At 37.9% G+C, this 72,089-nt stretch overlaps 1 protein-coding gene across 1 annotated transcript; it reads right to left on the bottom strand.

The window, feature by feature from the left end:
* Positions 1–17,664: 17,664 nt before the first annotated feature.
* Positions 17,665–53,992, bottom strand: TRPA1 (transient receptor potential cation channel subfamily A member 1; the record flags this gene model as incomplete). The annotated part of the gene is made up of 27 exons (XM_082043781.1): positions 17,665–17,896; positions 19,822–19,919; positions 20,437–20,547; positions 21,893–21,961; positions 22,953–23,135; positions 23,266–23,395; positions 25,364–25,533; positions 25,743–25,832; positions 28,679–28,826; positions 29,299–29,369; positions 30,232–30,330; positions 31,659–31,718; positions 32,355–32,448; positions 33,319–33,485; positions 34,705–34,819; positions 36,189–36,353; positions 36,441–36,610; positions 37,897–37,997; positions 38,892–38,991; positions 42,827–42,875; positions 45,266–45,402; positions 46,879–47,024; positions 47,386–47,494; positions 47,917–48,024; positions 49,843–50,018; positions 51,260–51,422; positions 53,873–53,992. 27 exons carry the CDS (start codon positions 53,990–53,992, stop codon positions 17,665–17,667), a joined length of 3,381 nt encoding a protein of 1,126 aa, XP_081899907.1.
* Between the last annotated feature and the right edge of the window lie 18,097 nt (positions 53,993–72,089).

Raw genomic sequence — 72,089 nt, 5'->3', positions numbered from 1 at the left:
CTAATGGGACTTCATAGATTATACACATTTCAGGACTTGAATCATAGATTTTTGAGCTGGAACTGAACAATAAAAAATCCTGCAGCGTTATTAGCTCATTTTCTTTTTATTTTTTGCCAAAATGAAACTGCTTTTTGAAATGCATCCCCAAGAGCTTCGTCTAACCTATTTTTAAGTGACTCATATAATGGGACTTCTGGCATTCCCCTTCAGAGAATATTCCCAAATCTAATCAACTGATTAATATACTTTTCCTTCTATTTGAAGGAAATTTGCTACCCTTACATATTTTAGTTGAACTTCCACTTTAGTTCAAGATTCATATGTATTATGGTATCAAAATTTCAAAAAAATTTCTAATAATAATTGTCACACACATAGATCATTGCAGTAGCTGTGTCCTCCATTCAGAGAAATCTGGTCCAAATTTCAGATGTACCCTGAAGGACAGTGGCACCCTTGTGGCATGAAGGCTGGTGAGGAGATTGGCACCCTGTCAAAGCAACAGCGTTTGAGGGTGAAATGAGGAACAAATGAGAGGTCCACTAACCTGGTGAAATGCATCTGATCAGCTGTGCAAGATCTCTTTATCTTCTGACTCCTTCTCGTTTCCCCTCCCCTGCAAGGTCAGGCACTCGGAGGAGCAATTTATAAACTCACAGCTCATATTCTGGTTGCAGTTCCAGAACTGACACAAAATTAAATCAGTCTTGAGTGCAGTAGGATACAAAAATTACCATCTCAGTCTAGGGAGCCCTTCAAGACTTCCAATAAATCTCCCAGCGGCAACATTCCAGTGCTGGTTGCCTATCTTCCTTGCCTTACAAAAAGACCTTGAAATGGAAACAGAAGGGTTTTCTTTGAAGTCAGATTTCACAGCACAAAAAGACATGCACAGAAGCAGCTGACTTAAGTGGTTTCCCCTTCTTGTTCAAAGTATTTTCTGAAAAGTTTTAATAGGGACTTTTTACTTAATCCCCAGAACTCCTAATTACTGTGGCCACACCATGTGTGAAAGCAGGAGGTGATGTCAACAAAGTCTCCTTTTAAAAAAAAGATAAAGGCTAAACTATTCAAAAATATGCTGGCTAATAGAAACATTGTTAGGTTTTGTCTAATTGCATTCCTACCCTGAATATTATAGCAGTTCTCTGTAAAAAATATGAAACTTAAGCAAGTCGGTTCGTTTCAGCTTAGAATTATCAGTGTGCAGACAAAATGTATCCCTGTGTAATTATTAAAATGAGCAAACCATAATTATCCCTTGTAATATTCCCTGGGCTTCAGTAGAGATATGCCAAAGTTGAAGTCTTGTCTGTTAGAGCAACCCTGTCACATACACTTTGTGGAGCAGAAGGAATGGGTCTGGAGGCTGGCTCAGCTGGGTCCAGAGCCCATTTTGCTGGCACATGTCCTGGCATGGCCTCCACGTGCTATTACTGAGCTGCACTTACCTGGGGAAGAAAAAGCTCAACATGTTTGGCTCATTCCTCTTTCCCAACAGCTCACAGAGCTGAGGGACTGGCAGGCCCACAACACTTATGGTCCCCAAACCAAGGGGCCCAGGAGATGTCCCGCATGCTGATCCCTGCAGCTGCACTTGCCTGTGTGACTACAGGGATGCAGAAGCTTCTTAGAGCCTCAGTGGTCACCCTACCATTTCTTAAAGGGCTGCAGTGGTTTCTTTGGTATCAGGCTCTCAGCTGCTTGAACCAGCTTAAATGCTGCACAGTGGACATGGGCACCAGCCCTGGCATAACCCAGACTTTGGTCCTGATGCTGATCCAGGCTTTGGCATGGGGCCCACCTCTATTTTAGGTACAGAGCCCTCTGAACCTGTCTGTGTGCAAGCAGGCTCCGAGAGGAACTCCCACGTGAGTGACCCGTGAAGAATTCATTTTGTTTTAGGCTGCTTAAAGTGTTATTGGAAAATTTTGTAAGGCAGCTCAAGTGAGTGAAAATGATTTGCCTAGGATGAATGTAACCACCAGTGCATTACTTCACGTAATCTAAACAGTGTTTCAGGAACACTTCATCTATCATTCCCTGAAAGAGAGAGACTGAGTTAATGCTCTCTGACAAATATTATGTTTCTCAGGCAGCCCTGGTGCTGTCTTCCATGTTTCCTGACCCACGTTGATTAGATATATAAACAGCACGAGTAAAACACAGGTCGGGTTTTGCTGTTGGAAATGCAAGATAAGGATACCATAAAGGCCCATCAACACCCCAGCACTCTGTGCGAGACACCAAGCACTTGGGAGATTGGAGATTCCCTCACAGTGCTGTAAGATGAGTCACTTGGCTAATAACTATGATTTATAACAGCATTTTAATAACTCCCTAGGCTCTCTGATGAAGGCAGGAGAGGGCAGGGTGTCACACCTCGGGATGGTTGCCTGCAGGGTTGAGGGAGGGCAGGGACAATGTGCAGCAGTGAGTGAGCATCACTCAGAGGGCAGCTGGAGAATTTCTGGAGGGAACCGAGGAAGATATGCAAAGCAGAGCCAGCCATGGGCTCCTGACAGCGGGTTTGCTGATGCCGGCACTGTCCTCTGAATCTAACATCAATGTCAGGGATAGGGCTTGGAGCTGGTAGTGCAGAGGGGATACTCCACCTTGTCCATGTTGCCTTTGCTACAAAACTTGTGTGGCTAGTGTACCTCTTGGCCCCTGCAGCCTCTGTAGTAGGTGATCGAGTCAGTTACATTTGCCTTAAAACCACATAAAGCCTCAAATGTATGTATTAATTAGCTCTAGGTGGGCACATAGCCACATCCCCGGGCATGTGTACAAAAAAGTAATCAGAAAAAAATTAGAACAAGTCTTTCCAAACATTAAAACCTCCCACATCCATCAAACTGCAATTCCCCTGAAGTCAGTCCTCACCGCTCGCTTTCCCAGAAAGGAACATTACAGAGCAACTTGGAAGTCAGCAAACAATGTTCAAGACACACGTCTTCACTGTACTGCTAATCCAAAGGGCTCGGAGGTTAACTGAGAGCTGGCAAGAAGAACAAAACAGACTTTTCTCTATCTGGTTTCCCTGATAACAATCATGCTAAAACATTGGCTGGAGGACCAAAGGCTTAAGACAGCGCTCTAGAAAGCTGGGCTTGTGCCCTATCTTTGGATCTTCACTCATTTGAGTGGGAGAGTACAAACTGAGAGACCACACCAGGCTGTCCAGAGAGGCAATCACAGCTCTGCCCCATGGCCCTGAAAAGTGACGTTTGGTTGTTCAGCTCCAGGTACCTGAGACACAGTCACTCACCCTGATAGACAACTTGGGAGCACCCAGATAAGTCTGCAGCTAGAGCTGGGTGGGCACAAAATATCTCCATATGACATGTTGTGGGTTTTAAAAGCATATTTCACAAGGCAGATCAGGAGAACAAATTAAAAATCTAAAATAAAAATAAAAACCATTAAGCTGGTGGTTAAAAACTTTATAAATAAAACTGGGTTATATTTAATTCTGATGGCGAGAGGGGTCAAGGACAGCAAAAAGAACTTTTTCAAATACATAGCAGATAAAACTAATACCAGAGGCAATGTAGGCCCACTGATGAATGGAGTGGGTGCCCTGGTGGCAGAAGATACAGAGAAGGCAGAATTACAGAATGTCTTCTTTGTTTCTGTCTACTCTGCTGGAGGCTGTCCTGAGGAGCCCTGTACCCCTGAGACCCCGGATGAAGCCAGGTCAATGGAGGAGTTTGCTTTAGTCGATGAGGACTGGGTTAGGGAGCAATTAAATAGTCTGGACATCCATAAATCCATGGGTCCAGATGGGATGCATCTGCGGGTGCTGAGGGAGCTGGCTGAAGTCATTGCTGGACCACTCTCCATCATCTTTGCCAAGTCTTGGGAAACGGGAGAGGTGCCCGAGGATTGGAGGAAAGCAAATGTCACTCCAGTCTTCAAAAAGGGCAAGAAGGAGGACCCGGGTAATTATAGACCGGTCAGCCTCACCTCTGTCCCTGGGAAAGTAATGGAACAGCTTGTCCTTGGTGCCATCTCAAGGCATATCAAGGATAAGAGGGTTATTAGGGGCAGTCAGCATGGCTTTACCAAGGGTAGGTCATGCTTGACCAACCTCATAGCCTTTTATGAGAATGTAACAAGGTGGATGGATGATGGCAGAGCGGTGGATGTGGTCTACCTTGACTTCAGTAAAGCCTTTGACACAGTCTCCCACAGCATCCTCACAGCTAAGTTGAGGAGGTGTGGTCTAGGCAATAGAGTAGTGAGGTGGGTTGCAAACTGGCTTAAGGAGAGAAGCCAGAGAGTGGTAGTCAATGGTGCGGAGTCTAGTTGGAGGCCAGTATCTAGTGGAGTGCCTCAGGGGTCAGTGCTGGGGCCAATATTATTCAATATATTCATTAACGATTTAGACGAGGGAATAGAGTGTACTATCAGCAAGTTTGCTGATGACACCAAGATGGGAGGAGTGGCTGACACGCCAGAAGGCTGTGCTGCCATCCAGCAGGACCTGGACAGGCTGGAGAGCTGGGCGGGGAATAACCTGATGAAATTTAACAAGGGAAAGTGTAGAGCCCTGCATCTGGGCAGGAACAACCCCAGGTTCCAGTATAGGTTGGGAAATTACATATTAGAGAGCAGTGTAGGGGAAAGGGACCTGAGGGTCCTGGTGGACAACAGAGTGACCATGAGCCAGCACTGTGCCCTTGTGGCCAGGAAGGCCAATGGCATCCTGGGGTGTATTACAAGGGGGGTGGTTAGTAGGTCAAGAGAGGTCCTCCTTCCCCTCTACTCTGCCCTGGTGAGACCCCATCTGGAATATTGTGTCCAGTTCTGGGTCCCTCAGTTCAGAAGGACAGGGAACTGCTGGAGAGGGTCCAGCGTAGGGCAACGAAGATGATTAAGGGAGTGGAGCATCTCCCTTATGAAGAAAGGCTGAGGGAGCTGGGTCTCTTTAGTTTGGAGAAGAGGAGACTGGGGGGTGACCTTATTAATGTTTATAAATATATAAAGGGTGAGTGCCATGAGGATGGAGCCAGGCTCTTCTCGGTGGCAAACAATGATAGGACAAGGGACAATGGGATCAAGCTGGAACACAAGAGATTCCACTTAAATTTGAGAAAAAACTTCTTCTCAGTAAGGGTGACAGAGCACTGGACCAGGCTGTCCAGGGAGGTTGTGGAGTCTCCTTCTCTGGAGACATTCAAAACCCACCTGGACATTTCCCTGTGCGACCTCACCTAGGCGTTCCTGCTCCATCAGGGGGATTGGACTAGATGATCTTTTGAGGTCCCTTCCAATCCCAAACATACTGTGATACTGTGATTAATTTCAATCATTATGATCTATTTTCAGTATTTATATTCTCTTCTTTTTTTTACAAAAAACTAAAATTTCAAAATGAACCTAACGGTTAGCCTTTTCTGACTTCAAACAAACAAAAAAATAGGATGTTTTCACAATTTATCAATTTTTTTGACATGCTTATTTTCTTATGAGTGATTTATGTTTTGATGAACCAGTGTTTTCTGATTAAAAACCCTATTTCCTTATAAAGATATTTTAAAATAATCCAATGAGCATGTGCTCATGTTTCCCTGTTTCTATAATCAGTTAAAAAAAGATGCTATGAAGTAGTGTCTAAAGAAATTGAAAGCTGTATTTTTTTAAGCTTTTTTAAAAAAAAAAAGAAAAAAAAAGAAAAAAAACCCCATAGGAATGGTGATTGCTATCTAAAAACACCTTTCAGGCTGCTAAATTGTCACCAGTAATGATTAAACACACAATATATACTTCCTGATTTATTGAAACTTAGATTTTTATATTTTGCACTAGGAAGCATGACTTTATTCCTATTGTCTTCTCTAGGAGATATCTAATATTAAGATGCAGAAAAGAGAATCCCAGGGTCAGTGGTACTGTCTTCCATGGGTTGTAGTAGGGGGGTCTTTCATTGTATTTGATGAAATCCTTATATTATTTGATTAAATCCTTATATAGATGTCAAACTTTTATTTCTTTTTAATGGAAAAGGAGAAAAACAGTGAACAAAAAGACTGTCACTGCTAGGAGATCAAAAATAGCCATGGTTGTGAGCCACAGTGATGGAGAAATATGTAAGCTGGATTTAACTGCATCTGGAAATAACTGCACCAAAATGGCATGGTTGGGGAAGCTGGGTATGGACAACTTAGGTTCTGTCTGGTCAGGAACCACCTCAGCAGCCAAATCCATGGTTAGGATAAATTTACAAAAGAGAGGGTAATTGATTAAGGCTCGGTTTCTACAGTTAGCAAAGACCCTGCAGAGTGTTGCAGGCTGGTGCAGCAGGGGTGGGAGGAGGGCTGGCAGTCCCATCACAAACTCAGCATCCACATACCCTGCCCTGCAGGAAGGGTCATTTGGCTTCCTTGGGGCCTACTTTAACCTTCTGCAGGTGAACATCAATATCTGAAGTTCCCTGCAAGCACACTGAGGTTCTGTGTTGGGTGTCATTGCTCCACGCAGAGATAAGGGACCTTTTGGCAGCCTGCAGTCTTGGTCAGGGTTAGGACTTAGTCTGCACTGATAACTGAATTAATTTAGGAGTTATGAAGAACAGGGTACTGTTTTCTGTCCTTCCATCCTTCTCCATCAAGACTTGCTTTCCTTTAGTTTACCCACTGTATCGACTATGCTTGAATCATCTTCAAGTTGCTTCCTACCTCGAGGCACACCTTGAAGCTGACTTCAAGCTCTCTGAAGTAAAAATGGATCTTTCCTTTGTTTGCAGTGATCTGTGGGACTTCCTGCCATGGTTGTTATAACGCTTTTGCTTCTATATAGTTATTAACTAGTGTAACAAGAAAATATGAGGGGAGGGGGGAATGAAGAGTCACCAGCAGGTTTGAGGGCAGCTACACTGTCCCTCTACTCCCATGGCTGTGAGCTGTGCTATAAATGCCACCAAGTGCCAACACATGACATTACAAAAAGGGCTTCCATAAAGCTTAGCAGTTTTGAAAATCTCTCAGGAAACATCATATGGCTTCAATTTGGGAAAGACCGCACACAGTACAGAACTTGTGCCACCTGCTACATGTTTCTTGCTAGTCACTGTTTACTTTGCCTTGCTAGTTCTGGTATAGAAGGTGATCTTGAAAAAATCTTCTTATTTTGATAACAATACCACAGTAATACATATTCTTCTCCTTATAAACACCCCAAGGGTGTATTGCAGGAAGAGCACAGGTTGCTGAACCAGCCAAAGCCAAACAGTTGGGAAAAGTTCAGTTTCTGCCACAGGTTAGAATTTCCCCAGTGGATTAGGGCAACCACTTGGGTCAATACCACTTTTGGAGGTTATTTTTGTCTTGGAATATAAAACTCATGCTGAAGCACCTGTGTTTTGGGTTTTCCCATCTGCTGGACTACCAAACGCACCCTGCAAATGGAACTGGGGAAGTCAGGGGGTATCCTCTGCAGCACTCATAGTCTTCCAATGCACTCACTGCTGCTGCCCACCAGAGAAGCATTCAGGGAGAACAGCAGTGACCACCACCCACCACAGCTGACCTCTCACTGCTGACAAAAACTGAGCAAATCTCCCAGCTGCCTCTAGAACAAACCAAATCAACTGAAATTCTGGATAGCAGGGCGTTAACACAAGATGGATGCCACTAATGATAACACTAATGCTGCCACAACTAGAATGCCTTGTAACTTGCTTCCCAGGGAAAATGATTTTGCTGACAGAAACCGAGAAACGAGTGCTGTGCTTGCGTGGAGGTCCTGGCAGTAAACAGGAACTTGCTACAGTTTGAATAGCAGGGGATGATATAATCTAATCATGCTTTGAAAGAAGTACAGGTTTGCTGCTCCTTCATCTAAGAATGTGCTTGGTTGGGATGACACAAAAAGATTGCAGGTGCCAAATCTAAGAACGACAACTTGCTTTAATTTTGTTTTAGTCTCACTGAAGCATTTCACCTTTCATAACCCTAACTATTTAGAAACACTGCAAAATAAACCAAATATCCAAGCTTAAGTGATGTTTATTTTTATTTTATTTAGCCTCTCTTATTTCTCTCTAGGTAGACATTTTAACTATTGTAAAGCCTAAGAGGAAAGAAAGCCTAGAAATGTATTATTACTTGATTTCATAATTCAAGAGTAAACTCTTTACCAACCATTTGGTCTTTATTTAAACGCTATTTTGTAAAGGAGGTTTGTTGGCATTAAAAAGCAGACTTTTACCTCAGAAAATATGCATGCTGGAGCTAGAATTCTGTTGTTTATCTCCAGACTCATTAATACATGTTTTATGAGTTCCTCAGGAATTATTTGTGCATTGTTGTGTTTATTCAGATAAGCAGACAATGCCTTTATGACTCTGCTGGAAAACAAACAAAGCTCCCTGGTGACTCACAGTCCTTGTTGTTGACTGCTGGCTCCATCCTTAATTCCCCCAGCACCCCTTGCCCAGTCAAACTCGAGAAGCTTTATAGCATTGATAACTTTCCCGTCGCAAACCTAGAGATCACAAGTGTTGTCTAAGCTAGCTTTACTATAGCACCTTTAACATTGTCTCCCTCCTTTTGAGTTTGTCCATAATAGTTATTTTAATTTTTCACTTTCTTATGCTTTCCAGAGAAACTCAGCTTGTGCACCCAAGACGAAGCCTCAGCCGTGCCCTGTCCAGAAAGGGGTACTGAAGGTTGGCACCCTCTGTGTCACCCTGTGCCTGACCTCTCCCTGTGGTGACATCCATCACACAATTGACCTCAGGCAGAGAAGGCATCATAGATCCACCTTGGCTGCTGTGAAGGCAGAAGGGAACTTGAGAACTGGGTTTGGTGTAAGGCAGGAATAGACACTGGGAACCACCAGGTCATGGAAGGCTTTCCAACCTCAGGCCACAGCTGATGCTGTGGCTTGGAGGCAGCAGAGGTGTATTCCGGCTGCCACATTCACATTCTAAGATCTTTTTATAGTGTTTAGCCATGTGTATTTCTGCTGTAATTTTCTGTAACAACTTTTTGTGGGAAACATTTGCTTTGACTTCTCCACCTATTTTTCTTTGGTTATAGCAGCCTGACTTTTGCATTGCCCTCAGTCCTTCCACAAGACCCTGCCTGTCTGGTGGACAGGAGGCTGAAGGTGCATATACTATATGTAATATGTATATGTGTGAGCAAAAATAAAGACTATTTCATTATAAGTGTGAGGTGTGTTAATACAGTCAGATGGTCAGATATAAATGTATGTATGCATATAGTGACCTTCACTTTTGCTGAGCTCAAAGAAGTTGCCTCTGTTTCTTCCGGGCAGTGAGCTAGTTTGCTTTCTATCTGCAGGAAACAGAGAGGCAGCTTCTCAAAAGCCATGTGTTCGCAACAGTGTCAGAGCAAGGCTCCAGCCCTTAGGCAACTCCATCAAGCCAAGGTGTTGCCTCTGCTGAACAGAGCAGTATCGCTCTGGGGATAAATTTGCTTGTGGGTATCCATTTTGTCCAAGACCATTTTAGAAATGCTGATCTCCTGTAGGCAAGGGTAGACAAAGCCACCTCCTGGCCAGGCACCAATAGCATAGTCTTTAACTGGACAATAAACAAAGTGAGGCCTCACATATATAAAAAGCCTTTGCAAACTGCCAAGGCCACAGGCAAACCTCAGTACATTACTATTTCTACATTAAAAGTTAAATTTCATATCAACAGTTAGCAACCGTATTGGAAGTTCCTGTGTTGGAGAGCAATGGATGCAGTTTGTTACCACTCTGCTTTTGGTAGAGGCTGACTGCAATGGTAATCAAAACAGCTTTGGGCCAGTAGCAGGATGAAGGAACAGCATTCTCACATTTTATCTTTTTCTTCTCTATGTAATCCCATGTGCCTTAGTAAACGTGAGAAGTGAGCCTATGCTGAACTATAACAATGTTTTTTTTTTACTAGAACAAATACTACTTTGGTTCCTCTTTATCATACGCTCACCAAGATTTGTCTTGAACATGCAATAACAAAATTTATCTTCTAGTTATTTATTTTGGCAGAAGGGATTGTGTATATCGATTCTACCTGTAACACCCTGGATGTTGTACTTCATCAGCGGTGCAGGCCACAGGAGATGCTGGTATTTCCCACAAACAAAGCTGTTTCCCTGTTTCTCCTGTTACTACAGTGCAGCAGTCAGATTAAGGATTGGAAATACTATATTCCAGTCATCACCATGAATATGAGAGAGTGAGATCCCACTGGAGAAAAATGGGGTTCTAGATGATAAGTACTCTCTGCTTTCCAGCTTTTATCTAAAATGCAATTTATAAATAAATAAAGAAATAAAATAAACAAATAACTACATACATAAATAATTATTAAAAACTGTTACGTACGGATACCTTGCTCTCAGGACAGCAAAGTAAAGGTGGTGGTACCTCTGCTGAGTACTCTACCTAAGCTGAACAGATAAATTCAACTCTGTCTTTGCCCTCTAACTTTGAATTTCTTCATTTTTGGTGACTTCATTGGCATGTTGTTGTTAAGCCTTGCCTGATTCATTTTCTTTTCAGTTTGGATGCTTGAAGGTCTTACCTAGCTGTGTTCAGCATTTTTGTTCTTCTAGCTTTGCAGAGGTCTCGTGGTCACTGAAGAGAGCTGGAAGCGGCAGGAGATGCAGTGGGGGAAGAAGCTCAACACACGGTGTGGGGCTCAGAGCAATGGGTGCTTCTGAGGGAGCACTGCCCTAGAGCCACAGCTGTTTTCAGAGAATGATTGCTGCTGATGTGAACCAGTTTCTCTGATTCTCAAATGCCTGATGCATTTCTTGCACAAAATATTTCAGCCTAGGAAAGTGCAGCTGCCCCTCCCCTGAAGAATCGCTTCCCCTCATTAAGGTGAAGCCACTGTACTTCAGTTCTTCATGTGTGCCAGATGTGGACACAACCTTCAGTGTGAAATAAAGCAAACCAAATAAATACACATGCTCCTTTCCTCACAACACAGTAACAGTGCCAGTGGTAACTTTTAACCATTATTACTTTCAGCCATTTAATGGAACCGTAATCATCCTACAGACTAGAAAGATATGCCAATAAATGTTAAAATTCAAATCTGCAGGAAGTGGGTCAGCTCAAGTGATGACAAATGACTTGAAGTCCCTTACAGCTGTCTATCACTGCATCGCTTCCATGCTGCATTGCTGAATCATTCCCATGAACACTGCCAGCTCCTGGGATGACCGTCATGACTGAGTTGCAAGGCATACTTTCTGGTTTTAAAAGTTTAAATTATCTTAACTCTCCCTGTCCAGCTGAATGCAGCTGAATGTAGCTGAATTTAACATTCCTGTGAGCACCACTGTCGTACCCAGACTGGGCCAGTGCTGTCTTGGGGCTTTTGGTCCTTTTTAGTGTGATCACACTAACATCAGTGTTACTCCTGGTTTCTCTCCCTTCATTTTTCTCCAAGTTACTGGTCTGTCTGAGCTTCGTTTTTCTCAGTCCCCAGTTTCCTGATGCTGATTGATTTTAGACTGCAGTCACCTCTCTGGATTAATAAATACTAACAATACTCTTACTCATTTCTGAAATGAACAGCTTTAAACTTGCTCTGCTTTCTAAACTGTGATTGATAATCATGAAATGATAGAAAATGTATCACTTCTCATCACTCGTGTTACACAGTATCACAGTATCACAGTATGTTTGGGATTGGAAGGGACCTCAAAAGATCATTTAGTCCAATCCCCCTGCTGGAGCAGGAACACCTAGGTGATGTCGCACAGGAACATGTCCAGGCGGGTTTTGAATGTCTCCAGAGAAGGAGACTCCACAACTTCCCTGGGCAGCCTGTTCCAGTGCTCTGTCACCCTTACTGAGAAGAAGTTTCTTCTCAAATTTAAGTGGAACCTCTTGTGTTCCAGCTTGATCCCATTACCCCTTGTCCTATCATTGTTTGCCACCGAGAAGAGCCTGGCTCCATCCTCATGGCACTCACCCTTTATATATTTATAAAAATTAATAAGGTCCCCCCTTAGTCTCCTCTTCTCCAAACTAAAGAGACCCAGCTCCCTCAGCCTTTCTTCATAAGGGAGGTGCTCCACTCCCTTAATCATCTTCGTTGCCCTACGCTGGACCCTCTCCAGCAGTTCCCTGTCCTTCTTGAACTGAGGGGCCCAGAACTGGACACAATATTCCAGATGTGGTCTCACCAGGGCAGAGTAGAGGGGAAGGAGAACCTCTCTCGATCTACTAACCACCCCCCTTCTAATACACCCCAGGATGCCGTTGGCCTTCCTGGCCACTTCCCAACTTGACTTCTAAACCAAATCTTACCATTGCTGAGATTTATCACTTGCGTGAGCTACTTGTTCCAGAGTCTGAAGCACCTTCTCTCATGGTTATTGTGACATTGACCTGTTGCATTTCTATCAGGGTGCCAACATCTTTATCTAACAGGTTCAGATATGCTTGAGTGGCCTGTGTACAGACCAACCCATGCACAGGTTCACATGGAGCTCTCCTCCACTTCACGTACCTGTACTGATTTACACCTTGGCACCACCCAGTATCTTTTTACTGCTGGGACAATTCTGCCTTTAAGCAATACTCTTACTTATGGCATCAGAGATTTTCTCAAATCCTGTGCCATCCTTTGTAGCTTCTCAATAATTTCAAAAGGAAAACTCAAAAAACTCTTCTGCTATACCTAACTCCAAGGTGAGGTTTGCTACACTCCTATGCTTTCTCCATTCATTATTGATAACATGAGGTTAATAATTCCCACCCACAGTGAGACCCCTTCTGTCAGATAGTCAATGTAAAAAGTCAATGTAGAAACATCTTACAACTGATGTGTACTATGTTGTGCAGCATAAGTGATACCTTACACTGACAGTGCAGGGTAAAAGGGCATTAACTTAAAGGAAGATTTTACTCTGGCTTCTTCTCTTCGGTCCTCCAATATGGATTATGGAGGTTTTCTCACCTCTTTTTCTTTCTAATACTACACAGTCTGCTTATGGGCATTCTATCTTACAAAACAAACCCCTAAGCAGTTAGGAGGACCATCACTTTGTTCATACAGATTTTCTTTCTTCTTTAATACATGTAGCCCTCAAGGGTTTTAAGTCCTTCCTGGCTGATGTCAGCAGAGGGGTTCTCCTCTACTTATCCTCTGTAATCCAATTTTTCACATAGCAGGCACTGTCTGGAGATCTGAATGCATGGCATTTCGGTGTAAAACATTTTACAAAGCCACATATTCTATATGTTACAGATAAGAAAATGGTATACAACAAAGTAAGGAGAACGCAAGGCGATTTCTTTGGAGACAAAATGTAAGAATTATGGACGCTTAGTTATAGAGTGGCTCTGTCTTTGTTTCAGCAGCATAAGGTCATATAACAAACACAAATATGCATATTAGACAGCTTAAAGCAAGTTATTTCATATCTACTGGGTTTCCCAACCCTAAAATAGTCTCACTCTAGTCGACTCCAAATTTGGGCACTACAGGTTTTCTCATATGAATGAATTTTATTGCTCTAGATGATTTTAATCCACTTGGGTAAAGTATTTTGCTAGTCAGTCGTCCTCAGCAAGAATCAGATGCATTCACTAAAAAGCCAGGCCTTTGGTTTCAGCAAAGGATTGCCAGCTTATTTCAGACTGCCAAATGCAAGCATTTCTTCCCCCAAATTGTGATCTTCCTGTGTCCCACACAGGTGAGGCAAGAATCAACCCTCCCAGCAAGAGCTCTTGGGGACGCTTTGGTTTTGGTGTAAGGAAACGGCGCCATTACCTGATGCATGCTGCTATTCTCTTTGAGGAGAAAACATTCCAAGAGCTGCTGAGTAGCAGGAAACGAGCTGAAATATCTACCCTCACTCTCAGAAATATTTGATACGCAGTTCAGTGAGAGAGAAATGATGCCCACATGTGCTTACAGAGCTGTCTGTACCCTGAATGAGGAGCAGGTGGTATTTCCATTCAGATTAAAGGGAAGCAGTCGATGCAGACTGGATTCAGACACCCACCCTTCACAGTTTGCAGATATGATATTCACAGCCAAAGAATCAATTTCAGCTGAATTTATCCATGTTAATTCCTATATCTGAACTTAAAAATTCACATGATAACACATTCAGTCAACATACATGGGCCTATGTAACAGGACTGCTTCTAGAGACTGCTGAAATGGCCCAGTATCTTCACCTCAGCCTGTACAATTATTTTCAAATATAACTGGGATTTGTATTCCAATTGTTACTACTTGTATTACAAGTTTCTTAAGCTCTATACTTGTACTTAGACTCTGTTAGATATTTCTGTCACATGACAATTAAATAATCTTAGTCTGATGATTTCCACAGAACGTTTAATAACTAATTCAATGTTGTCATATTAGCTAATTATAAAATAGCTTCTATCTGTCTCTCCATATGAAAGTTGTTGACCAAAATTGGGGTTTCTTCACAGATTAATTAACATACAGGTGTTTTAACCATTTTTTATCCACTGTTATTTCTGTATCTGCTGAGAACTGCTCCCTCATGAAGATGAAAGGCCAGATTCTAACTTTGCATCTTTACCTTAAACTACAGGGAACACCTTTTTTAAACTTCTCTATTGTCTTCCAGAATTGGCTAATTTTGGATCTGCATGGCACCATAAGAGTCCTTGTCTGTAGACACCCAAGGATAGCTGAATTGGCAGGTGTTCTCTATATCCCAACCACCATAAACTTTTCTCCTCCCTTTGATCTGTATATTCCTGCTGTCACTACAGTGAAATGACCAGTTCCCTGCCAACCTGTGATGATGGCCATGGCAGCCTGAGAACGCGTACCAAACCCAGGAGCAACTACCAAAACCAAGGTATTGATAGATATTAATACCTATTCAACTACCTAACTGTGCAAACTAAACAGTAAACACTGGTTATTTGGCAATTTTTCCTTATATACTTAAACACATTTACCTTTATAAATGGTATTATGACACAGCAGGGAGTCTGGCAGAGGCATTTGGATCACCAAAAGCACTTCTGTATGTGACAAGGTGTATCAGCTTCTTAATCTTGAGCTAATACTGGATTTAGACCCACACTGGATGCCCAAGCTGTCCAGTCACACTAATTTGTGGATAAACAGTTGCTACAAATTTTAACATGCTGTGGACCTGCTATGTTTAAGTCACAGAAAAGGAAAAACAACCAACCAACCAACCAACCAACCAACAAGACCATGCAGGCAAACTATGCGATGGCATTAGGGTCAACTTTGGATGTGGAAAGGGTGGATATGGTTATCCATATTTTCCACCATAATGACAGCTGTTAAATGAATGAAAGAAGCAAAGCCTGAGGGAAAAAAAAAAAAAAAAAAAGACATTTCTCCATTTTTAAGTTAAATGCTCAGAAAAGGTGAGAGGCTGCTGTGTATAAATGTCTCAGAGCTCTGTTTAAAGAGGCTTGAAAGGCTCAAACTTTAAAATCATGAATGCCGACTACTTTGCTTCTGCTGTAACTGTGCTGCTGTTCCTACTCACTTAAAACTATGCATTTAGGCCCAATTTACTTTTTCAAAAACGTTATCGCTCGCTGCCATCTAGTGTTAATGGTACAGATTGTCAGGGACTTAAACTTGCTTTTCCAGCTTTAAGAAGCAAAAATTTACATTTTTCAAGTTTGGTCTTATCCTGAGAACCTGGAACTTCCTTTTTTCACTGACAGAGGGAGCCACAGATGCACAGTAGCTCAGAAAATCCAAACAGTTTATGCATAGGAATAGATTTTAATTTAGAGACCACAGTGCAATTCCAGTTACCTTCAGTTTTGCTGTCTTGATTCTGACTCAGCTTATCAGTTCTCTCCCTGTGTGGTCCCAGATTGGGTCCTGAAGCAGAAGCCCCATCTGCTCCCCCTGCAGCTGGCTGTGCAGATGCAGTGTCCTTCCAGCACATGCTCCTCACCCCTCACATGTCAAGGGAAAATTTGAGATATTGTTGCGCTTCACTGTCTGTGCAACAGATTTCTTTCCACCCGGGTGCATGAGAGTGCTGGTACACACTGGATCTCAACAGCACACTTAGAATGCAGTCCAGAGACAGATTTAAGGATGGGGCACCCAGGAACACATTTGCAGACACAGTCACTCAGCAGCTCATATATCCATGCCCTCAACTTGCTGTTTGAATGGAGTAGCCAAATGCTTATATTCTACCTTAAGCTGTTACTTAACTAAACTGTTACAGTCACACTTCGATTCAAAATGCCTATGGTGATTCTGGGAGGCAAACCCAGAATAGAACTTCAGTTTTAACAGCAAACTTTTTCAGTTACAACTGGTGTGGATTTATGCCATAGGATTCAAAAGTATCAATGAATTGTGCTAGTGAAGAGAAATGAACTCCACATTCTTCCTGAATCTCTACAGATGCCATTCACCATTAGATAATGAGCAACCGTTCACCTTAGTAAGTGTAGTAGAGTGGGCAAAACCAGAGATAACCTCCTGCTTTCTCTTTTTTACCAGGCAAGCATTCGAAGTCTCAAAGCTGGGATAAAGCAGTCAGATGAGAAAGCATTTTCCCCATGTGTCATCCATGGCAATTTTAAGGCACAAGTCTCACTAATTTGCAGTGCATTTTCCTGTGTTTTCTGAAGACTGGACAAATTCTGTACACTGTGAATTACCTTCCGGCAGCTACCTTTTAAATAAACAGGAATCATAATTGTTCTTTGCATTAAGAATTAATGTATATTAAGTTCTTAAAGAAAATGCCTGAATTCAAGAGCAGACCACAGAGCATTGCAGCCACATACAGTCATAATTATTTTATTAGCACTGTTTTTGAAACAAATATACTCAGGTACTTAAACACAGTTTAATACATGTTTATTTCCACATTTGACATAGTACTGTATATTACATAATGCACTGAATAGCCAGTAAATAAATAACAAAACCAAAGTGCATACCGAAGTAGCAAGGTCAGTTTTTAGGTTATCAGGAAGGCCAAAATCACGTTAGCAGTATAAGGACAGTAAGTTGTAAATGACTAATGTTTAACTTGTCATTCTATTGTTGCTATATGCATGCCAGTACAAATGATCCCTCTGAGAACTGCATATAATTATCCACAAAAGAAAACAGTCCTTCCCCTGTTTTCATGACCTTTTTATTTCTTACCTTTCAGGCCTGATCCTGCAGTCCTTACTCAGCAAAACTTGCAGTGCAATCCATCAGGTTAGTTTCTTACTTTTTCTTTAAGCTACATAAAGTCCACTGGCTCACTCATAACATCTGAATACCAAATAATTACAGTTGAAATTTCTAAAAATTCGGCAGTTCTAAAAATATTCATAACAGGAAATATTGTAATTAAGTACAGACCTAAGAGCACTAGGGCCAAATCCAGAAACAGCTCTAGACAGAAGCCTTGGGAACTGTCAGAACAGCAAGGTTGGCATCTGGTGAGTTAGGCACTTTCCTGATTAGCCAGCCACTTCTAGGATCACAGTTTTGGATGTAGACACCTTCAGTTTCCTTAAATACTGTTTTGAGTACCTACATCCTTTTTTTGGATCTGGCCTTTTTTTATACTTGAATACATGATGTATCACATTAACATGATGCACAGACACTGAGAGAAGTGACCCTAAAGTAAAACAAAGTGATAATACAACATGATATCATAGTCATGTCTAGAAGAAGCTATTGTTCTTTTCTGTGCTTTGGTTACACGCATTTGTTTTAACAGCTTTTAACACTGTATCCCATTTACTATTCTTGTGTTCTAACTGCCTTTTCCTAAACTTGTGCTGAAATAAATCATTGCTGTCTTCATCCTCAGCCTCCGACACTATCTCCATTTTTTGTATAATAAGCTTAATGAGGTCATGTTGCTTTTCCAACAGTGTTGATATATCTTTGAGCCTGAAAAGAAAGAAAAAAGTATGCATAGAGCAGGCTTCGTAATTTGGTTTCAAAGGACATTTCAGTCATTAAAATCACAGGTGCAAAAGACCCAACAGTCCTCAACTTCACCCTCTACTGACAAAAATATTATCTGGAGTACCTTTAATTTTTCAAGTTGTGGTACTTTTCCAGGTTTCAGAAAATAGGATTAAAGAAAAAATTCTTGGTTCTTGAGAAAAATAATATTATATACTTAAGGTAAGAGCAACTTCGCTCTCAAAATAAATCTCTCAACAGTTCTGCCAAAAGTTTTTGCTATTGACTGAAGTAATCTGGCAAGAAAAAAGGGCCAGATTTACAATAGCAATTAAGAATCCACAAACATTTAGTGAACCTCACAACTACTTTAACAGCATAGGAGAGACAGTGATGAGGCACTTATTGATCTCTTTTTGAGTGCTGTCCAAAATGCAATTGATACAAACAAAAAGTTAACATCGGTTAGTATGACGCATACAGAACACAATATCCGTCATCTTTTATGAAAGAAATGGGAAATATGTCTAGAAACTGTCTTCATAATACTACCAAACAGGCTTTTCAGGTTTTTTTAAAACCTGTTTTTCAAAATGTCTCATGAAATTAGAACATGAAAAACATAGTGACTGAAAAGATTCTCTGTGAAGAACTGTTTGGGGCTTCTTTAGATGTGTGAAAACAACAAGAATTAAAATAGTGCAGCAAACAGTTAACATTAATACAAAGCAGAAACATCCCACCCCGGATCAAAAAACAAGAACATACACTCAGCACTGATTGCCACTGTCTTCAGTAGGAACTGAACTCTGTTTTGAACTCTGAGCATAAAAACAGACAAGCAACATAGTAAAACAAAGTTTTCAGCCAATACTTTCAGAGCAGTAAATATAACTTTCCATAGTGGCATGGCCCCAAGTTATTATACTCCAAATAATTTTCTAATTTTATAAAATGATAGTTTTCTTCCCTCTCTGTAGGGAAAAAAGAGGAGTATGTTTGATGCTGGTTTCTAATGTATTGATGTAGTATGGATTTGAAGAAAGTCTTGTTAAATGCCATGTTTTGCCTGTATCTGTAGGGTGTATTCTCACCCCTTCAACTCTTGCCAAGTCCTTTATGCAAAAAATACAGAATCAGAATCTGTGCAGGGAGAGAAAAATATAGTGTATTAAAAAAAAAAAAAAAAAAAAAAAAGAGAGGAAAGGAAAGAAAAAGAGAGAACAAAACAGCAAAAAAAGAGCAAGGGAGGGTGAGATAGAGTAGAGAAAGATTTTCGCAACGGTGTGTTCACAGAAGGCTTTTCTGAAACTATTCTGACTGATATGTTGGTGAGTAAGAGTAATAAGTACAGAAAATTCCTTCCAAGGGTCCAGGAAACAGATGATTTGTTCAAAGGGAAACCAGGACACCAATCCTTTTTTGGGGAAACAATCTGAAGCAGATTTACCATTGGACCAGTGGAAAGTTGGTTACAGATAGTGTAAATTTGCAAAGCAATTGGAATTACATCAATTGCGAGTTTAAAATAACCCTTGAAAACCTCCATACACAAACCTCTAATTCTGAAATGAAAATGCATTCTCCCCATTACTTCAGTTTACTTTAATGAGCAAACAAGCCTGTCCCCTTTCTCTTCCATTGGATAAAAATATTTCTCTACCGTACAAGTATTTTGAAGGTAAATACATTACAGAACATAAAATACTAAGTTACCATAGTGAGGGAGCTTACTTAAGGGCACTAGCTACATTGACTTTTACTTTTTAGGTACAGTATGGAGCTCTGGAAAAGTTGTTTCTGTTTTTGTTTGTTTGTTTTTTTTATTTTGTTTTGTTTTTAATAGGAGTATATTTGTAATATTGGTTCTACTTATTTTTACAGCAGTAAAATAATACAACAAATACCTGTACTTCTGCTTCAGAACTTCCAGTTCTAACGTTGTATCAGTGCTCTGTGCATCTGTGGTAGAGTCCTCACACCCAAAGCAATACTGGAACACGCTCTAAACAAAACATGGAACCAAAATGCAATCATATATTATAGTCTGATAACAGATTTAAAATCCCAAATAAATGAATGATAAAAGTCTCCCCACAGTGTTAAAGCTGTTTCTGTTGTGAAGTTATTTTTTGCATATTAAACACTTGTTTTGCAAAATTTGTTTAATCAGGAAATTCAGTTTACCAACAACAGCTGAAATGAAAAGTAAACAAATAAAAGAAAAAATGACAAATGGGAGTAATTCTGTTTTCTGTCTGAATAACTTCTGTAGCACATCTCACATTAATAAGTTACAGATCACTGAGAATGCAAACACTAATTATATCTGAATGAGTTAGGCTGCACTCAAACTGATTTATCATTTTCACTGGAGATAGTCGATGTCTAATCATGATTCCACTGATGTCAGTTAATGGTTGAGTCTTATTAATGCGATGTTCCTAGCAATCTCTGTACAAAGTAAGTCTATCATATCACATTTTAGTAAGAATTCTTTAGCCTAAGATTCACCATCTTACCATAAATCCACAGTATCTTGGCCTGTTGGGATACACAGTGATTGATTCCTGGTCCACCCGACTTAAGAACCAAAATGGCAGCTTCTTCTCCAGGTTGGTGTGAAGATTAACCTAAGCATAGTTTTGCATTCAGAACAAGATATATTCTCTTAAGATAAAGACACGTTATGTTGTGAAAATAACCATCATGTCATTATATTCAAAGTACTATTACTAGATGTCAAATCTCAGAAGATATCTGTGCTGCAAACAATGGTATAATATTTGAACAGTCCAGGCCAGACACTAAAAGCATCTAGTCATAGCAGTATTGAGTAACTCAGCAGAATTAATTACTCCACATATATATGCACTCTCACAATTAAAATGGCTTCAAAATTGAGCTAGCTCTTGTGCAATGGCTTGAATAACCCCTTAGTACACTGGGGATTGATGTATAGAATTACAGGGCAGAAATGTTCAAAAGATGGAATACCTATAGTAGCCATGGGTTTTAAAACCAAATAGTAATGGGAAAGAGGGTGATCCCTCTCTTTTCTGTTATGCTATATCCTTTTACTAGGTTATGGCAGAGTCAGAATAGATGCAAGTGGAAGGCCTGTGAGATAAGTTTTCCTTCGGGTAGAAACAAGTATGTTACATATGAATGTCCTTTCAGAAGATGCTACCTTTCCAGTCATTCTCAAATTGCTACAGAAATACTGAGCACAGGTATCTAAACAAACAAGATGTACAGTATAAACTTATTGCAGACAACTATAATCCTGTCAAACATACAGAAGGTTATATGATTTAAAAATATTTCATAGTACTGTCTGAAGCTGCAGGACACCATCCTTCCTGAGCATTCTGTTGGTAAAGAAATACCTGAAACAGGTAAAAAACATTCACTACTACAAGAACTGCCCTTATATTTCTGCTTTAGACATTTGTATCTCTAGCAAAAGAAATATCTCTTGGAAGGAAATATTTCTTTAGAACAGAATTCTCCAAATACATTTGAACTAAGTCAGTACAGCACACAATTTAAAGGTACGTGACTACCAGAAAGTATTTCTGAGCTATTCCTGTTCCTGAGTGTTCTGTCTGTGCACACCTCTCCTTTTGATTTCTGTGTACATTAGCCTTCTTTCCACTTCATCAATTCTCTTCTTAAAAGGCAACTCTCTAATTTCAAACATCGAATATACTGATTTTGAGATTCTGTTGTTGGAATAACTCATTGAACTGACTGTTCGAAAGTTCCTTAAAAATGCATTTGCTTACACATTTCCTTGACAATGACTCATAGGACCAAAAATGAGACTCAGAATAGGATGCCCGTGTTCACTAATTTGCTTTACAGAGATGTTAAAAATGTTAGGGATGTTGATGATAAATGAACTAATCATCTAAATGGTGTTCTAACAACAATATCTATTTCCTGTAGTTGGTGCTTCTATAGTATGCTACTTACCTGCATTGCAATCCTTTTGAGCGCAGCATATTTTTGTACTTCTGCTATGTCCCCAACAGCCAAACCAATCTAAAAATACCAACAAAGATTTCATTATGTATTTTTTCATAGTCTGTGATTTGAGTTGTATTTCTTATATTCATATTTAAATCCAAAATTTCTAGAAAGTTAAATTTATTTTGTTCCATGTGAATTTGGAAACATACCCCTTATAAGCATATTTGGAAAATCCATATCCGTAAGGCGCTAAAGAGCTACTTCAAAGATTCATCAAGAATAACACTCCTTCTTTCTGATTCTTTATTACTGCTCTTATGTTAAAAACTTGATCTCTTGATTGAACAGGATCAAGGCAGTAATAAATAACTTAAAAAAAAAATAACTTAGAAAACCTGAAACATTTGATTTACATTGCTCAGCTCATATAGACACCCGATTGCCTAAAAAAAATTGACATTGAATGGAGCATGGCTGAACATGTATTACATGTTTTCTGCCCTTCTCACCATTACCAGGTTTTCTGATTCTTTTTTTCAGGTCAGGCTAATTAGTTAGTTTTAACACTGCTGCTGACTGCTGGTTTGTGTGCAATGAAGATCTAGGTTTTGGTTTGTTTTGTTGTTTGTTTGTTTGTTGTTGTTTTTTTTTTTTAATATAATTAGATCCAGGTTATGTTACAGCAAGGCGTTGAACAATTAAGACTATACCTATGCTAGAAAGTACACATTTATCAAAGTAGTTCTTAAAATCTTTGTTCACTAATGTTCTTTATCAAGATCTCATAATAGTACAATGCAGCTCCAATTCAATTCCATCACAGGTACTACCTAAAGATTATCCAGAAGAACCCTGCAAGACTCAATTATGGGAAAACAGTCAGAACAGTAAACTAGAGCAAAAAAAAGTCCAAGGAAAGGCAAACTTTTAATATGTTATTGAAAATATCAATTTGTTAAATAATGAAGGAATGTCATAAATAAGCACTAAAGTAATTCTATATGCTAAAACTGTGTATATACCTGTGCTTATCCGCTTTTTATATATTAATTAGCATACTTACTAGCAAGTTCATAAGAAGGATTGGAATAAGCAAGGTAAATATAATGAGAACTGTGTAACTCAGGAATGGATATGGTAATTCATTGCTTAGTAATGGATCGAGGAATGCATCATGATAATTAATGTCTCCCAACATCATTGCAAATGTCTTCATTACAGAAAGCAGAGGTGTGCTATATGTTTGCTGCAAAAAAGAAGAAACACCAAAAACAAACAAAAAAAAGAACCGGTGAGATTTGTAAATAACCTCTTGAGATTTTTAGTCAAAAATAAAACTTATAAAGACAAAAAATTAACTGTGACATTCCACCAACCTGTGAACCCAACAGGACAAAGAAACTGAGTCCAAAGGCCAGTATCAGGAAAAAGAAAACAACAGCAATCCGAATCAAAGTCCTCAAAATTTCCCAGAACATCACAACATAGATGCCATAATTTTCAAATCTAGACAATGAGTAAACAGAACAGATATGCACAATTAAATATTGAGTTTCAAGTTTTTTACAGTTATTCATGTGAGGCAATAAGTAACCCTGATTTTCATATCTAAAAAGAGACATTTTGCCTGAGACATTCTGAGATGGTACAGAAATGTACTTTCACATCATAAAGAATGCAAGTGACCTTATTTACCGCAAGCCTAAACTACATAATTTTTATTTTAATGCACTAGAGCAGTACTTCTTCAAGATATTATTTTTCGTGAACAACTTCTACTCTCTCCATAGCCACAGAGAGTACAGTATTGTACACCTCTTGCACTTGGAATAATAACATTAGGAAATTATCACATTTTTTGCTGCTATTTGAAGCCAAATATCAACTGGCACAGTGATCCATCTAGCAGTCACAAGCCTGATTTTAAAACATTTTGCTTTTTATGACACTACAAAGTATGGAAAACAAGCCAACGAAAACAAACACATTGCTCAGGAAGAGAAGGGGAGTAGCACAGTTTTAAGGCACCTGTGTTTCCAACAACAGTCTGTCATCTGGCAAGCGTCTCCCATTCTTGGCTTACACAGAAACCAGATCTCAGAACATGCATTGTCATAAAGCAGATTAAGCTACTTTCCCCCCCACACCTGAACTTGGGAATTCATTTCTTCTGCCAGATTCAGGGACCAGATGAGTGTTTCATGCTACAACAGTAGCAACTGAGAAAATCTCTCCACAGGATTTTCCCCCTGAAATATTATGTGTGAGGCTGAAAAGATTAATCTGGAAGGAAAGCAAACCCTTTCTTCTGCTATTTATTAGGTATTTATCAGGCAAAACTCCCTTGAAGTCAATGGAGTTTGAAATGAGTTAGAAAAATTATGTGTAGGGTTCTATAGCTATACAAATGAAAAAAATATTCAGGCTGGGGAAGCTTTTCATCGAGCAGAAGAAGAAAGGTTGGGCAATCATTAATTTACTTTTTACTCCTTAGGTTCAACCCTCATTTTGCCCACAGCACACCAAAGAAGAGCTGCCCATTCATTGGTCATCTAAGGTCATGCACAAGTAGGAGGAGGTTTGCCAGCAGAGGCAGTACTATAAAGATACTCTCCATGACATTAACTCTGTTTACAAACCTGGTCCTTAAACATCTCAGCTACAGTAAAATGATCCTGAAATTAATCAGCAAATGCCAAGTTTGTCTGTCTGTCAGACCTCATGGGAGTGATTAGTGCATATATACGACAAGAATCAGAAGAGCATATAAGCAGTGTTATCACATACTGACATCCTTATTTTCTGAACAGCTCCAAATCATCATTTTCTTGCTGATCAGCCACACCTCATCTTTGTGCAAGGCTGTCCTGCTCAGGCACAAAGATGTTTAATTTATTAGCTGTAAGCACTACACCCGCACTACTTTTCCCTTCACTCAGCTCTCCCGCAGGCCATGACGTGTGGAAGCTATTGTACCAGTGACAGCATTAAGATCATTAATGGCAGTAAACAAATCTAGTTTCAATTAAAGAAGTAATTTCCTCCATTATAGTTCTTTTACAGGACACTATGGTTTAAAAATGTGGGGTGTGCCATTTAATCTGTAAAATAATAAGAGAATTCACCTTCTCCCATGTGTTACTTATAAAAATAGACTTCCTTTTGCCTCTTGTAATTAATTTTTTAAGTGAAAGTCTATACAGTATCTATACAGTCTATATAAATGTGGTGGCTTTGCTTACTTAAATCTTGTTATTTCCTTAGTTGCCATAACACATGCTGTGATTCTCTACAAGAAAAACACTCAAAACCACTTTACAGTTCATTAGGTTAAAAAATTCCTGTGGTCCTCATCTTGAAACTTGCAAACCAAAAATATAGGGCTATCAGACTTGATCAGTCATGGTTTAGGATACATAAAATATCTGAAAATATTACAAGTATTTTATTATAAAGCATGTCAATAACTTTTACCGTTGAAGGTAAAGCAAGAAGTTCATCCAAGACAAGTATACAGCAATTGCTCCACATTCCCACTGCAAATGAGCTGGTGTATTAATAAATAAAGAAGACACAAAAATTATGCTTGTAGTATAAATTGTCCAGTCCAGTAGATTGGAGTAATCCAACAAATATTTCAATTTCTAGGATTTAAGAGAGACAGATACATATTTACAAGCCATGCATCATTAAAGGACTGAATACCATAAACTATTTAAATCCTCTTCTCACTTTTAGTCTTATATAAATTGGTATTTCCCTTTTAATGAGGGAAAATTAGATTTATTTCAATATCACACAAACTGCTATGCAAGCACACTGTCTGATTAATGTTATTTCTTGATGTATTTACCTGCTGAATGAGCTGAAATATTTCTTTGCAGATTCCCAGTAAACTCATAATTAAAACTAAACACATACACACCCTTGTGAAGTATGAATTCTGAAATAAAAATCAGAGCAGAAAACAAATTAGAAATTACTAAGTGAACATTTATTTCAGCTCTACCTACTACAGATAGAGGGTGTTTCAAAAAGATGGATCAAACATGTTAAAATTACACAAAAATTTGCAGTTTAATGAGTTATCAGGTTTTAGGAACCTTTTTATAAATGCTCTGTGTTCCTTCCACCTGCTGCATGGACTGTAGAGTTTCATTCATGTGCAGTTTGTGGTTGCAGAGATTTTGTGATTGGGTCCATCTTTTAGAAACACCATGTATATTATACTGCCAAGTTCAGAAAGTCTGTTAGCTTGCTTCAAATAAACTTACTACTACCTAAATTCTGTTTTACTAATATTTATTGTGAATTCTGTATCACGTGTATTGTGTTTAAGTTATTCAAACCAGGTAAGACAGTCTGTGCATTCCCATGATAAATAGTTGCGGTGCAGCTTCTGTTAGTATTTGAGTTTGGGAACTGCAGTACTTATGCCTCAGTTAAAGTATATTTTGCCACTGGATGAACATAAAGACAAATTCTGTTGTCCATAACTTCACTATCATATTACAGTATCTGGAATGGAAACAGAAGTCTCTGGACAAATTGGAAGTCCTGGCATCCTTACGTGGCTGCTTTCTTTGATGTCTCCCTTCATAACTAGCATAGGCAAAGAATTTTTTCTACTGGCATAGATAACAATGGTGAATTTAATCTTTATTAAATAACTTGTAGAGCTAATTCCCCACCTGAGGCTTCGTTAACACACAGGCAGATGACAAATTCACTTTTCAGTGGTGCTGCCGTACACATCAGCATTTGCCAAGTCACGTTGCCCCTTTTTAACCTGGGCTCCCTATAGAGCTGGCATCCCCACTCCATTCCCATTACTGAGCCATGGGAACACTGTCTCCTCCAATGCATGACATTTCATGGACGCTAGTGTTGCTCTGGTCTCTCAGGCAGCACCTTCACGGCTCCTGTTCAGCGCAGTGCTTCCCCATCAGCTGGCATTGCTCCTCGCTGAAGGACAGGACTCCCTCTTCCAACTATGTTTCTTCCACCCAGTTTCTGATGATTCATGGAGCTGGATCGGTCTGAGTCATTCTCTGTCTGCTGTACGCAGCTCCTGTCACTGTCCTGTCTTCCACCAGGGAGGTGAGTGAGTTAGTGGAGTGTGAATTCTTCCAGTCCTGATGGTTCTTCTGGCTTCTGAATGTTTGAGAATCTCATACCTACTGGGCTGGACGTGTGATTCTCCACACTTTTTCACATATCAGGATATCCTCATGAACCTTTCATAACCCTTGAGTTTATTTTATTTCATATTTCTAGTAGCATATTCTTTTTGAGTTTCTTTTTCAGTTTGATTTTTCTCTCCCAAAAGAACTGTAAAATATTTTCTTGCCTCTGTTATTTTTTTTCTTGCCATAATCATTTGTTTTCATGATAAAATCACTTATTTGAAATGGATCATTTGAGAAGTTTGCCACACAGCAAAATCTTGCCTCCATTAACACCAGTGTGTTACTGTTTCAGGGCTAATGGCGCAGGTATCTCTTCTCAGAATATCTCACTCCATGTCATGGAGACAGAACTCTGTGAGTGTCCTGCCCTTCAAATAGACACAGGAGTGTAACACTACGTGTGAGTTGTACTCACAGGTTCAATAAACAGCAGAACTTGCAGTTCCTTCTCTGGAAGCCTAGTAAGGCTCAGCTTAGGGACAACACAGCATTCTCAAAAGACAGAACACTGCTTAGCTTTAACTGTGGGAAGAAAGCACTTACAAATGGACACCAACCAGTTGCACCAACATGTCTTTCTTTTCTAAAGCCTCATACTCCTGTAGTGGTGGACCTGGCAAGTCTAACTTCTTCAGTTCACTATCGTGTCCTAATTATTCCAGTTTCAGCTTCTGAAAAAAGTTTGAGCTTTGTCTCTTAGCAAGTCAAAAGTATCTATGGAGGACAGGCTTATCCTGAGACAAGGTTCATGCTTGTTTGCTTTTCTTATGGCCCCATCGTTTTCATCCAATGCATATAGTGAATGTGACTGGGAGACAAACATTCAAAAGTCACTATGATGCATATGTACTTTGCTGACAAATAAAGTTTTTCATTTTGAGACATCGTAATTCCAAAATGGGGATATATCATTCACATGTTGGCAGAACACCATTTTTTCTATTTTTCTCTTTTAAGTTTATAAACAGGGATTATAGAAACAAACAAACAATATACTTAAAAACCTTTAATGGCATTTTCTATCCATATATGACTAAATTCTGCTCTTTCATTTTTGACTACTGTTATACACAAGGTAGCTATATACAGACTGGAAAAAATTGTTCTACCTTGGCCTCATAGTTTATGAACATAGTGAAGAAATACTGGGCCTGCAAAGGAAATACATAATACAGGCAAAGTAAGCTGTATTTGAATACCCCAAACCACTTTATTAGTGACTACCGTTTCCATGTAAAATTTCCATTTTTCTTGGTTGAAAATATAAAGGATATAAAAAGCTAAAAATCCACTGTTTTCTGTCTTTTCATAGTTAAACACACATTAATCCTTTTTCTTCAACACTGAAGAAATATTCACTTCAGGGAAGAAGTTGAAGTAATCATGTACCAGATGTGAAACTTTTAGTAAAGATTAAAAATAAGAAATGAGAACTGAAAATTATCTACAGAAGTTGCTGCTGAATGTTTAAAAATATTAACTTCAATTCTATTACTTGTAGTTGCTAAATCATAAATAATTCTAGAAATTATTTAAATAAACATATGTTTTTTAATATAAAAATCTTAAACGTATCGTATCTAGTAAGAAAACTCAGTACCTCATATTCTAATGGTCTTGCTTCATAGATCTCTGTTCCATTCAAAGGTTTTCCCGGCTGTATGTGAGTGACCAGAAGAGTCAGCGGGATGAGACCAAGAGAATATATGCCTAAATTCATTAGATGTGCTCGAAACCCATAGGCCATCCTTGAAAGTAAGAACATTAAAGTTACTGCATGTCACAAATTTAGAAGAACATGCATTCAAATGTAACAGTCAACAATGTTTTCAAGATGAGGAAATAAACATTGCTTTTAACTTCCTTTTGTGATGAATGTGCTCATGGAACTTCACGTGGACAAAAGTCTATCAGTCATTCTGAAATACTGTTCCTCTTCTTTTTAACTTGTCAATCCTATTATATACTTTTGCAATAAAGTGGAAACAAAGATAGCAGTTGTCTTTGCTGTAAATATCAAAGAATCATTACTAAATTCTAAGCTACATTTTATAGGATAATCAATCATCAGCATACTCTAAATATGCTTATGAAAGGTCACATGGAAAAAACATTTGCTTCAGTCAATACTATAAATATGTACATCCTAGTAAACAACTGTCAGGCACAATAACTTTGATCCTGACATGCAATATTTTATGTACATTAAAATACACCTACCATTTCATAAGCAAATACTCTTTACACACGGGATGACTGAGCAGCTCCATGCGATTGTGGCGTACCATGGCCTACGAAACAAGAATGTAGAAGGATCAAAGTTATCTCATCTAGCTAAGTGCTTACAGAACTGGCTAGGTCACCTTCTTTACTTGAATATTAGCCCAATGAAAAGTAAAATTCCTGTAAAATATTGCAGATTTCTTCTGTATATGCACTCCAGCCCAAAGCTGCTGCTGTCTCTTCTCCTCTGCTGCTCTGTTACTCTATTTCAAGCTTTAAAAAATAACTGTACAGAAACAGCATATTTTGCCAAAAAATAAGACTGAACATTACATGATTTTTCAGGAGCAAACACTTTGCCAACTATACATGTGAGATGACCAAGCTTTTTGAGTTACATTTACCTAGAAAATATTTATTTATTATTAGACAGTATACCAAGTCTAATTGCTGACATGAAGCTCAAAAATTAATCAAATTAAGGCAGAAAGGTTGTTCTGTAAGCACTTTCTGACAAAAATAGTCAGTGTGCAAGAACAGAAAATTTATTTTAGGCACAGAAAATATTTTGCAGTTAGCATATGCAAAAGGGAGTTTTGTCAGGCTTTTCAATGCATTGCATTCCAGTACATGGACACTATTAATACAATGACTGGAGTACGGTATTCTTTGATGTATTACCTGCATTTCCAGCATGCTGTCTTGAAACCTGTGTAGTTGTTTAAATAAATTGACATTTTTTATCTAAACCTAAGATAAATGTCATAATACTTATTAGTTAGACTACAAGAATTTTGTCACATTCTTCATTCCAGTATACTTTAAATATACAGTTATAGGTGTTGGAAAAGAAATATTATGATAAAAACCCAAAGTCCTTGATTTTATCTAAAGCAAAACAGAGGGGAATGATGTCACAGAAGAACTCACATTTAAAGTGGTAAGTGGTTCATAGAAGATTTCTTCACCTTCCTTTAGTTTCTTGTTAAGTGTCAGAGGACACTGAAGATATCTGAAGTTATATTCAATCTGAATAATAAACATATGCCAGTATTTAAATGTGATGAAACTGATAATCTAAGATTGAGACAATTGGCTTAACTTTTAAAATGTTCTCCTTTAGAGGAAAAAAAAAAAAGCATATTGTGTTAAAGCAATGAGAACACTGATGTTTACTAATTGTTAATCACTCTGCCAGTGAACACATGCCATCAAGATACACGTCTGTGACTGTAAAATTACTAAACACGTAGCTATTTTTCATTGTAAAATAAAAAGTACACATTTCTTCTTTAAATATCAGTTTAAAAATGTTATTCTGATAGGCAATTTGTTTTAATATTCACTTCGAATAAAAGGTTGTTTTTAAAAGTTGTATGGCTTTGATAACACAATATAAAGAAACTGTAGCAAAAAATTTGCAATTCTTGTTAGTGATTTGGACACAATCCAATGTAATAATTCATAAGGAGGTTTTCAAAAAGATAACATAACTGTAGAACATTCATATCTCCTTAGCACTGTGAAAGCAATTTACTGCTTAAGATTTTGGAAAAGAATTTACAAAAAAGAAACACATTGAACACTGTGAATTATTGATGACAAGTGTACTATTTATGATACGCATGCTTTTGATATGTATAAATAGATACTATGTCTTCTACCACTGTTATCTTGAAATATACATAACCTTGGATACCTAGCTTGATTGCAAGAGTTAACACAGCAAAGATAAAGTCTATAGATTGCTCAAGTTAAATGTTAAATTTGTTAAAATGCACGAGCATGACGACTACAGAAACCAAACTTCAAAACTGTTTGCAGCCCAAAGGATAAAATAAGATCAGTCACCTGTGTTTTCTGTCATACAACCTTGTCATACACGTTAAAGTATACAAATTGTATACTTCCAAGCTTTAAAGTCAAAAATGTGTTCATTTCAGTGTCACACAGGCAATAAAGATAATTAAATCAGTGACTTTGCTGAGAACAACAAGAAAAAAGAGACTAATAGTTGAAGATAGCTAGTATCTGTGAAGTGCTTTTTAAAAATCTTTCTAATACTGAGGAGTTTTTGCCAAAGACACATTAAAAGCAGATTCAAATACAGTTATTGATTAATAACTACTGAATTATCCATAAATCAAGTATTGGCTGATTTTAATTTACCAACTACAGATTTATAATTGCAACCATAGAAAATATTTGAGGCATTACAATGTAGTCCAGTATTAGTAACTGAAAGCCACATTGATGATTTTCTAATTTAATTATTATGCAAATAATGTACCACTACTAACATTCCATCCTGAGAGCACAAAATGTACTGTCTTCGCAATTTTTTTTTATTCACTTACGTAAAAGTCTCGACTGGTTTTTTCCTCTGAAGACTCAATTATACAGTTGTCCAAAACCAGCTGTGAAGATGAACAGAAAAGTGAATCAATGTGATATAGATAACATTCATCAGGATTGTTTGCACCTGAAGAAAATGACCTTCAAATACAGCAGTCATCTAACAGAAGTGATGATTCAGTCAGATTTTATGGTGTATGATTCCAAGACATAAAATTCCGTGTAGGATTTAAATAATGAAACTATGTGGTTCACAAGGCTACATGTTAGTTTACAAGTATAAAATGTGAAGTGTTTATGAATACATTCATACCAAGCCAATTGCTAGATTAAGAAAAAGCTTTTCTGTACTGCCATTTAACGGTTATCTCAGAAGGTGAAAATATCTCAAATGGTTTTGAACCCAGTTCTCTTCTGACTTTCATAATTCCTATACTACTTTTCATACTACTTTTATACTCTTAGAACTCCGTTGACATCAGGAAGATAAGAATTTCTCTAACACCGAAGAAATTAAAATAGGCAACCTGAAACTATGACTAAAATACAATTAAATAAATTTGTGAATGTATATTGTTTCTGTTTTATAATAATACACATTAGTGTATGTAGCACTAGAAAAGCAATAGCAAAAGCTATTTTGTAACTTAAGGGGTATTTTTGTGTAGTCATTTCTTCAAGATGTGCACAAAACTTACTTTAAATGAATCAGGAAGATACTCAACCATTTCCAGCAAAGGACACTTATTGGCACTAGAAGAGTGAGAGAATGCCACAACAGCTTCTTCCCATCTGCAAAAATCAGTTGAGATAATGGAAAATTAATTAGCTGCTTCTCTTTTAAATTAACTACTTTTAGATTATTTGAGTTTTATTTAAGGTATTATCTTGCAAATCACAATATGTAACAAGTTTACTAACCTCAACTGGAAAATGAGCTGTTTGAGGAGTAATTGAGTATTATTCTGGATGCCTCTCTGATCCATTTTAAAATCTCTTGTCAATTAAACAGAAAAGTATCAACTACACTAAGACCTTCTGAAAAATATGAAACTTGAACTAAAGCCGGAATCTTGTGTTTCAAGATTAGGCAAGTAATTATAAACACACTAAAATACTAGCAGTGTTCCTGAAATTCTTACTAAGAGGCAATGGTGCAACATTTTTATTCCTGAAGTGGGGCTTAACTAGACCGTAATATAAAATATTCTAAACTGCAGTTGAACTGTCACAGTTTTAAATATTTGCAACATATTTTAAACAACAATTTTTAATTACATCTCTTGAATGGCATCAGTTACACTTACATTTTGATTAAAATTCTGTAGGTATCAAAGCATTATGCGACAGACTCAAATTATGTATGTAAGAATAGGGAAGACATGGGAAGAAATACTTATTTCTAATGTTTTCTATGTGGTTTTGTTTTAACAGAATGGGAATATACAATCTAATATGGAAAACGACATGCCACCTTTCTGATGTCCGTTCCAATTATGTCATTTTTTATTTCATCTCACTAGAACAAAACATAATCTCTGGAATTTTGAAATATGTCCTCAGTCTTATTAAACTACTGGTTTTCAGAAAATAATCTCAGTTAAAAGAACAAAACAAATACAAAACAAAATAAATTCAAATCCCTTTTATTGTGTACCTTACCTTTTATGCAAAATGACAGCAGACACTACATCTTTCCTCCTATTGTGTATTGCTTCATGGAAAAAAGAAGCCACAGCTTTGTTGAACAGAATTTTTGCACCGTAGTCAAGAAGTAACCTTACTGCCTTTGCATGTCCTTCTCTTGCAGCCAGGTGCAATGCTGTGTTCTGCACAGAAAAGTAGCACAGTGATGCATGCATGAGAATCATTTTGGTCCTTTCCCATGTTGAAAAGCTACATGCTATTCTGACTTGCAAGACCTGAATACTTTTACTAGCATCATTAAAAAACAGAATATTGTCACAGAGATTCTGATAGAGACTATAGATAATCTTTATACTTATGGCTCTGGTAGTGCTAAATTTGAAGAGGAAACTTAGAAGTAGGTAAGGAAGGCCAATTCATTAGTATGTTTTTATGGAAGTCACAAATAGGTAAAAATGATGTTATCTGCAGATATAGAAGTCCTGCATTTAATAATCAGGAAGAGAAGCATTCAATTATATCCAGGCATGCTCATTCAAACAAATCTGCAAGAAAACCTGCAGGTAGAGTTTCAAAAGAGGAACATCTTTGGTATTTTCATAAAAGTAACACGAGTGGCTTAGGAATCAAGTCACACTGAAGGTGACCTTTCAAAGCCTTCCCAACCCACTCAGATTTTTCTGAGGGAAATTAAGACCTAAGCATTGGCATCTCATTGATCTCTAGGTAAGATTTGTTCCTAATCTAATAATTTAAATGAGTTCAACACCAGTCCTCAGAGAAACCAGCAACACCTTCTGTGTTGGAAACTGAATAGTTCTTTAAAATGACCACTGTGTGTTTTCTGCTGGGGAACTGTTAGGCGGGTTCATACAAGAGTTCTCCAGTCCAGGAAATGGATTCTGTCTTGACCCAACAGATACCGCATTTGTCAAAACTTTAGAGCAAGATATAGAAAGAGCTGTATCTGCTGGACATTGCTGTGCAGAATAGACATATTTAAAACAGTATGTTAATGAGCTATAGTTGATGCTGGTTTTTAATCTGTGTAAGCGCTTTAAATTTAAATTACCACTGTTTGTTATACATTGTTAAACTACTCTTGCATTGTAAAGAGGGCAAGAGGGATATGTCTAACATACGTGCTCAGGATTTTATATTTTCTATTATGCTATTTGCTTTTTTTTTTGATCTCCCACTTATAAGAATTGGATAAAAATTTCAGCAATCATATATTATTTATTCAGCAATAAGCTTTAACAGTGGTGCAATATAAAGATTTTAAATCTGCCATAAGTAATGAAAGGCAGCACACAGTGGAAAACTGCTAATAGCATACCAGTACCATTTGGTCTAGAAGTAATAGCAGACAGAAACAAATAATGTTCTGTGAACACATACCCCTTCTTCATCCACTCTGTCGGTACACTTCACATTAGTATCCAAAATGATCTGCATTGTGCGAGTGTATCCGCCAAAGGCAGCATGGTGCAGAGCTGTCCAGCCTTTATAATCACTTATATGTAGCAGTATAAAATTAGTAATTATACATGGAAAACTTTTTACAAATTTAAAGTAAATATAAATGCCTTCTCCTCTGACTCAAATCTCTTTTCTTTGGCATGGTTTCTGCAGAGATATCCGTGCCTTCTGTCAACTATTATGTGATTATCAATGCATCATTTGGAAGTAAAAAGTTCAACTCAATAACAGTATTTATGTCTCCCTCTATCCTTTCTTACCTCTCTATATTTCTCTATACATCTGAATTGTGTCCATTTTCTTATATGTCTCTTGAAAATTACACAAATGCTTGCAATATTTTGTTACTAATACTTGGCTGGCATACTAATACAATACTACTAATACAATACTAATACAGGTCTGGCATAGATCATAGACGTATTATGGAATTTTGCATTTAAAGACAGTGAATATACAAAACATTATAAGCACACAAATCTATTCCTATTAGTATTACTTCTTCTTAGTAGAATGAGACTTACTCAGCCTTTTATAGCATAGAACCTACTGGGACATTTCTTTCAAAAAGACCAGGTTTAAGTCTAATTTAAGCCAAAATACATACACATATACATTTGTGCACATAGCTATACATACTTACATATATATTTACTTATTTATGTATATTATCATCTCTGTCCTTGCTAGGTGTACTAGTCTAGCTAAGGACACTGGAAATAAAGGGTTTGACAATAGTCCATTTAGTGAAGCCACTGCAGTCACAAATAACAAACGTAAGACAGGTCTGTTTGCTAAAGGATCTCCTCAAAACACTTAAGCCCCCAGCTCCAAGGTGTAATTGCAGTGGACTTGGACACACAGGACTTGAAAGTTAAAGCTCTAGACTGTACCTTGGAAACAGGACTCTAACCTTTTGGTAGTTTTGGCTACAGGTGTGGGCATGGCAGCTTTTGTGGAGCTGCCAATGATCTTTAACCTGAAACCAAGACTCAGAGTGCAAGGCAAGTTGCCTGTGAACCACCAATCCTAAGAATCTCTATTCAAGCCTATAAGTGAAGCTGACATGATTATAATATTTCCAAACCATTTTTTTTTTTTACATCAAAAGGTTCAATATTCTTCTCTCAGCTGGATTTAGAGAAACCTCAGTTTCCCCAGTTTCAGAAGTCTTACTTTACAGCTAGCCATGATTCTATGTGTCAGGCAGAAAAAAGGCACAATCAGCTTAGTTTTAAAAATATTTTACAAATATGCTCTTATATATTTATATTTGCATATATTCATATATTTTTTCATATTTTGTATTTACATTCATATTGTATAAACTTCCCAGCAGATGGACATAAAATGCAGGGCGGTAGCTCTTTTTTGCCTTAATGAATGAAAATCTGTATACTTACCAGAGAAAAAGGGCCCCTCTCTTCAGGAGAAACTGAACTACCTTCTCATGACCATTCTGGGCTGCCAAATGAAGGGGAGTCATTCCCTTCTTATCACCTTCATTCAAAAGTCTTGTGTCTTTCATATCTCTTATAAGTCGTTGACATGTATGGATGCGCCCATAGCTTTGAAAGATAAATATGTAAATGAATGTCAAAGAAATTCAGATGGAAAATTGGCATTGATTTCATTGCCTAGACTGCAATACTAACCTGGCAGCAAAGTGCAGTGGTGACTTCTTGTCCCTGCTCTTAGAGTAGATGGAAACGTTGAGGCTGAGTAAATTATTTACAGAGAGGGCCACACCCTGTCTGCATGCATAATGCAAGGGAGTGCATCCTTCATTATCTTCGTCCACTACGAGATTTTTAATATGTTCCATCTGTTACCCCCCAAAAAAACCCCAAAAGCACAGAATTACATTTATATCATTAATGCCCCACAGCTTCTAATAGCTTGTAACAATAGCATTAATACTTAAAAGCAGTATCTAAAAATAATAAACAAACTTTAGGAAAAGTAAATTTAGCAACGATAAGCATTTAATGTCTGCTGGTTCACCATTTTTCAATAAACTACGGTTTGAAGAACACAGCAGTTTGCCACTCTGCACCCTTAACTGCAATCCATCCACAGTACAAATGCATTACGGGAGATTCTTCTTTGCTGCCATTCAACCACAGCACTCATTGCAATCAGCAGAAGGCTTGTATAGAACATAAGGGTGGTCTATATTCTGTATTCAGTAGCAGAACTTCTGGCTGTCAAGAACCAGCCGTACACTGGTTTACAGTGCCATTTTATTTCCCCTGTTTCTCTTTCTCATCTTCATTTTCCTGTTTTTCCTCCATACCTTGTATAACAACATCCTATGTGTAGCCTTTTTAGAGCAACTAAAAATCTCCTTCCCTGGTCTACTTCACTCCTTTGTCTAAATTATTAGTGTGACAAATGACTAGAAAATCAATGCAGACAACTGAGAGTTATCACTGGTTTAAAACTGATTCTCTACATCAGCTGAAAAGGGAAGTTAAATCCACTCTGCATTACTAATCAAAGTTGCTTACAGATTTCAGCAGATGTAGTAAGATCAGTTATACTTGATTCACATTTAAAAAAATGCTTCTGGAGCTCTGGAGCCTAGCAAATTTAACTCTTTCAGGTGAGCCTGGCCCTAGCAGTATGAATGCTTCACCTCAGCATAGCCAAATACAAATCCATGTCTGAAATCCTTTTCAAAACTAAATCCAAGTCTTCATTGCAGTCCAGTTCACAGAAAGCACCTGTAGAATATGCTGTAAGCTGTTTAAATCCTAGAATTTGATAGAATATGAATGCATCCCATAGCCCTACTGCATGCAAGCTGGGAAAATATAAGTGAAAAGTTCTATATTTTATTGCCTACCTCTTGAGCTATTCAATCCCCCAACAGCAAAATAATTTATGGGATTTTGTTATTCCTTTGCCTGGCAATAAGAAAACTGTATTATTGGCTTTCAAACGTTTTCATGAGAGATATTTACCTCTTCAAATTATTTTCTGTGACACCAGGCAACGTAACAAGTACCACAAACTTTTACAAATATTCCACAATAAAATGGTAGTTGTTTTTTTCTTCACATTTTCTAGTAAGGGTAGCAGGAAGACACAATTTGATGCTTACTGTACCTGCAGAAATTTCTCATTCAGATGCTGCAATCCTCCAGGTTGCAATACCGTCAAATGCAAGAAATTCCGACCCAGATGATCTTTTAATGATACATTTGCTCCTAGATAAATATGGAAATAAATACCAGCAACTTCAAAACTGCTGGCCCCTGGCACTAACTGGTGGTGTTTAAGACAAAGAAACAAATGTTGAACAAACATGTTTATAAATCTATAAAATAACAAATATTATATCAATTCAACAATATAACATATGATTTTACTTACAAAAAAACCCCACTGACACTCAGATTTCACTGTTATCTCAAGTGCGTATGCATTTTATATTTCGTTGCAGCATTAGCATTTATGTGGGGCCTTTTCATTCAGAGATACCCACAAATCAGGAGACAATTTAAAGATGCAGGTAGTCACCTCTTCTCATATTTTAAAGTTGCAACCTTGTAACAGCTTCAAAACTTATTAACAAATTAACAAAGTTCTTATTAACAAAATCAGTTATGTTACTATTAACAAGAGGAAATAGAGTAACTATAATGAGCTTGCACCAAAAGTGCTGCAATTGAAAGATATTGCTCATTTTCAAGGTGTCTGTGTTTACATAAAATCACAGCTGACACTTGACATATGGGCTTTAATACTTAAAGACTGCTGGTATAAAAGATGACTCTGTGTAAGTGGTGTAGTTATTCCGCATTATTTTGTGAACTGCTGAGGAATGCAGGGATGGACTGCCAGTGCCACCTCTACCTTGAGAAGCCTGACACATGGCACACACGTTTCTCTACAGCCTCTTCACTCTGTATTAAAAAGGGTGAAACCATCACCATAATTAGTCTTTATCTCAGGGGATACCAGCACTGTGCAGCTGTTTAGGTCAACTGTTCCTGGACTGTATGCAGCAGTACTGAATTGAAACTGAGAGGAAAGTTAGTCACAGGTTTAACACTTATGAACCCTGCTGAAATGAAGTATAAGCATATATTCTTTTTTACCTTTTGAGAGCAGTAAATTCACAATTTTCCATGATGCACAGGAAGTGGCCAACAGAAGTGGGGATCGACCTTCTATGTCAACACTATCAATATTAGCCCCCTGCAATAAAGAATTTCAAGTTTATCATGAATAACAAATAAATGGAATTTTAAAATGGTGCTGCTCTTTGTAAGCATACCAGAATTACAGGCATTCTGGTAACTCCAGGTAAGTTCTAACTATCAGCCACAGCCCAGTCATCTATATATATGTAAATTTAGACACCTAAATAATAGTGGCCTACTTCTAGGTATACTGAACTCACAACTCACGGTCTTTTGTTAGAGTACCTTTCTATGCATTTAAATGCTCAAAATATTTAATTCTAACTTGAAAATACTGGGATTGAAGCTCTGAAAAAAAACACAAAAATTGCAGCCCTTTTGAATGACATGGTCTTACCTATCAAACAATTAACAGAACAAGACCCTTCTAAACCTCTACGCCAGGGGTGTCAAACTTATTTTCACTGGGGGGCCACATGAGCCTCACAGTTGCCTTTAAAGGGCTAAATATAATTTTAAGGCTGTATAAATGTAGCTACTCCCCTGCTCTATGCTAGACGAATACTGTTCAAGAAGTAATGCATCCAGAGACTAGCATAGTTCCATCTGTGTAGCTTGATCTATCTTCACTTTCTATTCTTCTTCATCATCTATATAAGACAAGTTAATTTTGACCCAAAAGAGCTGTATCAACAGCATACACATTTTTATTCTCCAAACTCAAAGTTTTTGATATGACCTTTCTCCTTAGGGGAAGCACAAGGACTGGAATGAGATATTCTGGCAAAAGCCCAGTTTTGCTGTTTTGTCTATTTTTGCACAAGTCGCATATTGCCAGGTCATTGTGTTCACTATGCTCACAGCATCACTGTGATCGTATCAGCAAAATACTACGAGCATAAACATATTTATTTAAAAATCCCACCAATGAGAGAGTATGAAGATTCAATTAAATTACCCAGTAAGAGGTATGTTTATTTTATGATGTTTGAGATATAATTTTTCTAGATATTGAGTTGCTAATCAAATTGGCTGAGTTGAAAAAAAGTACACAAAAAGAATCTATTTTATTTCAGGTAATATCCAAAGATCATTGAAAAAAAAAATCAATGGGAGTTTTTCTATTAACTTCCATCATCTTTGGATCCAGTCCTAATACAAGAGAGAATTAGTCATAATCATGAGCAATATTTACTTTATAGGACAATAAAACTTGTAATGCAGTAACATGAAACATTTAATAAAGGTACAATGATTACCACAGAGAACAGGAAGCTTCCAGTGTATGTTGATGAAATGTTTGAGAATAACACATGAGGATCGTTTCCCCAGTTACATTTCTACAAGGTCAGACAAATCTCTTAAAAATGTTCTTATTAAAATTATTCAAAGAAACAGAAACCTTTTTTATCCAAGTGGTTCGTTCATTTCAGTGAATGCAGGAGCAGCAATTTCCAGTTAATAAATCTTTAATCACCTTCCTTCCAGCTAACATCATTGCTCAGCCTTCAGCAAAATTAAGTCAGCAGCATTCATCATTATTTAGCACAATTAGTAACTTTTACATTGTTATACATATTTACCACATTTATGAGGCAGCTAAATTAAGAGATTGTAAATTTAGTCTCTGAACTCCTTTTACTTTTGCATTTATATATTAGTATATGTGAATTAAACATGCATTATTATAAAATATGATGTGAATATTGTAAATATCAATTTGTATTGACATAAATTTAATCTTTCAATTTTCTTTCAGTGAAAACAAAAGAAGTAAAATGGGAAAAAGGAAGTCCAGAAAAATGAAGTAAGAAAACATGTAAAATACTGCTTATTTACTTTGACTAAGCACGTTTCAATAAAATTAATTAAGTAAACTCAGGAAACACCAGATATCTCAATGGTAAATTCTCCAGTACACAAGAAAAAAAGAAACACTGAAAGATGCAAAGAAATTGCTTAGATACTTGCTAAATCATGACAACTTTCTGATTTTCATGGCTTTCTTCTTTATAGTTGTATACATAACTTGCAAGTACAACACTACTATTTGCATACATAAACCACATACTGTACACCTGTCAAATATGACAATGGCCACTTGGACATTATTGTTAAATTCACTGTGCTTAAAATGCTAAATTTGCAAACCAATTTGTAAGGAGCATTTCTTTAAAGCTACAAAGTTTTGTAATGTTAAGAAGTTGAAAATATTGATCTAGGTTTCTGTCTTTTCTCTTTTTTAAGGCTTCAGTTAGCCTTCAGTCATGGCAAACCACAGCTGTACATCTCACCAGAACAGGAGCATGTGCTCTTTGGCATGTTATGTTGAAGCCAAATGCAAAATAATGAAAAGTTCTGCAAGAAATACCTGTAGAATTTGATTCTCTGATTTTTAGGTAGGACATTGACCTATAACTTAAAAAGGATGGTGCAAGTTAAATGTAAACGGCAGGCAAAGTGTGCCTGGATGGTTCTGTTTAGCATAGATATTATCTTTTCTATCTAGAAGACCTAGATGTAACACTCCATGCGTTTACAACCATTTTTATTTTCAGACACTAAAGTACCAAAAATAAGAGAAAGGAAATGATAATTGTAAGTTAATGTGCGTGAAATGTGGATGTTTAATAAATAAAATAAGTAAAGTTTGTTCTTTATTTAAACCAGAGAGCCATTCTGAACTGGAATTTGCTGTTCCTTTTGAGCAGTAACATTGCTTCACCTTTTCTTTTTCGCCCTCATGCAGCACAGGTGATCTCTAGTGATCTTGCCAGGAGTCCAGGAGAGCAGGCAGCACAGGCTGCACATGCTGCACCCCACTAGCCCCAGCTGGCATATTTTCATCTATTCCCAGACAAGGTGAATGAAAACAGTCCTAAAGCTTCAAAAGTGATTCACTTTCTCTAGAAAGCCAAACAAGCCCTCAGCATAGATTCTATAGAAGAGGTCAAAAATGTCAAAATGACACTTGAGGAATAAAAGCTCATTCTTAGCAAATGCTTTGTTAAAGATATTCCCTCATCCCTACAGATGTAAAACTTGTGTCTGTATTTCTCAGATAATAATTTCTGTAGATAGGTTGTTTTGTCAGACAAGTTTAAGCAGCCAAACTGCATAATTTTATATCTGAATTGAAAATAAGCACAACATCTAGTTCTGACTAAATCCAATCCCTATAACAGAGGTTCTGAGAAAAGTAAAACTGTATGTGGAAGATAATTTTTCTGAATATAATTGTCATGAAATTAAGCAAAAAACATAAACATAAATAAAATGGAAAAGAAGTCTGCTGACTTCTGAAAATTTCCTCTGCAGAATGGAGTATATAATGGTTGTATGACCCTTAGTTTAATAGGTATAAATGGACACTTGGAGCATAGCCAGTACATCCCCTGTTATGTTTCTTTTCTTTCTCCCGCATAATTAATCAGTGAAGAAACATAACCAAATTACACAGAGTAAAAAACATTTCTAGATCATGCACAGACTTCAATGTATGCCTATGTGATCCCAGAACAATCATCTGTACATACCTCAAATAAAGGTTAAATTCATGTATGCTTAGCCTTTATTTCATATTTCATATCCTAAAAGTGAGGATGACTGAACCAGTTTGTCACATCTGGTAAAAGGTGTTTATAAAACCTTTCTGAGTAAGTAAAATGGAAATACAAGTGCAAGTTTTCATCTTCTGTAACTGTAGGATGCTGTTATGGAGCCATAACTACCGCTGTACTGTAACTGTCAATTATGCATTATGAAATATAGACATATATCTAATCAACCTATACCTGAGAACACATTCTCCTTTATGAATTTTTCTATGCACACCTGTAGTAATATATAACAATAAACTCTATAAACATGTTGCTTGATTAAATATTTACCATTGAAATCAAATATTCTGCCAGCTCATAGTGATCAAACAATGCTGTCCTGTGGAGAAAAAAATGAAAAATACAGTAACATTAGAAAGGACAATGAAGTTTCAAGCCAAAGGCTAGTATTTTTCTCCATGTGCAACATTTTCTAGTATTTTCAAATTAATACATTTAAAAATAGACAGAGAGATACCTTTATTACATAATTCATTTTAATAAATTGTTTTCATTTTTGTACTGGAGTTTTGTTTTTAAGCTAAGTTCAGTTCAATTAATACATTGAAAACTCACTGCAGGAAACAAAGACCTCATTGGTAAGTCAACAGGTATTTTACAACTATTTTTAACAAAACAAGTAATTTCATATGTGAGATCTTTCGCTGTATCACACAAGGTCAATATAAAATTCCATAAACTCCAGACTCAGTTTGTTTCAGGCAGATTAGAGCCTCAAATCCATTTTATTGTTCTGATCTTCAAAAATAACTTGCTATATATTTTGTGTAATAACTCTAGAGTGAGTTTAAAATGTAAATGACTAAATGTATTCTTACTGTGGCAGACAGGTCTACTTGAGAAAATCTGAAAATGTTTGATACACTGATATAAATCTTGGTGACATTAATTTACTAAAAATATTTTAAAGATGTCTATACATGTGAAAAAATCTCAGTTTTTATTTTACAGTAAGACAGGTTATTATATATTATAGAAAAACATTGTAAAAGCAGGAAATATAGTACAATTAATACAGACACTCTGTTTTCAGAAGTCAGACTTCTCTTCAATATTTTAACTCAATTAACAAAACAGGAGGACAGTTCCAAGGCTGCTGTATATCTCACAGATAACAGTTCCCTTAGCATTCATTATAAGAGGTAAGAACACAGGGTGTATTATAGTTAGAACTGATTACTCAAAAGATGTATTTTAAAAGTCATGTCATGGTTCCAAATAAGTAGAGATACCTTCATTATCTGTAGTAGACCCGTCCAGCCAGCCGTAAATATCAAATGCTTCACACACACTCCAAATAAATTCCAAGGTGAATGAAGAGAAAGCTAAGTCATTTTGTAAAATATTTAGATGGAAACATGACAGTAGGATTGTGAAAGGATCAAGTCCTGCCTATGCTTCACTGCTCCTTCACTTCTGAACAAGTTAACTTTCCTATACAGTTTATTTATATTTTGATAAATCTGGGTGACTTTCTACCTTTCTGATGATTCTTGATAGTATTTTTTTTTCCTGTTTCACAGACACAGGTTCTTTTTCTAAGATTTTCCCAAGGACAATCATTTTCATGGATATGACAGCCAGTTATCTATTCAGTAGTATGTTGTGCCTGCACAAGTTTCTTTGGCATTTGGCATCACTTTGTCTTCAATCTTGTTCTACCGTGGTAGCATTTCCAAGTTTACCCAAACCAATCTTAACTTTACAACACACTCTCCTTTTAATTGCTTCAATTACCTTTGAATCTTTCCACTTCGTACAACGTCCAAAGAACAATCATCTCCACTGCCTCTGACTTTCCACTGATTATTTCATATTGTAAAACTTCTTGTAGAATAACACTGTAAAATTATTACACTGAAATGCAGTGAGACATATCTTTCTTACTAAAAAAAAGTATAGATGGGAAAATACACTATCTTCCATAGAGTTGGTAGCCAGCACGTTTAATAAAGCATCTTTCTGCTACAGAAGACTGAGGAAACTTCTCCACAGCCTAGTGCTCTAGTTTCAAACGTGCTGTGAAAGACTAGAAGTCTAGACCAGGGATGTCAAACTCATTTTCACCGGGGGCCACATCAGCCTCGTGTTGCCTTCAAAGGGTCGAATGTAGTTTTAGGACTATATATATTTATTACATTTGGCCCTTCGAAAGCAACAACGAGGCTGATGTGGCCCCCAGTGAAAAGGAGTTTCACACCCCGGTCTAGAGGATTATTCCATACACAAATTTGATCTGCAACTTTGTTGTCATAGGGAAGTGAACCAATATTTACTTGCAGCTGATCAGGCATAAGACAATCCTTTAGAGAAAAAAAAAATATTACTTTTCATTCATTTTCTGGAGAACATAACCACATCAAATGAGGGCATTTGTTCCACAACACAGAAGTTCTTAATAATCCCATTAACTTGTTAACCCACTACTTCACTGGAGTAAATTTTCAATATAAACTCTTAGTGACAACTCCTTGATATGGTTCCAAGGTAACTGCAACTGTTTTGATTTTTGTATCAGCACCAAAATCTTTAACATTCTGACCAGTCTTTCATAGTGTACTAAAGCCATCCCCCATCCCATGGAGAAATTCCAGCCCATGAGGAAGGGTGTTCTAAAGCATGCTATATAAAGTATAACTGGGTGCTGAGAATAACTGAGAACATCATGGCTCACAATTAATAGTGAAGTCTGGCAGAGTAGCCTCCTACCTGTGAAGCAAAGTTTCCTTATTCCCGTCTACAGCATCAATAATGGATTCATCGCCAGCATAGGATGACATCATTAACTTTACAATCTCTGTTGCTCCTTGAGTGGCAGCAAAATGAAGTGCTGTGCATTTTTCATTCTGTAAATGGGAAAATAAAACATGTAAATTTTTAAACCTCAACAACTTAACTTTCAAACTAGTAAACATACTAGCAATCTAGCCCAGGATTTGCAGCTCCTAAATGCCTAAATTCTATGCAAGTAATGAAACTTTAGTCTTTAGCTAAAATAGTGGAATTCCAAAGAGCTCTTCAAGACCAGAAAAGACTAATCAGATAGTTTTAAAGGATTACTACAAAGCTCATTATTCTATGCCAAGTCCTAAGATATGAGATAATTACACTCTTAATAATATTATGTAGTTGAATTAATAAACAGACACACAGAGCACCATTTCATAAAAAAGATGAAGCAAAGGAAAACTAGAGAAAGCCGTAGGTAGACCAGTACAAATGAATAAGCAAACAAATATGCCCATATAATATAGAAAATGCATTATTTTAAAATGTTTTTCAGTTTCTTAAATGGAATCTCCCTTAGATGTTGTTCTTAATAAAAAAAAAAAAAAAATCTGCAGGTTAAAAGTAACTTGGTCTAGTATGTTATTAAACTATTATAAGCTAGACAGCCATAAAATTATTAAGCAATAAATAAATTATTAGAACAAGATTAGCCAAAACAGGATTTCATTTAGCTAGATGAGACAAACTAGATTTGATACATGTCTGAGGGCTTTGACTTTCTCCTTTTTAGAACAGAAACATTTCATTGCATTGGAATGAGCTTTTCTACAATGTCTTAAGCATTCTCAAAATTGTCTTACCCATCAAAAAATTGGCAATATAAATCATATCATTCAAAAGCTGTGTGTTCAAAGGATCAAACCAATAAAATAAGGCTAAACCATGTTTATCTTTGCGCTCATGAGTTGATCTGAGCCTTGCAAACAATTCAGTTAGTGATAGGTATGTTCTGAAATGTTTATTCATCATGAAGCTGGACACAGACCATTACACCAAAAGTACCATGGTAGCAGCAGTAGCATCACAAATTTGTGCTTGCTTACAAAGAAGACACTGTAAAGGCCAGAGCAAGGCTGAGGATAAATAAGGATGAGAAAGGGTCAGATGGAAGATCTCATTTCTGAGAAAAGACATGGCAGGTGTATAGAAAAGACCTTGTGAAGAAGGCTGTACCGTTCTCCAGAGTGCTCCCCAGCACTCCACTGGTTTATGACTCAAGGACTTTCTGAGACGGAGGGAATGCCACTGTATTCAGTAGCTGAGGACTGATTTTTCTTCTATGGATCTGCCCAAAAGTATTTTGAATCCATGCAAAATTTTCATAGCCACAACATCCTACACGACTTCCATAAAGAAACCTGCCATTTTGCCTGATGTGAATGAGAGACTTGTTTTCATTTGCTGCTCCCTAGGTTTTGCATTGGAAGAGACAATGAGCAATTATTATCTGCTCACCTTTTTTCATACCACTTAGAGATTCAGAGTTATCTTAGTTTTATCAAAATTATATTTCACCCCAATTAAAGTTTTACCTGTTTTAGATCAATTTGGGCTCCAAATTCAATGCACATTTTAATCATTTCAAGGTCCCCACTTTGAACTGCCAAATGAAGTGGACTGCACTTTCCATTATTGGTAAAATTGATGTGGGTTTTAGCAGAGTGACCCAATTCTTCACCTGGGAAATGAAAATAAGTGGAGATTTTTCAAGCAAGAAAGATAACAGAAGCTATCAAGGCTTTCAAGACAAGTATATTAACTGTGGAATAATATCCTCCCGCTCAAAATATGAACCTTTCACATCGATCGCTAAACAATGGATGGGCACACATTTACAAAAGCAGTTAAGCTGCTGCTGCTGCAATCCTACTAAAGTTACTAGCATGAATTGCCCATAGGAATAATTGCATTAACTTCTTGTAGGTTCAATCACAGTTATAAGTGCTTGTTTGCACAGTTCTTTGAGAATTGAAGTAGAAAACTGGTAACACTACTATAAATAATAAATCTTACTGATGGCTTGGGAACAATGTATTTACCTTTTTTTAAAAGAATTTCCATACATGTTTTTGCACCTGAAAATGCAGCTGCATGGATAGGCATACTTCCAGTTTTGTTTGGTTTACATATTTTCCCTCCGTTTTCAATCTGAAAAATAATGTCTGGAAATAGCTTAATGACATACAGAAAATTCTGATTAATGATCATACTCTTACAGGTACAGTCTCCTGGGTGGCTGTCTCCTCTTTTTTTATCTTGTATATGCATTGTGAAGTTTATATATAAACCTTTTTTGCATGTTATATGCATACATCGATACATACATGTGCTTCATTTTGTGTTCTGATGACCTTCAAAACCAGTGTAAGTTTTCTCTGTTTGCCACTCAGATATATTTATATATGCTCTTGAAAGATTAAAGTTTGTTAGCAAACTTGAATATTAGTAACTTGAATATTAGGTCCATGATTAACCTTCCTTCATTGAACAAAGACATAACACAAGAATGGGATAACATTGCATCAAGATAAACAGAATCACATCAAAATATGACAGATAATTACACCTACCAGGAGTGTCAGTGCTTCAGGATTATCCTTGTAACATGCTACAATTAGAGGTGTGTTCCCTGCTTCACCTTCCAAATTAACATCTGTACTGCTATGCTGGACTAAAATCTAAATGTATAAGAAAACATTCAGTCAACCATATGTCAAATACAGCAGTAACAACACAGAACTATTTGACTACTTTTGTTTATCACTCATAGCACTCTTGCGACTTATTCTTTTTGCATGTCAACAGCCCACAACGCAGAGGAAGGACAAAATGAAGGAGAATGTAAAAATAGGCAGGTGAAAAATGCAGGTGAGAACAGACAAAGAAAAGTAAAATTCTTTACAGTAAACAGCTGTGTAACTGGGATAAACACTGAACATAGCTGCAGAATATCTTGAAGTTTTATTTAACAGTTTCCCCAATACTGGGAGAAAATCTTTTCCGTAGCAAATTGCAGATGGTGATTTTCAACGGAAGTTTGTTACAATGTCTTGTAATATTTTATATTCCCTGGAAAGTTGCAATGTTGTAGGTGCTACTCAATTAGGCATATCTTAAGACAGTTATATAAGATCAAGGAAAATGGGACTTGGTGAGAACAAGGGCCCTTCCAGCCCTGAAATCCTGCTTCAATACCAATGTTAACAGCTCACACCAGGCTACCAGTGTCACCAAGTACGTCCGTGACTGCTTCCAACACTTTTAGACAAGCAAAGGATCTGTAAATGAAAATTATGATACTGCACCTCATATTCATTCATCTATCAACATATTTATTTAATTATCTTTCAGTAATTCCGATGAATTTTTCTGTATTGGAAGAACTGGCACACTTTAATCACTCTCAAGCAATTTGACAATAGAAACCAAAGGAGAATTAGTTTGAATACACAAAAGAGTGGGGAAAAATGAGAGCACATATTTAGCCAAGAGCAGAGCAGAGCTGTAAAATAACCCACACCCAGAACGTGACACAAAGCCCATTTTAAAAGTATAATTGTATTTCACATTTTATTGTTCTTAATTTATAATAAATAGAGATTTTGTAAAAGATCTGAGGACAGTGAAATATTTAAGCACTGAAAATCTCTAAAGGATTTTAAGTCTTGAGTACAGGAATAGGTTTTTCTCTTTTTTTTGTTTGGATGAACAAGAAAAGGAGACAAATGTAAGGGAAAAACAAGTGATGTGGTGCTAAGGTTGTATTCACCTGGTAAATTAAAAAACTTAACAAATTCTAAAACTCTATTCAAATGCTGCATATGGAGTGAAACATTCTCATTGCACTTGGACAATTATGAAAATTATGAAATTATGAAAATTATGAAAAAATATGCTGCTTAAAATCTCAATGCTGTTGCTATTTTACGAGGTTCAAAACACTCACCTTAGTAATTTCTTCACAACATATTTCTGTGATTTTTAATTGCAGGTTTAGTTCTGCTATTATTCAAATTATTATTACAGTGTTATTTTTAAGAACTGTGTTTTCTGATTAATTTTAATCTGGTTTTCATTAAAAAAAAGGTAATACATTAGTTTCAAGAAAATTTTTATACTTCTATGACTTCCTATTCAGTTGTAAAAACAAAAAATCAGAGCAAAAACATTTGAAATAACACATCTACATGCAATTTAGTCTTTAAAAGAACCTTTTTTAAAGAAAATTCCTTGTGTTTGAAGAATTGAAAAGAATTTTTCACAAAACATAATGACTACTATCACAGCACTGTGCTATCAGAAAAATTAGTAAGTTACTTTTTACTTGCTGTGCTAAGAAGACACAGACATTTCTATAAGCCTCATGTGTTACACATCAGGGTCACTAAATAAAGCATGCGAGGAGATGAAGTGTATATAAACAAGGTCATGTTCTGCAGGCAGCTGCTGTTGAGCTACTTATCAATTCTGTATATTTATATGGACTTTAGACTTACCTTAACAATTTCATTATGCAGGGACTGCACGGCCATATGCAAAGGTGCCATCATATTGGCATTGAGAATGTTTGGATTGGCTCCTCTGCTGAGCAGCAAACTAACGCTTTCCACCTGGTTTTTCTTTGTGGCCCAGTGCAGTGGGGTATTTCCAGAAGAATCCATCACATTTAATACTAGGTCAAAGGAGAGAAAACAAAACAATACCAAAGCAAAACCATCAAATATTCTGATCTCACTGAAAAAAAGTTTCTTCAAGGGAGGTTTATGTCTGTGCAAAAAGTGAAAGAGTGTATGTGACACAGTGCATTGTGCTAAATTAATTAAATATTTTGCTGAATCCACAGTATTTGTTAGAGAGGTGGGAGGTGTGAAACACCTGTCTATTTTTTGCCTATTATTATACATCTTTTTTGTTCGGCCAACGATTACTTGATTTCCCTCTTTCCTTGTCTCTTCACTTTCCTATCTTATTTGACTGCAGCTATTGCTTTAGAGACTGCACAGAGCAACTGTGTGAATAACTAAAATAAGAGATAATAAGTGCTTGCAAATTGAAAGAAGATTAAAGATCATATCTATTCTGATTCACTTAAGAACACAGAAGCAAGCCAGCTCATGCTAGTTATAACACTGGTCTGTTCTACACATATATTTTGAGCTTCAAACCGGCAAATGAACTTCAACAAATATTCTGAAAAATAAAGATAAAAATTATACACTGAAAAGAAAAACAATATATTTCAGCCAGAATAACCTAAAATTAGATTAGCCATCATTAGAGGTGTAAAAAATGAGCTTTTCAGGGCCTTCACAAGTTTGCTCAGTAGCCCACATCTGTCAGTGGAGTCTTATGTAGTTCACAATGTTTATTAATAACTACTGAACAACACCTTTTACAGGCTGTAGTTCCATCATTTGAGGTCCCGTGTTCTCCTACATATCACTTCTTCCCTTAATTGCTTTAGATGGCCTATTTCATCAAATGTTTATTCTTCCTTACTACAAAGTAAACATGATGACAACTTGAATGACAAGTATAAGGAAACAGATTACTTCTCTTCTACATTTCCAGTATTACAAGTGTTAACAAAAGACACATAAAGTACGTAAGGAAGACAAAAATTCGGGCCTCCTGTACTTCACTGCAGTTTTCTTTTTCATATCTGAAGACCATAAATCTGAGTCCCAAACTAAATAAGATATATAGATTCACTGCATTAGAGAGAAAACAGTCCTAACATAACAAGGGTGATCCAAATCACACCCAACACACTGCAAACTATGTCAGTTTGAACTATATTTAAATCTATAGATGTAGACAACACGTACCAGTTCTGCTTCAAGTGGATAACAAACACTGATTAGTGAACTTCTTTATTCTGTTAAGTACAATGGTTCATAAAATGTGTGTTACCTTCGGAGGAAGAATCGTCCATGATCAACTGCATTAATTCTATTTGACCTCCTTCTGCAGCGTGATGCAGTGGGGTGGCATTTAATTCATCCACTTTGGTAAGTCCAGAACGATTCTTCTTAATGAAACTCCGTAGCCTACAGGCGCTTCCATCCGAAATCACCTATTTTTGGACACAAATATTCTAATATTCTCATTAATAGGCAAGATGTTAGCAGTGCTATAATGTGTTACTATGGGCATGTTACCACTCAATACTTCTCTCCCAGCTGTTTAGTTTCAGAGAGAAGTACACAAATCCTGATCATATTGAGTCAACAGCAAAACTCCGATTGATTTGATGGATTACAAAATCAGACCCAGATGAGAAACAATGCAAAATTAACAAAAATGGAACTTAACTTGAATACATCTTATGAGCTCAAAATCCTCCTTCAACCACAGAAAATTTCAAACAGCAAATTCATGACTTACTGTTTTATACTCTTTCCAGCTGCGGCCACGTCAAATAAACTCAACAAAGACGAAAAGTTAATAATCTTGATAAATTCCTTTTCTAGACCTTTCTATAGAGACTGATATTATGTCCTGGGCTTTCACATTCAGCTGTTGGGTTCCTGGGATGTTCTTTGCATCAGAGCAATCAATAAATTTCTTCATTTCAAGAGTATCCTAAGCACATCCCATGAACTACTCAGTCTGAAACAACCCAGCATCTTCACAGCGTAGTATAGAACCCCCTCCAACAGCTCAGCCCACTGACACCTCCCTGGTACAGTACTTTGCAACCAAAGCGGACTATAAAAACCCTGCTGATTCTTACTTTATGATGTTCTCAAAATATTTTTGTTAGAGTGTTTCAAAAACAAAATTGGGAGGAAAAAAAAAAGGGGGGGCAGGGGGAAGGGAAATGCATATTAAAAGTAGTGCAAACCATCCCCAAAACGTATAAGGAAGCAAAATGTAAAAAAAAAGGAAATACCTTAAAAACACTGTTCCCTCCTCAGCTGCAAAAGGAAAACTTTGCTCTCCAGGATCTCCTGAGCCACAAAGACTCAACAATTTTTGCTGTCATTACCGGGCAGCTCATTCATACACAGAAGCACATGTTTAATTTCCTTCACCTTAACAGTCCCATTGACCTCACTGAGGTTACTCATCTCAATAATGTTACAAATGTGTTTAAAGGTTTAGAAGACCGGGGCCAAATACAGCGGTAGCATCTGCTTCAAAAGTGCAATTAGAAAAAGCTGATAGAAAACTGGTGGTATTGTGGAAAGGGTATTTAAGATTATTCAACTGTCATAAAGATAAGAGATCAATCACATACCTAGATATCTATATGTTTTATACACATCAAAAAGCTAGTTAGGAAAACTGTATTACAGAGACCAGTATCTTCTATTCCTTCTTGTATTCTAATTTAATTTTAATTGAAATGAATTTCAAATCTTTGTATTGATTTAAACCACGTTTCACCATTCTTTACATTGGAATTTTTTGTCAATGCAAGACAAAATGTGGCTAAAACGTGGCACGATACTTTCTGCTAAAAAAAAATAAATCATCCAATGTTGCAGTCTTTCATTAACAAAAATAGGAAAGGAAGAAATAAGTTTTTGGTTGTTCAAAACAGCAAAGCAAGCTATTTTAAACAGCAGCTCCTTTGCACTTCTCCTGAAGAGCTCTGTAGTGGCAGATCACACACCAGAGTGACAAGCCGGGTCATACTTAAGAGGTGTTGCCCGGGACTACAGCTAGCACACAGAAAACAAGGCTGGAAATTACCTCAAGAGGTCTTTAAAACCCATCCATATCCTCTGTCAAGTTTGTTTTGCCCACTCTTAAAAACCTCTGAAGTTACCCAAGTCATCTCTCCCGTAAGCAACTTCCTCCTTTGCTTAATTATTCTTACTCTTAAAAAAGACTTCCCTAGCAGTTGGTCTAGGTCTTCCTAACTGCAATACAAATATATCACTTGTCCTGTTCTCTGTGGAAAGGGGAAGATGTTACATCCTTCATGGCAGCTATTTTGCCGCTGGTTCCCTTTCCCTTCATAACAGCTCCACTGCTTCTAAACCTTCCTCTTGTGACATTTTTGCTAGACGGTGTATTCATTGTCACCATGACCTCTGGACCTCCCCCTAAGAGGGGGACTCCTGGGGAGCCCCACGGCAGCCACCTGCCACCCACCACCCACCCCTACACTCCCCTTTTGGCTGCTCCCCTTTCACGTTCCCGCTTGCCCTGGTCCAGACTTGGCCATACAATGTCATAGTGTCCTGTGCCTTCATGTCCCACGGCCAGTGCAGCTTCCAGCCTGTCCCCCACCCCTCACGGATCCACAGATAAGTGAGGAGAAAGTGGCCTCTGGGAAGAAAAGGTCTCTGGGACGCCAAGCTTGCACAGCTGCCTCCAGAGTCCCTGCACACTCTCGCCCACCTCCCCCTCCATCTTCACCCCTCCTTGTCCCAACGCGCTCACATGAGCCCCAGTCTCGGGCACCACTAGGTGCCTCTGGCAGGCTCGGCTGTCCCGAGGCTGTGCCCTCACACCCACACCTGCCACCCAACCCTCGGCACCCCCACTTCCTCCGCTCCCCTCCGTACGCACCTTGAAGACATCCTGCGAGGCGACGGAGGCGGCATCCGCCTCGCAGACGACGCCCTGGTAGGAGCTGGAGCCGGCCGCCTTCTCCCGCGACTGGCAGAGCCGCAGCAGAGAGCGCTTCATGGCGCCCGCCCGCCCGGCTCCGAGCAGCGCCCTCCCCGCCCGCTCCGGAGACCTGCGAGGCAAGAGACCGAGTGACGACCGACGCCGGGGCCGCGAAGCCAGCCCGCCGGAGCGGCGGTGGCGGGAGGCGGGGAAAGCGAGCGGGGGCGCTCCCGGGAAGGCGAGCCGCTCCCCGCCGGGCGGCTCCCCCTGCCGAAAGGCAGGTCCCGGGGGCGCGGAACGCCGGTCCCTCAGGGGACACCGCCTCAACTCGTGCTGGACAAGCGCTTGGGCGGTCGGCGACTGTGCCCGGCTGTGGAGCTGCGACGGGCAGAGGCGCCGCCGACGGCGTCAGTTGCGGGAGGGGGCGAAGCGATCCCCGCTGGGTTTTGGGTGGTGCTTTTTTTTTTCATCCCCCGGTTGAGCATCTGGCAGTGCCAGAGATCTCTGGAGATGAGCGCATCTGCACATGCAAGAAGCACGTTGTGCAAAACTGGAAATAAATAAATGCAGTGCAAACCGGGAGCAGCGAAATCAGAGTGCGCAGAGCGCAGCTGTCCCGTCGGGGCTGGGCACCGCGGGGCGGCAGGCAGGGCTGCGGCACCGGCCTTGCAACTTTACCACAGTTACTTGAGTTTCCTGCGGTTAACTCCTCAGCATTTACTTTGCGGTCGTAAAATTGTCTAGTAGAATTTGTTTCACTGGCAAATTTGGAGCAGCGTTGGGATTGTATAGAAAGGGTGTAGAAAGAAGCAGCAAAAAGTGTTTCAAAGGGTTAATTACCCTAAGAGACTTCAATCGAGTCATCCTTGCTGAGTCTTCAACGGAAACATTTGTAACTCCGAGAACTATCAGTTTATTTAATGTGATAAGAGCAGCCCTACCAAAGGTCAGGTAGCGGCTGGGCAGATGCTTAGGAAATGCAGTAGGAAGCACACAGGATGAATATTTCCCCGGCTGTTCATGGTTTATGGCAACCAGCGGCTTAAGGACTGCCAGAACCAGGTGTCACGTCCAGTCCAGCCTGTTTAATAGCCATCAACTGGCAATTCTCCATTACTTCGTTTAAGCTCTTTCTGAATCCTGTGACACTAAGTGCCATCATTTCATTATGTGTTTTTGTTTTTGTTTTTTGTTTTGTTTTGGGTTTTTTTTGTGTGTGTGTGTGTGAAAAATGCTTTCTTTTACCACTAGATTCACTTAGTGATCCCTAGCGTTTTCATTTTGAGAAATGGAGAGTTGTTCCCTTTTTTTTCGTCCTTGTTAGTGCTCATAATTTTACAAAGTTCTTCCAGCTCTTTGCTCACTGATGGGGCTTTGTTCATCTGGTTTTCCTTCTTAGAGATGCCATTTTGTATCTTTAAACATTCTTATCCTGCTACTCTGTGTATTTTCCATGTTCCTTCTGAAATGGGATGACAAGACCTGCATGCTGAAGTCAAGATACATTCAAGCAATAGTACTAATTGTTTGTTCCTTTTTTACTTCATTCCTCTCCTAAATGTTCACAAAGGTATTTGCTTATTTTGAATGCCACTGACCTAAGTTTCCTGGGGATTTTTTGCTGCTCCACCACAATCCCCTTTCTGAGTGGTGATAGTATAAATAAATAGCACTCGTGCTGTCCTCATATGAGGGTAGTTAGGGTTGTTTCTTCTGTGTACCCACCTAGCATTTATCAACACTTAATTCAATTTGGGTTTGTTACTGTACCACCAAATCTTGTGGGATCTCCCACAATCATCTACATTTTTGGTCATTCTGAAAGTTGTTTTGATCCTAGAGCCTGTAACTCCGGAATACTTTATAGTAAGTTGCTTAAGTAACATAACCTTAACTAAGTAGTCTTAAAATCATGAGACTAAATACTCCTAAGACTAACTGTGTGGTTTTAAGTGCTTGTGGTGTAGAGCTTTGATCCTATTAATTATCAGGCAATGCTAAAAAATTGAACAAAAAAGTTTTTTCAGCCCATATTCTGCCATAGCCATAGGTATTGTGTATGTTTAACAGCAGGACATTAAGGTACATTTTTATTGTTACATCATCATTAATTGTGACCAAAAGAAACAGGGTTATTTATGCTATAGCAAGAAAGCTATACTCAAGAAAGATGGCCATTACTGCCTGCAGAGATTCTAATTATGGGATTTGGGATTGTGTCACTAGAGAGGCCCCCATATTTCTAACCCCTTTTCCTCGTACTTCCCTTAGGAGCAGCCCCGGGTGGTGAGACTGTTCACCATCCCATGGTGAGATTTCTTTGCATTCCCTGTTTACCCTTGGCTTTTCTGTTGCCCATAGTCTTCTTTAGCAGAAATTAAAGTCAACACATAACAGTCTAGATACTGTATAAAGAAAATTAATGCTATTTTCTGCAATAACTACCTAGATATAGAGGTATCACTGAAATATTGGTAAGCATTAGTAAGTTCGTATCTATCATCCTTTTTTTATTTTGGTTAAAATCCCCTAAATTGCAGTCAGAATAATGCTGTGAAAAAATAAAAGTCATGATCCTCAAACAACCATCGTTTTAGTTATTTTCTTGAATGTGATAATACTGCCTCATTCTTTTAAAATTACTGTTAGTTTTCAGTCTTCTAGTAAATATTCAGAAGAATGTCCAGAGGATGAAAAATAATACAAAGGTTTTCCATTCCCAGGAGGAATCAAATGGAATTTTAAGTGGGCTGACCACAGCTTTTATTTCTGTGTAATTATTTCACATAAGGAACTAATTCACAAAGAGTAACCTTTCTTACAACTGTTTTTCCCAAGAGTGGATTAAAATACATTTATACCATTTTATTTCAAACATAATCTTGCTAATGGTAGAATAGTGGATCCATTAGTACAAGCAAAATTCACTAAAGGTAATCATAGACCAGCATTTCATTAAAAATAGGATTGTTTAATAATTAAATTGTATATATAGTAAATACACACCATTCCAGTCCTGTAGCCTTAGTAATGCAGTAATGCAATTTTGTTAATTTTGCAGGCCTAGGAACCGTAAATTTAAGCAAATATCAGTAATGAAAAGGATGTGCTGTATGGCTTTTTGCTTTGCAAGTTATTTATGTGGCAACAGTGTTATACAAATTATGATATGTAAAATGATATTTAGGATTTTGTGGTTTTCACTTAATTTGGTAAACCAGATGAATTCATGATGTTATGTCACATATTCATTACAATCATCCAGAAACTAATCCGATCTACTGCCTAAAAAAGCAAGAATGTATTGTCTCCTACAAGTTTTCAGAAACATGCTTGTACTTACCATGGAGAAAAGTCCTACTGTCTTTAAACCAGCAAGGTGAATTTAACTCACATTTTACACTTATGCCTAGTGAATTTTTCATTGCATTTTTTTCTTCTTGAGATTTTGCTGTTATGCTCAGCAGAAGGATATAAGTTATTGACGGGTTTATTATATGCTTATTTTTTAAGAGAATTTAGAAGATAATAATTCATTCCACTACACTGCAGAGACTTTTTTTTCCTAATGATAAGAAGAAGATATGAAATAATATCTTACAGATTTTGAGTCCTACTTTTAATGATTTGGACAAGGAGAAATTTAAATACAGGCCTACAGAGTACAATCTATGTTTTGAAAGTAAGTATAAATTGATCTTATGATTAATATCAGTTGCAATAAGTAAGGGAGGTGACAGTCAACGACAGCATTCTTGGTAACAATACTTCCCAAGATTTCCAGTATATCCCAGCAATTAATTGCAGCAACTGTTGGCTTCAAGGCAACTCCTACACAAAAACTTTCAAGCACATAATCTGGATCTAGAAAAGGTTTAGATTTATGGTAGCAAATGTGAATGCAAACCCTGTCCCTGTGGGAGCTGGGTGCTTCAGAGTGGAGTGTGAAGGGGTGAGGGGTGACTTAGGTACCCATTTCAGACAGTAATCCTCTGAAGCTGGGAGCTAAGCTGTTTCTTTCAAACAATTGCAGGGCCTCTTACATGTCAGACATCATATGCCTCTCTCAAACTAAAGCGACTCAAACATACTCTGTCTACTTCTTAATTAAAGCAATAATTGCCACCAAATGGCAGGTTGCTTTCTGGTAGTGATGCTCTCTCCTTCTCCTGTTGAAGCTGTGCCAATGGACAGCCAGAGGCTATCAGAGTCAAAGTGCTGAAGTCTGGTTCCTAGCACGCTGGAAAACTTATCTTCATGTTCCTGCCTCCAGGACTGGTTTTGTGGTTTTGCATTCAGATACCACTGACCAAACCCAGCAAAAACCCGTGAAGCAGGGACCTCAATCTTGGGCTTCCCCTAACTATGGAATTTAGGAAAAGCTGAATTATCAGGCTTCATAAAGTTTCTGGTCCATGAAGTCAAATCAGGCTGAAGCATGGTATATATGCATTACACTGCTTATTATGGACAAGTCTATTTCACTTCTGGATATTTTGAAGCTACACCTCCAGTTGTAACCACTCTAAAAAGCTGGAGAAACTTAGTAGTGAAATACAATTAGGTTGGGAGGGACCTCTAAAGATCATTTAGTCCTACCCCTGTGCAATAAGGAGGGACATCAACTAGATCAGTTTGAAGATACAGGTGCCACTTTCCTGCTGACCAATGATCCATTCAGAAAGCATTGTTTCTAAGTGCTAATTGGTCTTTCCTCATCAGATGTGTATTTTACATCACCATTGCTGTCCTAACATGCATCTGCAGATTTTTCGCACACAGTATATTTGCTGCTGTGCCTGTCACAGAAGAGTATCCTCATTGCAACAGTGCTTTTCATTCATTAGTCCATCCACTTAGAAACCCTCTTCCAGACATCTTATCCAGAAAAATCCATCCTTTATAAAGCTATCTTAATCACACAACTCTTACTTTTTCATGTCTGAAAACCTGGAAAGAGCCTTTTGATGACTTTTTTTCTTTGAGAAATGTAGTCTGTAGTCTCACTGGTGCTAATTGATTTTGGCCTGTTACTGATAAATGGAATTTAGAGATGGAAGTCCTTAAAAATTACTGTATGAAGGAAAACCTGTCAGAATGTGCCCTAGTAATTCATAACACTCTTTAGGAATGTAATTGAGTTTACCATATACAGTATCAGAAAGGCAAAATGAGTAGAAATAATTCCTTCTTGCAACCATATTAATGGCTTTATTTATCATTCTGTTGAATGTTTCCATGCATTCATTATTTCCTAATGAAAACACAAGGTAAATTTTAAGTTCACTGTCTTGGAGTTTCCCTATTATGTAGGATGTCTGATATACTTTGTAAGACTTTTCATCGTTAAGGGATTAGAATAGTGATGGAAATATGTTACAAATTACTAGGTGAGTGTGAATCTACCTATATTTACTCATATTTGCAGAAAATAACTATTATATCCAAGAAGATATGTGCCAGAAATTGCTTGAAATCAGAATGAAACAGAAAAGTGTTAACTTGGATGAGTAGCAGGCAGGGAATCCAAATAAACAGAGAAAAGAACTAGAATGTAGGATCATAAAAGCAGGTAAAAGTGTAGAAAAATGCATGTCAACATTTTCAGGAAGGACATACTGATGCTATTTTCCTTAAAGAGTGCAGTGTGCATCTCACTGCCAAACCAGAGTGCTCAAACTTTTTCAAGTTCACGGTTGTTCTGGGGAACCACTGACGGAAAATCTCATGGATGTTTACATGCATAGGAGGTGAAAGGTGGCAACCTCAAGCATGGAGAAGTAGCATTAGTAAAACAATGGTGCACATTATTTCCAGCTGCCTTCACATTGACATTTGAAACTTATTTTTATGACTGTATCTCTGTCCTTCCTGTGTCCTCTCTTGCCTGTTCTTCTCCCTTGGCTTCTCTGTTTATGTTTTAAGGCTGCTTAGTTGTCTTTCTTCTCTTTCCTTGACATGATTTGCTTTCTGTACACATTATCTAGCTAATGTCTGTCTTCCTCTTATCTTCTGTTGACTATTCTTTCATTTTTGAACTAAGAGGATTTACTTAACACTCTCTCTTAGGTACAAGCAGTTTCTGAAAGCACTTCTATAATTTTTAATATCTAAGAGAGATGTGGATCATACCTTTCCAGTAGTTAACCTGAACATCTTGTATAAGTAAGTGGAAATAAAGATTTGAATCTGTATTGCAGATGCAGCCAACACTGGAAGTCTTCAATATATGCTTTCTATGGATCATCACAGACTGGTATAACTGCAACAAAATATCAATTTTTCTAAATAGAATGCAGTTCCTATTATCTATGTCAGATTACATCTCAGGTTTTCAGTTCTCTCAAATATCAATAATTTATTTTGCAAGGTGTCTATATCAGTTTTATTTCTCCTCAATGAATTGCCCATATAATTGCACTGAAATAATGAAACAGAACTTTTGGTATATTAAACTATATTTCTATCAGCTTAGGAAAAAAAAAAGACTTGTTAAAAATAGAAATATTAAAATATATGTTATATAACACAAATAAACTATATATATATTCTTTGAAAATGGAAGAAAACATTATCCTGAAAATGCTTACATATATAATTGAATTAAAATCATGCTTACATACCTGAATTTGTAAAATATGGAAATACATAGTTTCTTTACATATTAGTAAGTTTAAACAAGTATAATTCAGGAAGGAATATAAAGGACAAAATGTCTTAATGAAATTACTTCAAGTATAACATTGTATATTTTAGCTAGTCTTTAAGACTTGCTGAATCTTGACTTGATTTCCTCAAGTCTTGGACATTCCTGTTCTAACTGAAAGGTGGTAGTCATATCAAAGTCATTCAGATGTGTTTCACTGACCAAGATTAAGTTCTGTATGCTTATTAGATGGAACAAATATGGGCATTTATTTGAAATATATTTTCTATTTCATATTTGGTAAACATGAAAGTATGACCAGAACCCCAGTAATAACAGCCTATTTTAGTCTAAGCAAATAAAATTAAATATTTCATTTTTACAAACTTTTCTTAGAATTAGAGTTAATATCTACCAATAAGGTGGGTGCAATATTTCAAATATTTTTTTCTTATGGATCTGGGGAAAATGAACAATCTGATGGCCAAAAGAAAAACAAGATTGCGAAATAGTTTTACCAAGAAAAAGAAATACTGAACAAGAAAAAATGTCATATTATTTGTATATTACTTGCATTTTCCTGATCAGAAAAAGTATTTTTTGTTAAAATACACTAAGATATGTATCATACAGTTCTTCAGTTAGCTGAAATTATGACAAATTTACATTTAGTTATGAATTCCATATATTCTATCTTGCATTTTTGACACATAAATCTGCCTAAAAGCAAAAGAAAAATAGGCCCAACTAAAATGTGAGCAATAGAATCTGAGCTACAGCAAAACTATATTACGCTTACCATTCAAGAAGTTTGCAGGTGATTTCTCTCTGAAGCAACACATATATAAACACAAAGATACAACTATTTGAATCCTTATCTGATGCTTATATCAGTAGGTTCTTGTGACGTGTGAAGCCACCAATTCTGTCATGTGGTGGCTCGTTCTGTGTAGACAGACGCTTATTTAAAAGAGGTAGGTCCACATTGTTCAGGGTCAGAGAAGCATCAATACTCATCAAGTGATCCTTGAAGCTTTCTATTTTTAGTACATCTAATCCAACCCCATCCACTTTCATTTCTGGCTGCAAATGTACCTTTTGTACCAGAATTTTTTTTCTAATGCAATACTTTAGAGTAGTTTCAGTTTTGTTAGGTAGTCACTTGAGGGTACTTGTTTACCTATTTGCAGTGAACTAATTGCTTTTAATGGAAAATCTAAACATCACCGAAGAGGAATACTGTCTATTTACGAAGACTCACTTTACTAATAAATGTTTCAAAAATTAGAATTGCCATATAAAAAGGAGTGGACTGTGATCAGTGTCTAATGCAATATGGGGCAGCATAAGAGTTGCATGTGCTGTCTTTTTGAAATCTAAATCATATTTTGTTTTCTTCACTTTATTTTCAAAGTGCCACAAAATTGCTCAGTTCATTTGAACCAATTCTCAAATGACTCTTTGGCCCCATCTGCATTAGACTGAAAGTCAGACTACATGGTTCTCTGCTGCTGGAACAGTTAGTGTGGCCAGCATTTTGATACAGAACAATGTTTTCTTATACCAGCACATATGAGTCAAATTGTCTTACCACATATACTAAAATACATATTGTACAAGCTGGGGAAAGTAGCTCATAAACTCCAAGCAGTATCACAAATTTAAGCTCTGTGTGACTTCATCTCCTTGCTTTAGAATCTATGAACCTTACTAATTTTCAAACAAGGGATTTAGTTTGTGGTTCAGAGAGTCATATTTTCAAGCTTTTCTATAATTTTGATTACATACCAGCTGGAAAACACCAAGATACTTAGAATAAAATACTTCTATTTTAGATAGAGTTTCATCTTAATTTATTTTTAGATAAAGAAATTTAGATAAAATCTCCTAAATTGATATTTGAAAAGGGTAGAGCTCCTGATTCTGAGGTTCACCCTTCCCTGGCCTGATAAAACCCACCAAGCATGGTAACTCGGCCATGCTAGCTCTGTTTGTGACCAGGATAGCTTAGTGACTCAAGGAGACAGGTGAAGAACATCTTTCTAACCTCTCAGCAAGCAAGGAACTCAGACATTTCTCCATACAAAAGTTGTCTACCATCACTACATAATTCTGTTTATATGGGGTTTTTGTTATATAGAATCTCTATCTCAGTAAACACAAAGTAGAGGCACACACAGGATATGGAGTCTCTGTCTCAGTAAATACAAAGTAGATGCATACACAAAATGAGTCTAAATGATAGTTGAAGCTTTACAGCATGACATGTTTATCTTTAAACTACAGAACCTGAGAAGGAGTGTTCCTGACAGATTTTGTGGACCTACTGGTGTACTTTGAGTTATTTGCTAGGGCTGCCATACAGTGCTCAAACCATGAAATGTCAGCCTCACCTCTGTCCCTGGGAAAGTAATGGAACAGCTTGTCCTTGGTGCCATCTCAAGGCATATCAAGGATAAGAGGGTTATTAGGGGCAGTCAGCATGGCTTTACCAAGGGTAGGTCATGCTTGACCAACCTCATAGCCTTTTATGAGAATGTAACAAGGTGGATGGATGATGGCAGAGCGGTGGATGTGGTCTACCTTGACTTCAGTAAAGCCTTTGACACAGTCTCCCACAGCATCCTCACAGCTAAGTTGAGGAGGTATGGTCTAGACAATAGAGTAGTGAGGTGGGTTGCAAACTGGCTTAGGGAGAGAAGCCAGAGAGTGGTAGTCAATGGTGCGGAGTCTAGTTGGAGGCCAGTATCTAGCGGAGTGCCCCAGGGGTCAGTGCTGGGGCCAATATTATTCAATATATTCATTAACGACTTGGATGAGGGAATTGAGTGTACTATCAGCAAGTTTGCTGATGACACTAAGCTGGGAGGAGTGGCTGACATGCCGAAGGGCTGTGCTGCCATCCAGCAGGACCTGGACAGGCTGGAGAGTTGGGCGGGGAATAACCTAATGAAATTTAACAAGGGCAAGTGTAGAGTCCTGCATCTGGGCAGGAACAACCCCAGGTTCCAGTATAGGTTGGGAGACTACATATTAGAGAGCAGTGTAGGGGAAAGGGACCTGGGGGTCCTGGTGGACAACAGGATGACCATGAGCCAGCACTGTGCCCTTGTGGCCAGGAAGGCCAATGGCATCCTGGGGTGTATTAGAAGGGGGGTGGTTAGTAGATCGAGAGAGGTCCTCCTTCCCCTCTACTCCACCCTGGTGAGACCACATCTGGAATATTGTGTCCAGTTCTGGGCCCCTCAGTTCAAGAAGGACAGGGAACTGCTGGAGAGGGTCCAGCGTAGGGCAACGAAGATGATTAAGGGAGTGGAGCACCTCCCTTATGAAGAAAGGCTGAGGAAGCTGGGTCTCTTTAGTTTGGAGAAGAGGGGACTAAGGGGGGACCTTATTAATGTTTATAAATATATAAAGGGTGAGTGCCATGGGGATGGAGCCAGGCTCTTCTCGGTGGCAAACAATGATAGGACAAGGGGTAATGGGATCAAGCTGGAACACAAGAGGTTCCACTTAAATTTGAGAAGAAACTTCTTCTCAGTGAGGGTGACAGAGCACTGGAACAGGCTGCCCAGGGAAGTTGTGGAGTCTCCTTCTCTGGAGACATTCAAAACCCGCCTGGACATGTTCCTGTGAGACCTCACCTAGGTGTTCCTGCTCCAGCAGGGGGATTGGACTAGTTGATCTTTTGAGGTCCCTTCCAATCCCAAACATACTGTGATACTGTGATACTGTGATACTGTGTTCACAGACTCTTGTTACAGCAGGTAATTAGATGATACAGTGCACTGATTCATAAATACGGACATGGTTGGAATTTTGTGGATATTGAGTAGTGATTCTCAGCCAGAAAACCTAATTTCCCCAAAATCAAAAGTTCACCATGACATTTTTTGTGGGCAAACTTCAAAATGAAGCATTTCTGAAAAGGGATCTTTGCAGTCACTAAATTCAACCATCTGGTAACCTGAGTGGTCACACCACGTCATTCATCAGATGAGCAAATGCTGTCTTAAGGCATTTATATTTCTTGCTATAAGCCTTCTCCAATAGCTTACTGCTTTCATAGTTAGAAATGTCTCTGTAACTGCCAAACTGTATTTATTCACTATCTAGGCACAACCATTTTCTCTTGGTTAACAATGTCATCTTCTTCAAGCTATTCTTCCCTCACCATGGTATCTATCCTTCTGATTTACTCTGAAAAGGACAATGGTAGCCCTTTGTAGCCTTAACTTTGTCAGATTCAGCAAACTAAACTATTCTTTCATCTTCCTCAAAATCCTAACAGGCTCTGGGACCTGTTCCTGTTTGTTCTTACTGTTTTCAAATAGCAATTTGTAGGTCTTTTTCTTCTATAAATATTAAAACTGGCAGCTACACAAGTAGCAGTACTTTCAAGAATTCCAGGTATATATTAGGACTTAATTTCAGAATGTTTAATGGGACTAATAAACTCACTGTAACCCTTTCTGTTGACCTGAGAGTGAAGTCATGCTTTTGACTACTCAAACATAGACTAACAGTGTTCCCAGGACATCTCCCTCTCTTTTCCTGATGGCTAGGTTGCACTTTTATCTCATATATCTCCAAGGGTTGAGATTTGAAATGAAACATGAGAGCTGAGAACCACTGGCATCCATGCTTCAAAGATATCTAGGTCCCTAGCTCCTAGATAGCCCACTTCAAGAAAAAGCAAGGAAGAGATGGTGTAATTTGATGGCAAAGACCTCCAGTATGCAACTGTGCCTGGGCTGCACACAGTGTGGAAATAAACTTTGCACCATCTTTTATAAGACCTCATCACATAAGCACTGAAAGAATTCTCAAACATTCAGAAGTCATTAACTACCAAATTAAAAATAGGTCCTGATTAAATGAAAGGGAATTAGACGCTTAAATACAACAAGGATCCAAACCTGAGTCATCCATTTTAAGAATTCATTTTCTAATACTGACACTGAAGGATTAGGAAGACTACCTGTGAAAAGTTCGTTGCTCTGTCACAGGAGGGATACAAGTCAGAGAAAGTTTGGGAAGGAACTGGCAATACTCCATAAGTCATGTGATAACTGGTGTTAATACCTACAGAGAAAAGGACAGCAAAGTACACCATAGTAGAGAAAAAGATTAGATGTTATTATAGAATTAAGAGCAGCAGAGAAAGCAAAGAAAATGATTTATTAAAAAGAAAAAAAGCAGTGAAAATACCTTCTGTAGAATGGAGAAGGTTTGAAGGACTAGAAGTGGTAAAGTCAAAGGAAAGGTTTTAGATACCACATCTAGTGAGTCAAGAGCTAAAATGGAGAGGCAGGAGAAGGGGTTTTTGGAGGGTATCATCTTCATATGATGGTACTCTGAGAAAGGGAGAGTAGAGAGTAGTTGAGAAATGAGTAAAATACTATTCAAGTGTTTTCATTCTTGAAGGCAAGTTGCGCTTTAATGAGTCATTATAAGCTGAAGATGAGAAAACATACACATGGCTCAAGCATAATGTCAAAACACACCAGGTACTCAGCACTGTGAAAGGTGAAATCATCTGGCAGGTTCACAGCTAGATTATTTTAATCAGAAACAATGTCCACATACATCCACCTGAATACACCCTGGAAAATTTGTTGATTTTTTGTCTACATTTTCTCTGCTTTATGATTCAATTTCTGTTCTCTACTGCACTGGATTTCAAAGCAAGAAGCAAGATCAAGATTGCTAAAATAATGTAGAATGTATATCTAAAGATAAACCCTCTATTAAATTAAAGCTTAATGTTTGCACTGTGCCATGTTCTCAATGAATGCATATTTTGTTACCACTTCAATTAGAATATAGAAGTTAATGTCACACTGCAAACAATCTCTTACACCCTTGCTTCTTGGATGGATATTTTTTTTTTTACTTAGTGAACATTCTGATAACTTTAGTTACAGCTGACTTCAGTGGGATGAGAGTGTGCAATATTATCCAGCATTAGTATGAAATTCAAATAATTTAAACCCTTTGAAATACAAGTCCTTGCTAATCACCTCATCTATTCTTGCCAAACCAGAAGATATCTTTCAAACAAGTTGAAAATCTTTCATTTCTTCTACACCAAGGTTTCTGGCATATACTAGAAGAACACTAAAATTTTTCCAGTAATACACTGGCTGTACCAGTCTCTGAGTTACTGGTTCAGCACCAAGAACATTAACACACTTTGCAACTGCCCTGGGAAAGAGGGATGGCATCAAGCCACTCCTTTCCTAGCATAGGATTCTCAAATACTGGGTACATAAAAGCCATGTCAGCTGCATTTTTGTGGTTTCACAAAACCAGAAAGGCATAATGGGATGCTTTCAATGGAAAAACATGTCCCTTTGATTTCATAGCTAAAGAGATTCAAGCTAGTAGGTAGGACTTATTCCTCAGGTCTGTAATTGCCTTAGGACTTGACAAAGAGTTGAATTTTCAAATATCCCATATTCAGTGCTAAACAAGTATGAGCTATCATGACTTTCTTTTCTTCTTTAGTCTAACCAGCTCATATGGTTTCCTTGAGTATACTATACTGGGTCTCAAGACAGATTCTATGTTTATGCTCAGGAATTAAAAACAGCAATCAGCTTATTTTATGTGGTCTTCTTTACAAATGTGCTCAGCTTGATGCAAGAAATGTCAAAATATATGTATGTATTAATCTGGATGAAACATGATGTGAAAATAGAATTCTTGGCCATTACTGCTTCTATACTGTCTCTTTCTCTTTGGCAATAAACAAATTAATTTGTACGTACATATCATTATTTATAAATAGTCCGACTGGACTGAGCTTTTGTGGTATTTTTAAATCCATGACAATAGCCAATTTACTTGCTTCCTATTAGGATGTTTCAAAGATCCCCACAGCAGTAAATATTCTATTAAAATATGATTCGTAACGCTCTTAGACCCTCTGAAATTATTTACCCTTTAACAACATGTGTCAGCTTTTCCCACTGCATTAAACTTCCAAATGTGTGTTTGGAGTGGCCATAGTGATCGCATTACTTAAATCGAGCAACAAATAGATGGCAGCCATATGCCAGTCAATGACGTTACATGGGAAGTCACAAGATAGCAGCGTGCTTATGTCCGATAACAGACCATACCACATCCGTTAATGTGACTCACTCTGTTTATTGAGAGTCGTAAGCCATTTGAAAAATAACTGTTTCTCTAAAAGTATTGTTAAAACAACAACAAATTGATTAGTCACTCCAGCCAAAAATATCTTGCCATCAAAAAAGAAAATCTGATGAAAAATAGGAATGTGTTAGAAAGATTTGTAAGATGTGTGTGTCTTGAAGACTCTTGAATATACAAGCTGAAAGTCTGAAAATGCTGTGAGCATTTCAACTGGGTCATAGTAACTGAGAAACTAGATGATGGAAAAATGGGCTGCATGACTTCTCCATCAGAGCTAGGTTACGCCTTGCCAGTGTCAGAAGCTGGCCAAACGACTTGAAATACTGCCTGCAGCTGCCAACTCCATACACCCTATCCTAGGCTGGATCAGGCTCTCTGTGGTTTAAATATTTACACTGGGTCTCTTTTTTGTGTTTATAATGTTAGTAGAAACTTTATTACATGGATTGCATCAGGACTGTAAATATTGGCTTGGATATTAATAGTGTTCTTACAAACAGGGTAAACTGTGACTTTGTTTACTTCCCTATCCAGTCTAAATCAAAAAAATATATTGTTGGAAACAATACAACAAGAAGCAGATTGCAGCTGATGAAGTTTTCAGTATATACGCGCGTACTGTTTCTGCACTTCTTTAACGACAGAAAAGAAAACCTGACATGCAAGTGCACAAACCCGTCACTCTGCTCATGCCACTTACACAGCTAAACCAGCTATCACCTTTGGGCCAATAAAGCTGATGAATCTGAGTTCAGTGGCATGTTTTATTAGTTGGTGAAAGCAGCATAGTCATTATAGGTGATGCTCATGGGTTCGACAAACTGAATGAAAAAGGGAAAACAGAGTGAGGTAACTAGAAAGTAACAGGAGGAGTCATAGAAGAAAATAATCTCAATTCATAATCTCAATTATGCAGTTCAGTTTCAAGAGTAAAACTTTGGTTGTTGTGAAATAATCACTCAGAAAAAAAAACAATATAACATGACAGTCTCCTCACAGAATTCCTGAAAAATAGGTCCAGACAGCCCACATATTAAGTGAATCTAATAAATTCTTTGTCAGTACCATTTGCCTTAGCAAATGTACTCAGTCTTTCCATATAAAATCCATTGCAGTTTTGTGCAATATGATGTCAATACATGCATTTTGTGGCTGTTACTTGTTCAGAGAGAAGAAAGTCACAATTGGTGGCTGAAATTCTCACCAGATGAGAACTATATCCACTATAGTTGGCTAATGAAAAATGTATTGACATTTGTATGTTGACCAGATATTAAAATGACTCAAGATACAGCATTCAAAGCGTATGCATTTACAAGTTTATATTTAGATACATACTTTTGCTTTAAATGGGGTCAAGATGTATAGTATGTTGTACAGCTATACAGATCTGGAAGCACTCAGTTCCAAACTGTGTGATAAGATCTTCTAAGAAAATATAAAAAGCTATTCTTAAAGTTTTCCGGAAAAGCAGAAGAACAAAACCTCAAGAAGGGCAGGGCAGGGCAGGGCAGGGCAGGGCAGGGCAAGGAAGGGAAGGGCAGGGAAGGGCAGGGCAGGGAAGGGCAGGGAAGGGCAGGGAAGGGAAGGGAAGGGAGGGGAAGGGAAGGGAAGGGAGGGGAAGGGAAGGGAAGGGAAGGGAAGGGAAGGGAAGGGAAGGGAAGGGAAGGGAAGGGAAGGGAAGGGAAGGGAAGGGAAGGGAAGGGAAGGGAAGGGAAGGGAAGGGAAGGGAAGGGAAGGGAAGGGAAGGGAAGGGAAGGGAAGGGAAGGGAAGGGAAGGGAAGGGAAGGGAAGGGAAGGGAAGGGAAGGGAAGGGAAGGGAAGGGAAGGGAAGGGAAGGGAAGGGAAGGGAAGGGAAATACAATCCAGATGGAAGAGGTTTGAATTTTATAAGAAGAAAGCAGCAGAAAACTGTAGCTGAAACACTGCTGTGATTTGATAGCCCAACAGCTGACCAAAGTCCATGGCTACAAAAGGGACTGGGCTGAGAAATTTCACCATCAGTTGTGTTGCTGTGTGCTAGAGAAGACAAAGGCACACCATGTCAGAAAAATTTAAAAAAAAAAAAAATCAAGATAAAATGAGGTAATTATATGCTGAGTTGTGAGTCCGTTGGGTGTGGTTGGGTCAGGATACGGACAAGGAGATACTTGAGCACAGGGGGATCTGAGACTGGACAACATGAATACAACACACAATTCACTGTAGGCAATATACAGCTTTAGTGTAACCAAATTCAACAAGGAATCAGTCTTTGTTTAGAGGTAGCACCCAGATGTGACAATCAGGGCTCCTCAACCCTGTGCAAAATATAGAGGTACAGATCTTGCTTCACCTGCCTTGCAATCCAGTAGGATGTAACAGGTAGCAGGAGAGAGAACAGAGCTGAACCTTTGTGGGTAGTGCCAAATCCATTTTGAGGCTAGTGATTTTAACTGTCCTCTGCCATAGCAGTATTCTCAGTTTCTAGTTTAGAAATAGATACATGCATAATTATATATATATGTATATTACATTTATAACATTGTAGTAATATTTATAAAATATATGTAATTATATTTAAATATGTATTTTAAAGTTACTAAATAAAGTTACTGAATAAAGATGCTTTATTCAGTTCACTTAGTGTGTGTGGTGTAGCAATGAAAAATAAGCAAGGTTTTACTGACATATTCTATCTAAAACTGTTTCTTCTATCTATGACTGGGGTTTTTTTTCTATCCAAAAGTGTTATAGTTTTGTTTTCAAGCTAAAGCCATAATAGATTTTTCCACAGTGCACTACATGCCCATGGCTGGTTTAGGTTTGTGAAAACGAAAGTTCTGTGCAGCTTTACAACTTTTCCACAGGTTCACAACATCAGTACCTCCTGAACAGCATGTTTAAATGTGAGCTCTGCTAAACGTCAGAACTTTAAACAAGAGACTTAAGATAGCAAAAAGGATCTGTTGATTTGGACATATGCCTGTTACTGAAAGGATCTAAGTTCAGCCATCCAGCCATCCAGAGGTTCCCTAAAGTGATGAATGCAAGTCATTCAGAGACTCCAAGCCCTGGGGGCTTTTAAAATTGCCATTGTTTTATCTTGCTGATCCTAGAGTATGACACTAGCATAACACAGTATCCCCCAGACATTTAGACCTGAAATATTTAACCCCAGGGGAGTTTTAAACATTTCTCACTTGTGACCATCCTCAGCTTGCTGATCTTTTTGGGTACTTCTTTAGTGTGTATGTTGTGCCTCCTGGCTACTCAATAAGTTTGGTCGGTAGCTCTTAGGATCAGGAATATTGGTTCCCCCAGGTACGTAAGTCCATCAAATAGACAGAGAGCTAGTTTTGCCAAAAATAACTAGTTTCAGAAGATTCTGCAAATGCTTATTGCCTTCCCTCCTCTTTGTGCCATGTTAGCCTGAGAGTCAACTGCCTTTGCCTGCATGAGAAACATGTGGAGTTCAGCTGCTGTAATTTCTCATCTCCTGACTTAAGCACACAATAACAATCTGCATGTCTCATAGCCTTAGAAATATATCATTGTCAGCTAGCATAATACAAATTATGGTTATGTGTATAAGCAACAGCACTCAGGCCATTTGAAAATCCATGTTGCAACATCACGGAGCCCAGAACAGTGGCTGTTGCTGTCTCTGGTGGCACTTGCTGATGCCATTACAGGCAACAATGCCTAGTAAAATAGCTAGGAAGCCTTGATGTAGCTGAGTTTGAGGGCAGAAAGGACACTTAGAGACATCACACATTTTTCTTTGCATAAAAATAAAACGATACAGCTCTATATTTGTGACATTCTGCCTGTGAGAGTTGGGACGAAAATTACCTTGTAATGCAAATGAAAGGTATAATACACATACGATAAGGAGATCCTCAGGTGATTAAAACAGTTGTAGATTGGCTAAAATGGGATCAGAGTGCTTGCTTACACTATTGTCATAATATAGTCTTTTTATTCTTCTCCAGAAACCTTTGTGCCCTTTTACATATTAATAGAGTCACAGAAAGGTTTGGGTTACAAAGGACCTCTAAAGATCGTCTAGTTCAACCCCCTCTGCCATGGGCAGACACATCTTTCACTAGATCACACTTGTCAGAGCACTGTCCAACCTGACCTTGAACACTTCTGATGATGGGCCATCAAAAACTTCTCTGGGCAACAAGTTCCACTGTATTACCGCTCTAATCATAAAAAAAATTCCTCCTTACAGCAAATCTAAATCTACCCTCCTCCAGTTTAAAACCATTGCCTCTTGTCCTGTCACTACAGGCCTTGTCCTGTCACTATAGGTTTTCTTGTAAGCTCCTGTATGAGACCATATCAAAAGCTTTACAGAAGTCTAGTTAGATGACATCG

The sequence above is a fragment of the Streptopelia decaocto genome (assembly GCF_964273445.1).
Source record: "Streptopelia decaocto genome assembly, chromosome: 2".
In the NCBI taxonomy this organism is placed as follows: Eukaryota; Metazoa; Chordata; class Aves; order Columbiformes; family Columbidae; genus Streptopelia; species Streptopelia decaocto.
Note: the sequence above shows the minus strand (reverse complement) of the source record. Positions and strands in the feature narration are given on the sequence as shown.